General features: G+C 38.6%; 3 protein-coding genes and 1 long non-coding RNA gene across 5 annotated transcripts; 2 read left to right on the top strand and 2 right to left on the bottom strand.

Annotated features, from left to right (window-relative positions):
• Nucleotides 1-23,043: 23,043 nt before the first annotated feature.
• LOC126712884 (uncharacterized) lies at nucleotides 23,044-23,588 on the bottom strand. Its single transcript, XM_050412403.1, has one exon. The coding sequence runs from the start codon at nucleotides 23,586-23,588 to the stop codon at nucleotides 23,061-23,063; it is 528 nt and encodes a 175-aa protein (XP_050268360.1). The 3' UTR covers nucleotides 23,044-23,060.
• Nucleotides 23,589-31,289: 7,701 nt separating this feature from the next.
• Nucleotides 31,290-36,284, top strand: LOC126691290 (uncharacterized). Its single transcript, XM_050386344.1, has 5 exons — nucleotides 31,290-31,558; nucleotides 31,753-31,979; nucleotides 32,255-32,335; nucleotides 34,072-34,422; nucleotides 35,985-36,284. Exons 1-5 carry the CDS (start codon nucleotides 31,408-31,410, stop codon nucleotides 36,084-36,086), a joined length of 912 nt encoding a protein of 303 aa, XP_050242301.1. The 5' UTR covers nucleotides 31,290-31,407; the 3' UTR covers nucleotides 36,087-36,284.
• A 490-nt stretch (nucleotides 36,285-36,774) lies between these two features.
• LOC126691278 (aspartic proteinase 36-like) lies at nucleotides 36,775-46,441 on the bottom strand. 2 transcript variants are annotated; one of them, XM_050386339.1, is made up of 10 exons: nucleotides 45,736-46,441; nucleotides 44,612-44,741; nucleotides 44,216-44,463; nucleotides 43,724-43,948; nucleotides 40,881-41,043; nucleotides 40,706-40,782; nucleotides 39,465-39,555; nucleotides 38,157-38,232; nucleotides 37,490-37,561; nucleotides 36,775-37,002 (listed from the first exon to the last, which is right to left on the bottom strand). In XM_050386339.1, exons 1-10 carry the CDS (start codon nucleotides 45,963-45,965, stop codon nucleotides 36,854-36,856), a joined length of 1,461 nt encoding a protein of 486 aa, XP_050242296.1. In that variant the 5' UTR covers nucleotides 45,966-46,441; the 3' UTR covers nucleotides 36,775-36,853. The 2 variants fall into 2 exon arrangements, with proteins under 2 accessions (XP_050242296.1, XP_050242292.1); XM_050386335.1 differs by having other exon boundaries at nucleotides 39,453-39,555; nucleotides 45,736-46,439.
• A 5,342-nt stretch (nucleotides 46,442-51,783) lies between these two features.
• On the top strand, nucleotides 51,784-54,300 carry LOC126691273 (uncharacterized). Its single transcript, XR_007644794.1, has 4 exons — nucleotides 51,784-51,972; nucleotides 52,099-52,146; nucleotides 52,938-53,015; nucleotides 54,049-54,300. It is a non-coding gene; the product is annotated as an uncharacterized LOC126691273 (long non-coding RNA).
• The last annotated feature ends 17,789 nt before the right edge of the window (nucleotides 54,301-72,089 follow it).

Below are 72,089 nucleotides of genomic sequence, written 5' to 3'. Positions count from 1 at the left end.
TTACTTTGGGTTCTAAGGAGGAAAAGAACACTGAGCAAGCAAGCGCACAGAAATGTGGTCGGCAGAGAGTAAGCACTAAAGATCAGAGGCGAAGGAAAAATGGAATGGTGTTCAGAGAGGGACTATTTATAAAGCCAAAAAGAAATGGGGGAAGAAGAAACGTTTAATCAAGCAATAAATGGGCACAATTTACGAGCGACCCAGCGAATGCCAAACGTAACCGATTCGCGCGCCGCTTCGGTCCACGAACCGTCAGGCAATAATGACGACTGCGCCTGGCGCCGCGAAACGGCGCGTCTTTTGAGATGAATATTAATAAGAAGTAACAGTCATAAGTCCCAGGCTAGAAGATTCCCGAGGTCAAAAGGCCCAGACAGCTCCTTGATTCTTCTCGGCGACCGAGTATGAATCAAGGGGGGGCTATTGTACGGCACCGAGATCCTAGGCCCATACAGGCCCTGGGCCCAGTCCCATACAGGCCCTGGGCCCAGTCCCACACAGGCCCTAGGCCCAGTCCCATACCGGCCTTGGGCACAGGCCCAGCAGAAAGGTCCAGTTATCCTGCGCCCTTCTTGGAGCTTCCTTAATGTACAAACAAGCGTAGAGTATTGAATTCCAAGAGGTGATCAGTCAAACGTTCCCGGTCAAATATATGAACTGTTCCCGGGAAAATGTGATATTCACAGGGGACTGAGTTGCCGAACATAATCGGTCAAGATGGAGCCAAGTTCCAAGATCATAAATGCTGTACCGCCCTCTCACCTAAACATCCACTTTAATCAGATAATATTGGACCTTCAGTAGCACTAACGGTGGCTGTAATCATAATCTCCCCCACTAACCTTGGCTATAAATAGAAGAAAGTTGGGAGAAGAAAGGGTTCAGAAAAATTGAGAGAAAACAGTGAAGGAGGGAGTATCAACTGAGTGTTACTTTGAGTCTTTCTACCGAGAACGACCCATTGTAGGAAATCCTTAAGCCCACTACAAATAAATTGTGAGCCCAAGTGATCTAAGGCCCAGAAGTCCCCTACCTTAGTTCTTACAGAAACATAATAAGAATAAATTCCTATTAATAATTAACATAATTATTAAATTCTATGTTTAATCTAAAAATAAAACATAAAAGAAGGATATTTTGTTAGATTTTTCTGTACACTGGTTATTGATTTGTATTTTTTTAAATTAAAACAATATAATTATAGTTTTAGCTCTATTATTTATTTAATCATTTCATTAGAATCTTATCAAATAATATATATATATATATATATATTAAAATAAGGTAGAATATACAATTTTATATAGAAACATAATCTTTTTTTTTTTTTTTTATAAAAGATATAGAAACATAATCATAATGCCCCATTAATAATTACTGTAATTATTAAATTTTATATTTGGTTAAAAAAATGAAAAATAACATTATTTTTGTTAAACTTTCAAATTGATTGCTTACTTATTAATTAGTTCTTATTTAAACAATAGAATTATTGTTGTAGTTGTATATTAAATTAAACCCTTAGTTTCCCAAAAAAAAGTGATACTAGCCACTCCATTTAATTTGAAAGTTTGAATTTGAAGTGCTTACCAAACGGAAGAAGTATAATTTATTTATTTACTATTATAATTTTTTTTATAGAAGAAGAAGTCTAATTTTGAAATGCTTAAAACTGGTTAATATTGTATTGGGACCATATCCAGTGGGATTAATATCCATAAATCCACTTTACACTCGAGCACGTTGTTGAGGGCCATTTGTAGAGGCCCAGATAGAAAGAAAGCCCAATAGTGAGGGCTACAAAGAATTGACAAAATAGATAGCAAAAAACCCATTAGGCTCAAGCGGCAGGAATAATGGATCACAGGCCCAACAAATAAATAAATGGGTCTTGAAGAGGCAAGCAGGCTCAAAGGAGCCAGGAAAGAAAGAAATAGCATCCCATGGGCAGTGTATGAGGTAGAAAAGTGAGAAAGGGCCGCCGCAAGCTCAAGGCAATGCAAACTAAGAGAGTAAGGGGTTTATGGCAGGCCCATGAACCCCAAAGATAAGAATAAGGTTATTGGGCCGAGGAAGCCCAATGAAGTTAGTAAAAAGCCCATGGGAGTGTGGAATTAGCAAACGGGCCGAGGAAGCCCAAAGAAAGCAATCGGGCCGTGGATGCCCAAAGGAAAGCCCAAAGGGACATAGGAGCCCATGAGTAAAAGCAAAACAGTGCCCATAACAGGCCACTGAGGAAAGGGATAAACGGCTGGCCCAAAAAGAGGTACAGCAGGATTAAGTTATTACAGCAGGAATAACAGTTCAATGTTGCAGGAAATAAAGAAAATCAAGAGTGGACTAAAGAAATGTAAGACCCATCATCATACAAAGCCCAGCTCCTGAATGGAGTGGGAAATCGAGGAAAAGCCCACATGAAAGGACAGAAAACACAGACGGAGACCCTCCAGATCACGGCAGACGCATGAGCAGTAGGCAGACTCTTGGACATGTCTGAAAGGAAAGCACGCGCAAGGCCTAGGTACCACCAGCCTATACCCAGCCAATATGGGACTTGGTGGGACCATGGGCTAGAGGTAAGAGGTAAGGGGGGTATGGTTTGGTGGTGGTGAGAGGGGAAAAGATCTATTTGTGGCTCCTGCCCAAGCCTTTTTGGGAGGTACGTCCTGCTGGGATGACAGACCACCCAAAAGAGGCAAGTTTGAGGGGGAACCGTTGGGTGCATGCCTTGAGAGTAGAGAGAGAAAGCATTTATACCGTGGCAGGAAAGAAGTGCTACGGTAGACGGAGAAATGAAACCTGCCTCTGTTTGGCAAGAGTGAGTGGCACACACCTCTGGTGGTCGGTAAGTACGCCCAGACCAGACAAAGGCGGTTAAGGGGCAAAATGGTAAAACCTTGGTCACGGCAGGCATTATAAAAAGGCCCTTGCTGTGCCCTGAAGGGAGGATTGAAAAACAGAGCATTTTTACGAAGTAGAAAGAAAAATAGAGTAAGAAGAAAAGAAAAAAGATAAGAAAGAAAACAGAGAAGAAAAGAGAGGAAACTAAGGAAAAAAGAGAGATAGTTCAATGGGCATGCACCTGTAGATCGGTTTCCCTCTCTCCCCCTTCAAATCCTCCTCTCTTCCAAAACGTAAACAAGGACTCCTTCTTTTGGGCAATAACCATTCAGGTCTGACTCCCTCAAAGCCATTAATCCCCACGGTAGGATCCTTTCCTAGGAGATTATTTGCACTGAGAAGAGGCGTTCTCTCCTCTTTGGCCTTGCTTCGGCAGATTAAATTAAAAAACTTGATTTATGCCCATTCTGGATTAGCTTATATTTATTTTCTTTCTCCTTTACTTTTCTCCGTGCAATGACATTATCACAACTGTAATCATGCTTTATGCTTTATAAGTAGGGATTACACAGTTATTTATTTAAATAGTCAGAATACTCTGTTTTGATTATTGTTATTGTATCTGCCTGTCGTAACTCGTCTGTGATAGTTCTGCTTGTCGTAAGTTTACTCCTGGCAAACAAGGTATAAGTTTGTGCACAAACCGGCCCAAATTGAGTTATAATTGGACCGGCCCCAACTCCCTTATTCAGTTTACTCCTGGCAAACAAGGTATAAGTTTGTGCACAAACCGGCCCAAATTGAGTTACAATTGGACCGGCCCCAACTCCCTTACTCAGAAATATTCGGGCCCATCACCGCAGGAGGTAGCCTAGCCCAACACACAAAACACAAAGAAGGCCCCTACATGAAATTGGCGACTCCACTGGGGAGTTGGGAAGCAGACAAGGGCAAAAGAAAAGAAAACAGAGCCCCTCGCAAACAATGCCACCAAAGTCCAGGACAACACGGAATATGAGTGTCGTACTCTCACAAGCAGAATCCAGGCCAATAACGCCTCACCAAGAGCAACTTAACCAAACAAAAGGTGCCAACAGAACGGGGGCTGATCCTTAGCCTCAAACAAGAGTCCCCGTGGACAATGTCAGCACCTTCATCGAAGTATTGCAATCATTGCAGCACTCGCAGCAACAAATGATGGAAGAGATCCACCAACTGAAGGCAGACAAAACAAAAGAGAAAGACAGCCAGCATGACCCGGATCATGTGGCAGACAGGGAAGAGACACTGGCAGGAGGTGTCCTACGGAACGCAGGACAGCGTTTCATTACCATGGCTGAGGTAGCGGCTCTCTTGGAGAAAGAGAGAGCCAGAACACCAAAGGAGAGGTTTTACGCACGAAGACCTCCTTATCCTCTAAAAGTACTCAGCAAACCGTACCTCGAGAGGCATGAAGCAAGGGCCTTTGCCCAGTACGATGGCAGGAAGGGAAGTGCGGTAGAGCACGTGAGCAAATTTATTGACACCCTTGGCCCTTACGCAACAGATGAAGACTAATGTCTGCGGGAGTTTTCAAAGTCACTATGCAACCGGGCATACACCTGGTACATTGGCTTAAAATCAGGATCAATTCCAACCTGGGATGACATGGTAGATGTATTTTGCACTAAATACTTTCACGGGGAAGAAACGGTAACGCTTGCAACTCTGCAAGCAACCAAGCAAAGGAATGGAGAGGATTTGATGGAATACATCAAACGATTCAGGGACATAGCACTTGATTGCTATGACCACTGTGAAGAAAGGACGTTGGTAGAAATGTGCATGACCAATATGATTCGGGAGTTCAGAGTTGTCTTGGAGAATCTGGAGATTTCCCAGTTCGCACAGCTATTGCAGAAAGCTAGAAAGACGGCTTAGTCCATGAAACCCAGTTCAGACAAGAGAAACGGACCGCAGGCTATGGCGATGTCCACTGGAAACCAAAGAAGGAAAACAGAGGGGAGGGAGTATGATACGCCCCCACCCTTACCATGTACTCCCAAGGAGCTGGATGTGCTACTTGACAAATGGATAGCGGACGGGATCTTTAAACCCAACCAGGTTTCTAGAGAGCCTACGGAAGAAGAAATAAGGGATCCTCGCTTCTGCCGCTTGCACAACTATGTACAACATCCCACCGCAGAATACTGAGTGCTCCGCAAGCTAGTGCACCGCAGGATTAAAGAAGGCACATTAGAGCTGACCCAGCATGAAGTCCAAAGAAACCCTTTCCCAAACCACAAGGGAAAGGGTGTAGCAGCAGTGGTGATATGTGCAGACCCGGGAGAAGACGAGGAAGAAAACTTGGCCCTACCTGCCGCGGCGATTACCACTCTTCAGTAGAGTACCAAGTTCAAAAATCTATTTGACCAATTGGGACTTAAAGCAAAAGAAAGAAAAATAGCCACGGAGGCTTTGGTAAGCATCGCCTCCGAGGCAAGGGTGGAATGCCTGTTAGCAGAGATGCCAGAAGACAGGGCCCTCCTGCAGGAATCAACAGAAATCACGTTTAGCAGTGAGGATATGAAAGTGGGGCACCCAGATCATAGGAGGCCTCTCTATTTAGCAGCATTTACAAATCAAATCCCAATCAAGAGGGCCCTGGTGGATACGGGTGCTTCCGTAAACCTCATTCCGTTGAGTACCTTGCAAGCCGTAGGAATTTCAGAGAAAAAAATCCAAGGATGCCCGATGGAAGTAACGGGGTTCGGTGGAAGAGGTGAGTACACCGCAGGTCACATTCAGTTATGGTTGAAAGTAGGCCCTATAGCCTCTTTAGCTCGTTTCCACGTGGTCAGAACGGAAGTATCTTACCGAGTGCTTTTGGGAAGACCCTGGTTACATAAACACTGACTAGTCCCGTCCACCTACCACCAATGTGTGAAAGGAAGATTGAATGGCAGGATGATACGCATAGCGACAAACCCCTCGCCGTTCGAGCAGGCAGAAACCCACTTGGTGGAAACCATGTTTTATGACCAATGGGCTCCATCTAGAGAAAATTCAGTTTCAAAGCCACGAGGCACCTTCGTGCCTAGGTGGGAAGATGTTCAAGATGTCCCAGAACCTGATTTAAGAGAGCTACTAGCACGAAAGAAGAAAAGGAAAGAAGCGCCTGCCGCAGAGCCAGACGAGATACCTCAATGCATCAGGGTCCAAGGCCTTGATGGCAAGATTGTGTATAAATTATGAAGGTGCGTAGGGCCCATGGGTGAGATGCAAGTGGGTCCCACCCAAAAAGGGCAACACAAGAGTTTGGCGTGTTGCGCTGCTGAAGGAAGTTTGGAAAAAGAAGAAGAAAAGGATGAGGCAGTTGCGGCAGAAAAAGATATCCAGGTTATGGCAGAGGAAGAGTTGGAAGAAGTTGACTTAGGGTCTGATTCGCGAGAACCAAGGCCTATCTCAATTAGTGCAAGCCTGACAGAAAAGGAGAAGTTAGAACTCATACTGTTGTTGAAAGAATTCAAAGACGTTTTTGCTTGGGATTATAATGAGATGCCAGGGCTCGATCTCGGGCTTGTGGCACATACATTGAATGTGGACCCAGAGGCCAAGTCGGTGGTCCAGCCTGCCAGGATATTTCACACAGAAATAGAAGGGCAGATAGTCAAAGAAGTGTAGAGGCTACTAGCCGCAGGATTCATCAAGCCTATCCAGCATCCTCGCTGGCTATCCAACATAGTACCAGTAAAGAAGAAGAACGGCCAGATAAGATGCTGTGTAGATTTCAGAAATCTCAACAAAGCTTGTCCAAAGGACGAATTCCCATTGCCGAACATGGATTTACTAATAGATTCCGTGTCAGGAAGCGCCATGTTCTCATTCATGGACGGTTTCGGCGGGTATAATCAGATCAAAATGGCGCCAAAGGATGCAAAGAAAACTGCCTTCTAAACACCCATGGGCAATTTCTACTATACAATGATGCCCTTCGGGTTAAAAAATGCAGGTGCAACTTATCAACGAGCAATGACGGCCATATTTCACGACATGATGCACTAGGAGCTAGAAGACTATGTGGATGACATAGTGGTTAAGTCGAGGAGGAGAGGAGAACACTTTTGTGTGTTAAAAAGAGTATTTGAAAGATGCAAAGCTTTTAAGTTAAGAATGAATCCCCTCAAGTGCGCATTCGGAGTGTCCTCTGGGAAATTTTTGGGTTTCCTGGTTCACAGCAGAGGCATAGACATGGATCCAGCCAAAGCCACGGCCATAGCAACTATGAGACCTCCGGCCACAGTAAAAGAATTGAAGAGCTTCTTGGGAAAAGTCTCATATATCTGGAGATTCATCCCTGGGTTGGCATCAATCACCTCTACCTTCACCAAGTTGCTTAAGAAGGGGCAAAGTTTTGAATGGGGGGAAGCGCAGCAGACGACCTTTAAAAGGCTACAGCAGATAATGATGAACCTCCCCATAGTGCAGGCCCCTATTCATAAAAGACCACTACTACTCTATCTGGCCACCAACTCATACGCCATCAGCGCACTAATCGCTCAAGAAGATGGAGGTGGTATCGAGCAGCCAATATACTACATCAGCCGTGCCTTAAAAGATGTAGAAACTCGTTACCCAAGGGCAGAGAGAGCGTGCCTAGCCATTGTATACGCTTCACAGAAGTTGCGTCACTACTTCTTGGCCTACGAAGTGTAGTTGATGACTAAGTCTCATGCCATTAAAGCTTTGTTACAACAACCGATTCTCTCCGGCAGGATATCCCAGTGGTTTCTACAGTTATCACAATACGACTTGAGAATGGGGACACCTAGGGCAGTGAAAAGTCAGGCTATAGCAGATTTATGGCGCAGTTTCCAGGAGAGGAAGAATTCCCACTAGATGATGAAGTTCTAGGGGAAGTAGCTATGGCAGAAGAAGTCAGGGAATAGTGGGTAATGAAATTTGATGGGTCTTCTACTACCCATTCCGGAGGGGTGGGAGTAGTTCTATATCATGAAGAAGACAAGGTAGTGGCACTGTCATTTAAGTTGGAATTCCCCTGTTCAAATAACACGGCGGAGTACGAGGCCTATCTAACTGGGCTTGCCACGACACTCGAAATGGGAGTCAAACATTTGAAAGTACTAGGAGATTCGAACTTGGTCGTTTGCCAGGCCAATGGAAGTTTTTCCTTAAAGGAGCCCAGCCTAGCCCATATAGAGCGATGGCCCAGAGAATGGAAGAGAAATTCTCAACCTTTGAGATAGAACATGCTCCGAGAAATGAAAATCGATTTGCGGACGCATTAGTTGCACTGGGTTCGCAAATAATCTTCAAAGAAAATAGCACTAATATAGAAGTCAGCAAGAGGGAAGAATCCATCATTGAGGTGTTGAAGGAAAAGTTCCGGGAGGAACAGGGCGAAGGGGATTGGCGAATCCCCATAAAGGAAACCTTGGTAAAGGTAGACGATGCAGCAGAATTGAAGATATTAAAAGACTATGCCTTGGTAAAAGAAGAGTTGCACCGTAGGATGCCAGGTGGGGTCATATCCAGATGTGTGGGGTAGGAGGAAGCCAGAGAAAATTGAAAGAAATACAAAACAAGACTTGCGGGTCCTGCAGGGAAGTCAGTCTTTACCGCAGACTCCAGAGGGCAGGCTTCTATTGGCCAAGCATGGGTAAAGACGCAGATCAAGTCCAAATCCAGTGTGGGACCTGCCAGCTTGCGGCAGACAAGGAGGAGAGTTACGCTGTGTTCATCAGCGAGGATTGGAGAAGCCCTTTCATGCAGTACCTAACAGAAGGTGTCCTGCCACAAAGGCACAGTGAAAGGTACAAGCTTAAGAGGTTGGCAACATGTTACTTCTTGCATAACATGGTCCTTTTCGAAAAAGGATATGATGGAGACCCTTTGAGATGCTTGGGCCCTAAAGAGGTTAAAGAAATGATAAAAAAAGTACATTCAGGGGAATGTGGTGAACATCAGGGGAAGAAAAAACTTTACAGATGCCTGCTGAAGATGGGTTAATACTGGCCAACCATGAAGAAAGATGAAAGATGCGGCAGAATTTGTAAAAAAGTGTCACAATTGTTAAGTACAAGCCAACTTGATTCATACCCATCCATAAGGATTGCACAGCATGGTCACCCCATGGCCCTTCCACACTTGGGGGCTAGTCAACCCACCATCACGTGGATACATATGGATATTTGTAGCTACAGAATATTTTACTAAGTGGGCAGAAGCAGTGCCACTCCGCAAAGCCACAGGGGGAGCAGTGGCAAACTTCATCAAAGAAAATATAATTGTGAGGTTTTGGGTGCTCCACAGGATCATCAGTGACAACGGCACACCATTTGTCAACAGTGATGTAAGGAGAATGCTAGAGTTCTACCAAGTCAAGCACCATAGGTCATCAACTTATTACCCTCAAGGGAATGGGCAGGCAGAGGCAATGAACAAAATTCTCATAAAGATCATCAGCAAAATGAGCCAAGAGTATGCGGGAGGATGGGCAATGCACCTGCCAGATGCTCTCTTGGCTTACAAAAAATCACCAAAGTCAGCCACAGGCTTTTCACCTTTTTCCTTAGTCTATGGAACTGAAGTAGTGAGTCCAGCAGAAATAATGACACCGTCCTTAAGGGTCATGCAGATGCGAGAAAAAGAAAAAGAGGGAGAAGTCTTCGCGGTAGAAAGGTTTGAGGACCTGGAAGAACTTGATGAAAGGAGGGAAGAGGCCCAGGAACGGAGTCGAAGATACAGGCAAAAGATGACTGAAGCCTATGGCAGGATGACCAAGGAAAGAGTATTTGCGGAAGGACAACTAGTGTTAAAAGTGGCAGACTACGTCAGGCGAGATCTGGCAGGACCATCCAAGTTTGCACCAAAATGGGAGGGGCCCCTTGTGATAAGGAAAGCGTATCAAAGTGGGTATTATCGCCTAACTCAAATGGATGGCAGGGACTTGATGGATCCCATCAATGGAAAATGGCTGAAGTGTTATTTTGCTTAGAGAAGAAAGTTATGTGGTTGTCCCTTTCCTTAGTTTTTTGTTTATGTTTCCTTTACTTTTTCTTTTTATTCCTCCAAGTAACTATGTCAAATTGTAACGTGCTTTCATGAGTATGCAATGAAAAAGTACGAAGTATTAGCATCATGTCATAGCAATAGTAAAGAAAAAGTAGCAAAGTGTAGCATTATTACAAACCCAAACTGTGACAAACACAAGCCAAGTAACTACGGCAGGAAACATATAAGTGTTCTGTGTGACATAACAAAAACAGAGAAACAGAGAAACAAAAAAAAGGAAAGGAAACCGCGCCATCATCAATGAAGTCCGGAAATGAGACTCTGATCTCCAAAGCGACTAGGCCTACTGAAGCCGGAAAGAAGACGCTCATGGCGACCCTCCAAATCCGCCACCTCTTTCTTCAAAAGCTCGATACGGGCATCTATGGCATCAACGGCCGGCTGAACTCTCTTCATGAAAAAGGCTCGGGCAACCTCACGTAGATGTTCAAGAACAAACTCCACGGCGAAACCCACACTGATGAGCTCTTGAATCACGACCCTCCACTGCAGGATCCTCTCAGCAGAAACAGAGTCGATGAAATTATGCTCGATGTCGTTCAGCATGCATCTTAGCATTTTCAAGAAATGCTCCTTAGTAGAACGACCAAGGCGAAACTTCTGCATAAAGTTGCCGTGGCGGCTGTGGATCATCACTAAGTGAGAGACGCAGTCCTCAGGGACTCGGAAGCAATAAAAGTTTACATAAGGAGGACCGGAAGTCCAGAAGTCTACCAGACCAAGGTCGTTAACCTCCGGCTGGTCAAAGCGGGCAAGGAAGGACGTAGCATCATCCGGGACGGCGGCAGAACTACTACCCGCCTCAAACTGAGACGGGATAGTAGGAAGTGGACCTATCAAAAAAAGGAAACACAAGGGAAAATAAATAAAATAAAATAAAATAAATGGCACGGGAAGAGAATACTTGTAGAAAAAGAAGATGAGATAGGAAGAAGAGGAAATTTGCCAAAGTTACCAGGAATGGGGGCTCGGGTGTAGCAGAAACAAGTACTACAGGCACAGAAGAAGCATGGGTAGTAGGTACGGCTGAAACAAGTACTAAAGGCACGGCAGGAATAGGTGCTACGGGTGCGGCAGGAGCAGTCATTCCCACGCCTGCTACAATTTCTGGCCCCTCAGAAGTCTCTGCAGGCGGGGAGATAAGTATGCAAATGAAATGCAAAAAAAAAAAAAAAAAAAAAAAAAAAAAAAAAAAAAAAAAAGAGAAGGGGAAGGAAGATACATACCCATGAAGTCAGGCTCGGGCGAAGCACTCCCCTCTTCATCAAAATCGGAAATTCTCTTTTTCAACATGGATGCATCATCAGGATTCTCAAGAATGTCATCGGATCCCTCTGAGGATAAGTCCGTATCAGGACCACGGTGGAGCCGGGAATGGAGGAAGGAGTAACAACAAGCGAGGCACCACCCTTTGCAACCTGGGAGATAGCTGTAAAAGGGTCACTAGTCGAAATCACAAGCGGCAGAACGGAAGGAGTGATCTTGGGTTGAACAACGGTAGAAGGAATGACTCCCTCTAAAGGAGTGGGTCTCTCGGTAGGCAAAGGTGTAGTCTCACCAACCCCTTCGACATGAGTACCCTCTCTAGGTACCGGCTCGGCGGAAGGGGTGGGAGTTTTGGCAGGAGTCTTGTGTACAGCAGTAGAAGGAGCAAGCATTGCTAATACTGCCTCGGCCCCATAAAAAAAGCCTTCCATAGGTACACCCATGGAGGCGGAAATCTCCTCGGCAGTGGGGCGATATATGGATAGAGGCTCAGGCTCCTCCTAAAAAAAAAAAAAATTCTTGTTAAGTAAAAAACAAATGACCCACGGCAGAGGCGTGCGAAAAAGAAAGAGGAGAGAAGTGAAGAAAAGGGACTCACCTCAGATTCAGGCTCATCAAGCAAAATGAGGCGGCTAACTGATGAGTCTTCCTTATGCTTGGACTAAAAGAAAAAAACAAAGGGGGGCAGAGGAAATTAGCAAGTTAGTCGCAAGAAAGTTAAGGAGTTTTGGCAAAGAAGAAAAAAAAAGGAGAAGTAACTTACCCTCCGTTCAGCGGCAGATACGGGGTAAGGAGTAGTTTTCCTTTTGCTACCACGAGTTCTGCTAGCCAAAGGAGCACCTGCAGGAGGCAGTGGTGTGGCAGGCTTGGTTTTGCCGGCGGACTGGGGTTTGGTAGGCGCTTTCTTGCTCGATACAGAGATGTTGATTACTTAACTTTTTTCTCCTAACCAGGCGGATAGTCGCCAGTATGCCAGAACCATCCTTTCTTCTCTGCGTCCCATTCAAAAATGGCTGACCGGCTTTGTTTTCTGGCATATGCCAAAACAGACTTAGAAGGAAGCAACAGGCGAGGGTTAACTAAGACAACCATACCTAGCCCTTCAGGAGGAATAAGGGAGAAGCCACGATTCCCCGCTAACTCAGCCACAAATGTATTCATCACTGCATGCTAGTAACCGTGCATGGGAAAAGTACAGACACCCTCCCTTAGTGAACCGGGTACTGTAATGGCGTTGAAACGCTTCTTCCAAAACTCAAAGGCAGTGTGCCGCAGGAAAGGACAGACTGACGTAGGAGATTCCATAAGGAAAGAAATGTCATCGGGGATGTCTTGATCCAACCCAAACTGCCTTCTCACCCGGTTGGCAGGATAGTGAACAAACCTAATGCCTTCATCAGCTAGGTAAGGCAGCCATCTGGCATTGGTAGCAGCAAGATAGGTAATTCCAGTTTCATCAAAGCTAACCAATGGGGTAGTGGTCCCAATGGTGTCAACAAACGAACCCATGGCAGAATCCGCACAAGTATAATCTGCACCTAAATTTCTATAGGTTCTCCAAGAGAAACCCACGCCCTCATCAAAAGATTCAACCACAGAATAGCCAATTGGCTTCAAACCAGACCAACGAAAAGCAAGCGGAAAATCGGATTCAAACCTGCCACAAAAGTCGGTAATCACTCTCGGACATGTCTGGTACTTCTCTTTGGCAAACCGAGCTGGTCTACATTTTGTCAAGTACTGAGCACAACGCTCAAACAACATCTGCTGAAGTATGATACAGTGAACGGAAGAGGTAACGATGTGGCAGGACCCAGCCTGACTCTCATCACTACGGAGAATATCTAATTGAACATACAAGTGCCCCAGGAACATGGGGGCCAGTGGCAGGCTCACCCCAGCAGATATTTTGATAGCCAAACGGAAGTACAAAGGCTTTATGGCGTAGTGGGGGTGGGACCCAAAAACAAACTTGCAAAGCCAAAATGCAATAAAAGCCGCATGGCGGGTAGCAACAGAAAACTTAGAGGAAGAACTCACCTAGTAGGACAACTTGGCATTTCCGGCCATCCTTTTCCTTAGTTCAGCCTCAATGGCCTCTTCCTCCGGAGAAAGCTCTAGGGAGATAGGATCGGCATCGCCAAGAATGAGCAGGAGCAACTGGTTAGCCACATCTTCAAGGGTCACAGTGAGTTCGCCACACGAGAAAAAGAAGGTGGGGGTGGTGGTACACCATCGCCGGACTAAATGACGGAGGTTATAGAGGTCCCGAAAATTCGACAAGCAGCGAGATGAGACTATAGCCTTCAAGATGCCGGCTCGTTGCAGCAAACCCATAAAGCCCGTGTCGGAAAGTTCACTGTCAACCCATTCCTTCCAACCCGAGGCTGTGTCAGACCCAAATTCAAAATGAAGGGGTACGGGAAGCGAGGTACCTTGGCGAATGGACAGATTGGGGATTGAAGATGCCAAAGGAGCCCAAGAGATGTCGGGGTTTCGTCGGACAAGGGCAATCAATACACGGCCCGACGGCGGCGGTACATAGTCACCAAGGATTTTTAGGAAGTGAGGATTGACCTCATACCACAGGTCGATTAAAGGAGCGCACTCACTGTTAGGGTCACGCTGCGTCTCTTCCTCAGTGGACCACTCTGAATCGGAACGTTCCATCTCCTTGCCCACATCAGGAACGGCGGGAGAATCGGAAGCAATCGTCTTCCCTTTACGGTGGGAAGAGCCTTCGCTTTTCACCGACGACATGGTGAGGAGGCTTAGTCGGAGAAAACGGGTATGGGTGCTTGAAAAGAAAAAGGAGAGTAAGAGACGGAGATTGTGTATTCTAGGAAAGGAAAGAGTTTGTGTTTAAAGTGCAGAATGATTCTTCCTTAAATACCCAGATCATTAATAACAACACGAAAGAAGGTGACGGGTCAGCCATCAGAATGGAATGAAATTAATGAAGCGGCGGCTCTGTTTCGAAAATAACTGCCAAACTGGGAAATTCGAAGAGACAACCCTGTTCGCAGCAGGAAGGAGAATATATATATGTATAAGAAGGGGTCCACAGCTTAAAAAATACCCGCGAAAAAGAGAAGAAGAAAAAAGATGAGAGAAGGGCAGAAACGCCTTTTCATTCACATATGAATCGCAGGAACGTTTCATATGTTCAGGGGGCTAAATGTTAAGGGTCATTTGTAGAGGCCCAGAAAAAAAGAAAGCCCAATAGTGAGGGCTACAAAGAATTGACAAAATAGATAGCAAAAAACCCATTAGACCCAAGCGGCAGGAATAATGGATCATAGGCCCAACAAATAAATAAATGGGTCTTGAAGAAGCAAGCGGGCTCAAAGGAGTCAGGAAAGAAAGAAATAGCATCCCATGGGCAGTGTATGAGGTAGAAAAGTGAGAAAGGGCCGCCGCAGGCCCAAGGCAATGCAAACTAAGAGAGTAAGGGGTTTATGGCAGGCCCATGAACCCTAAAGATAAGAATAAGGTTATTGGGCTAAGGAAGCCCAATGAAGTTAGTAAAAAGCCCATGGGAGTGTGGAATTAGCAAACGAGCCGAGGAAGCCCAAAGAAAGCAATCGGGCCGTGGATGCCCAAAGGAAAGCCTAAAGGGACATAGGAGCCCATGAGTAAAAGCAAAATAGTACCCATAACAGGCCACTGAGGAAAGGGATAAACGGCTGGCCCAAAAAGAGGTACAATAGGATTAAGTTATTACGGCAGGAATAACAGTTCAATGTTGCAGGAAATAAAGAAAATCAAGAGTGGACCATAGAAATGTAAGGCCCATCATCATACAAAGCCCAACTCCTGAATGGGGCGGGAAACCGAGGAAAAGCCCACATGAAAGGTCAGAAAACACAGACAGAGACCCTCCAGATCATGGCAGACACATGAGCAACAGGCAGACTCTTGGACATATCTGAAAGGAAAGCACGCGCAAGGCCCAGGCACTACCAGCCTGTACCCAGCCAATATAGGACGTGGTGGGGCCATGGGCCAGAGGTAAGAGGTAAGGGGGGTATGGTTTGGTGGTGGGGAGAGGGGAAAAGATCTATTTGCGGCTCTTGCCCAAGCCCTTTTGGGAGGTACGTCCTGTTGGGATGACAGACCACCCAAAAGAGGCAAGTTTGAGGGGGAACCGTTGGGTGCATGCCTTGAGAGTAGAGAGAGAAAGCATTTATACCATGGCAGAAAAGAAGTGCTACGGTAGACGAAGAAATGAAACCTACCTCTTTCTGGCAAGAGTGAGTGGCACACACCTCTGGTGGTTGGCAAGTACGCCCAGACCAGACAAAGGCGGTTAAGGGGCAAAATGGTAAAACCCTGGTCACGGCAAGCACTATAAAAAGGCCCTTGCTGTGCCCTAAAGGGAGGATCGAAAAACAAAGCATTTTTACGGAGTAGAAAGAAAAACAGAGTAAGAAGAAAAGAAAAAAGATAAGAAAGAAAACAGAGAAGAAAAGAGAGGAAACTAAGGAAAAAAGAGAGATAGTTCAATGGGCATGCACCTGTAGATCGGTTTCCCTCTCTCCCTCTTCAAATCCTCCTCTCTTCCAAAACGTAAACAATGACTCCTTCTTTTGGGCAATAACCATTCAGGTCCGACTCCCTCAAAGCCATTAATCCCCATGGCAGGATCCTTTCCTGGGAGATTATTTGCATTGAGAAGAGGCGTTCTCTCCTCTTTGGCCTTGCTTCGGCAAACTAAATTAAAAAACTTGATTTATGCCCATTCTGGATTAGCTTATATTTATTTTCTTTCTCCTTTACTTTTCTCCGTGCAATGACATTATCACAACTGTAATCATGCTTTATGCTTTATAAGTAGGGATTACATAGCTATTTATTTAAATAGTCAGAATATTTTATTTTGATTATTGTTATTGTATCTGCCTACTGTAACTTGTCTGCGACAGTTCTGCTTGCTGTAAGTTTACTCTTGGCAGACAAGACATAAGTTTGTGCACAAACCGGCCCAAGTTGAGTTACAATTGGACCGGCCCCAACTCCCTTACTCAGAAATATTCGGGCCCATCACCGCAAGAGGCAGCCCAGCCTATCACCGCAGGACGTAGCCCAGCCCAACACACAAAACATAGAAAAGGCCCCTACACACGTTTGATACTTTGAATGGGGATTGCGACAAAAATTGTAATTTTTATTACTGAAAATAAGATATGTTATAATGGAATAACTAAACATATTCATAAGTTTGGTTGTGAGTTGTATCATTAGAATAAAACTTAAGATATATTTTAAGAAATACCTTACTCATACAATTATAATTCCTAAAAATAATATTTTTAAAATTTGAGAGAAAAAGAGAGATATTAGTTATTTTTCATAATTTTTTATTTTTATAATTGTTATGTGCATATTGAAAGTTTTTTATTTGAAAATATATTTATTTTAGAAATTATTACACCTATTAAGGAATATTTATTACAACTCTGTTAGAGAGGAATAATTATTCCTCATTTTAAAAAATATTTATTTATAAGGAATGACTATTCTCTGTAATAAAAATATAACCAAATTACCGAATAGTTAAACTATAAAAATAACTATTACATTACAGTGTATATTACAATCTATCAAACATACCCTGACCATAAAAAAAACAAAAAAAAAAAAAAAAAAACAAAAACATTCCCGAATTATTGTGATAATTACAAACCATATGGGGCAAAAAAAAAATATTCTTAGAACTATTATTAATAGTTTTTGTTATGTGCTCCAACCATCATTTTATCAAGTTAGTCTAGGAAAATTTTGAGACACTATTAGACATTCTCATACTTATTATTCTTACAAAATGCTTTACAAACAAAAGTTTAGTTCGAAATTCTCATAACAATCTACCTTGTATACTCTCTCACCACGCTACAATTTACATAAGGCCGATTATCACGCATTTTTATATGAAAAGCATGTCATCTAGGGGAGTGTATGTGCAAGTTAGATTTATCAAGACTATGTAATGAAAAGGGTGATATGTCTAATAGTACATTTGAGTAAAAAAGCTTAAAAACAATAAAAATGAAAACTTTAACACTCTAATGTCAAGAGAATGCAAAAGAAAAATAGTGAAGGTAAAAGAGACGAAGGAAATACGTGGAAAACCCTTTGGAAGAGGTGAAAAACCTTGGGTGAGTAAGGGAAGAATCTCCTTTACTCCTTAGAGTTCTCTATTATGTGAAAGTTAGTGTTTTTACACAGTAGCCATGTTCTTCCCAAAGAAAGCCTCTTTTTTCTCTCTAGACCTTTTGGCCTCTTTCTCTTTGTCTTTCTAGGTTCTTGCCCTAATTTTTTAACAACATGTTCCTCTTATAGTATGAGGAATGTTCCTAAGTACATAAGGACAGGTTTCAAACCGTGATTTCCCCATTTCAAATCTTAATATAGCTATTGTACTATGTAACGGCTGGAGGAAAGAGAAGACAAGCCAATGTTAGGGTAGTGGGATGGAAGGCGGCTTTGCTACGACATGGGGAGCAAGCCATAGACAAGGAAAGGGACATCAGGGATGCTAGGAGTGATACACGTGTCCTCAACGGTGGTCCAACACAAGCTCAGCCAATAATGGGTGTTTTTATAGCATCTGACCATAGGGGTCACTATCTCCCTTTTTGTGCTAGTGCTAGGTATCCATGCTAGGTGTGTTCTCACCCTTCCCCAAGATGGTCACGCCATTGGCACGAGCCAAAGATCATTTTTTTCAGCCAACGTTCCCTTTTTCTTCCTCACAGCTAACCCACATGTAGGGTTCAAATCCAGCCATGTCAGCACTCACACATGTCTTGGCTGGTGTAATGTACATTAGCCCCCTAATTGTTAATGGCGTTAAGGACCAAGGTCATTGACAGTCACATCGTATCAGACTTCAATGCTCTTTGTAATCATGCCTTGTGACATTTGAAGATTGGACAAGTGGCACTCGCAATTGCTTCTAGCCATTTTGGTGTTGCTTCATTTCCCGTGCTCGATATACAGACATTAATCTTCATAAATGTCGCGTCTTTTCACTTGACTCCGGTTGGTAATTTAAAAAGTAAAGAAATCTTCCTTTATTCTTCATTCCTTTTGCATCCATACTTTTTCCTTTTTTACACAGAAAAATTCTCCATTGTCAAAAATGTGGCTAGCCCATCATCTGCAGGTTTCAACTCTCCTAAGAGTGACTTAGACTCCCCAAGTACCAACAATGCACCTCCAGCCATTCCAAATCCCATTCCCCCTCCTCTTTCCTCTCCCTTTTCCCATCTTTCCCCTCCTTCCTCAAGTTTTCCTTCCCCAAGCCAGGAAAGTCCAACCATGAGATGGTAGTGAAGAAGAGGAAGAAAAAGAACTTCAGCTAAAGGCCGAAAAGGATGTTGCAAATGCATCTTATTATGCCTTTATGGAGGGCATATCAAGGTGTAAAAGAAGGCGCAGGGGTTCCCAAGCCAATTTCGATTCAAGCGTGACAGACTCTGATCGTTCCATTTGTTCTAACTCTAACTCAAAGGGGTTAGATTCCTTGGAGGACTCAGACTTCGGTGATGAGGAAGAGGATGAAGAGGAGGAGTAGGACCTCACCCGGAGCTATCCCCAAGAGAATCTAATTTAGGGAGAGACTTGGATGCCTATAAACCCCACTCTCCTTAAGTTGTTCTCCTTCACACCTGCAACAATTTTGTTATTGTGTAGACAGGTCATACCATAGGCCTTAGGTTATAGGTTAATTTGTTTTGTTTGTTTGTTTTTTTGTTTTTGTTTGTTTTTTTTTTTTGTGTTTTTTTTTTTTAATGTATAGAAAAGGGGTGATAGGCCATAAGGGCCAAATCAAAATGCAAATCTCCCTTTTCCTTTTTGAACATATTAGTATAAAATAACTTCGTTTTGAACAACTTTGAGTACAGTTTGCATGTTTATTTTTATGTTTCTCTTTTTTTTATACTTCAAAGATAACTAATTTGTGAAAAGGAGGTTCCTGCACAAGAGAACAACATATAAACATATCTGTTAAACAAAATACAAAGTAAAGGTATGAAAAGGAACCTGTTGGTGATGAGTGGCGCCTCTCGCAAGCAAAGACGGTTTTCCTTCTTGTTAGTTGACTTGTTAGGGATTCTGAAATTTTCCCTTGTTGACACGTATTAAAAATTTTGAAAAGGTGCATCACTTTGGAAAATACTTTTTTTCGTTCACATGTTTAAGTAGTTATGTAGACATAAACATACTTGCATGCATTCACAAGTACATACATGTAGGCACTAGAATGCTCATTCATATACGTACATGCGAATTGCGTACATGTATAATTCAGTTTACACATAACCATACATGCAAGGAAAAAACTTGATTTTTAGGCAACATAGGCGAACATACAAATGCTGGATGCTATGAAAACACATTGGCAAACAACAAAAACTAATGAGAAATGCTAGGTAGACATGAGAAACAATGCATGATAAAATGGAAGATTTTGGGACACATAAAACATGATGACGATTTAACTTTGAATTAAAAGGGGAACTTTAAAGATGAGAGGAGTTTTGAAAATGTAGGATTAGACGATCACGACTGAATTTGAATCCTGAGAGATACTTTGAGAAAGGGGGATAGGATTAGACGGTCGTTGTCGAATTTGAATCCTGAAAGATACTTTAAAACAGAGGGATAAGATTAGATGGTCGCTACTGAATTTGAATTTTGAAAAAGATCGTGGACCTTTGTTAGACAATCTAAGAAAGCTAAGCACGGTGCATGGAGTGCAGAAAACTCATCCCCAAGTTAGACGACCGCTTTTGAATTTGAACCTTCAGGAGATTAGACGAACATTGTCGAATTTGAATCTTGAAGAGATAGATAGGATTAGACGATTGCTGCCGAATTTGAATCTTGAAATAGATTGTGGACTTTTGTCAGACAATCTAAGAAAGGTGAGCACGATGCATGGAGTGCGAAAAATTCATCCCCGGGTTAGACGATTGCTGCCGAATTTGAATCTTGAAATAGATTGTGGACTTTTGTCAGACAATCTAAGAAAGGTGAGCACGATGCATGGAGTGCGAAAAATTCATCCCCGGGTTAGACGATTGCTGCCGAATTTGAACCCTCATGAGATTAGACGAGTGCGAAAAAGGTCTTGCATTCCATGGAATCCCACATCGCCTAGAGAAGCACATGAGAATGTGTTTATAAGGAATGACCTCCCTTCAATGTGTAGAGGCCTTTTCCCCTACTGCTGTGTGCTTTGAGGGAGAACAAAAACCGCAAGGGGTATGAGGCCCCAAAGCGGAAAATATCTACATAGTTGACACGGGGTCGTTACAGACCTAAGGAAAAGCGCTAGCCACATCTGCGCTATACCTCAAAAGGACTAGTCACAATTGAGGCTCCTTGTAGTTGTTAATAAAGCCAGATCTACCCAATAAATACCCAATGTGGGACTCATCACACACCCACACACATCATACCATCAATCAAATTGGGGTATCACAATCTCCCCCACTTAAATCCCTAACGTCCTCGTTAGGGCCCACTTTGTGGGGTAGTGCCTCTGAGCCCACATGGGATTATTGGGCCAGCTCTGATACCATAAATATTGTCACGCCCCGAACCCAAATAAGAGCTAGGCACGTGACAACAGCTACACACTTATAAAGTTTACGCTTTACAAGTGTGTAAGGCCCTCTTAAACAATTAAATAATTATCCTCAAGAAAATTTCATCAATAAATTTAAAAATTTCCTCAATAAAGAAATTCTCAAAAGATCTCCAAATAATAATCTTCCAGCATCAAATAAAAATAAACTAAATCCTTTAAGTCTGAAGGATTACACAAATGGTAATCTTAAAACATAAAAGTTCAAATCTTATTCCATTGATTTCCTAAACTTCACTCATGTGCACATCCCAGTGGAAGCCCAAACATATGCTACTCTTCTTGATCAAAATCTGAAAGGAGAAAGAAGGGAGGTGAGTTGACAACTCAATAAGTAACCAAAATCCGAATAAGTTCTATCCAACAATAGATCTGTGAAGTAATAAGATGTAATATGAATCTTCAAAAGTTATACTATGCTATGGGTTTTCAAAAATAGCTAAAGTAGTTTCATGATCTTAAAATAATACTTTGCAAATAGATCACATACTTTAATCTTACAATTATATCATAGATGGCTTAGACAATAGTCAATTTCCCATGTATCAAAAGCTATATCTTACAATAGGTTCCAAAAATACATAAGCAATTTTAATGATTCAAAATAGTTAAATATTCAAACGTAATTCATATTATTAACAATCTTATGACTATGGTCACGCTATATCCCTGTGACTGGGCATCAAAGTACCAATGAACAACCCCCATTGGTTTGGGTATCAGAATACCAATGAACAACCCCCATTGGTTTGGGTATCAGAGTACCAATGAATAACCCCCATTGGTTTGGGTATCAGAATACCAATGAACAACCCCCATTGGTTTGGGTATCAGAATACCAATGAATAACCCCCATCGGTTTAGGTATCAGAATACTAATGAATGACCCCCATTGGCTGGGTATTAGAGTACCAATGAATAACCCCCATTGGTTTGGGTATCAAAATCAATTTATAGTCAATTTGTCCATAATCATATATATATGAAATCATAGTTTCTAACAAAAATACATTTTATTCAAGTACATATATATACATATATAATCATATTTTCAGTATTCAAATATATTTGTGATATTTCTATATTCTGTACTTTAAATCAATATAGTTAAAGGAACAATTAAATAAATAAATCATATATTCAATGCTCATATTTATTTGTGGAATTTCTCTATTCTTTACTTGAAATCAGTAATACAATAGAAATAAATAGTAACAACTGTAAACAATTTTCAATAGTTAAATTACGCAGAGATAAAACTAATTAGGATAAGATTACTTACCTCAGCTAGCTCACCACAAAGAACTTCTCTCTAACACTTTCTCTAAAATCCTTAGATTTCACCTAACAATTTACAAGTACCATCTACTCAATAATCATAAAATTCAAGAAAGACTTATAACGGTATCAGAAAATTTCTCATAATTGTCTGCTTATCTCACACCAAAAATTCCACCTAATCATAATATTATATATATATATATATATATATATATATATATATATCTATTCTGCCACCACTTATGCCTTACAAGATAAAGCTAGTACCTAGGAGTAGTGTAGTACTATGTCACTCAAGGAATGACATGGACGTGTACTACTCTTACTTTACAGTTTCCTTCTTCTTCATTTTTTTCCCCCAATTCTATCAATTCGGGCACAGTTCCTTAAACAAACAACTGTGCAGAAAGTTGACCTTAGACCTCACACCTAAAATCCACAACTTCCAGCTACTTATCGCATTGGAGCATATATATATACATAAAAATTTTAGATGCTAAGCACAGAAAAATTTGTAGGTTGTAGCGTCCAATTTACCAAAATATAAATCTAAATTTTTCTTCGTTTGCATCAATAAAATCCTTGAATAAATAAATAGTTTCACTATTGATTTAAAATACTCACATAAATAAAATACTCTAATTCTAAATAAAGTTTAGATTTAACAAGTAGGGATTTTTAGGCTCTTACCTCTATTGTGCAGTCAAATCTTCTCTACTTCAGTATTTTGGGTAGTCTCCTCTCTCAAAACATCTATTAGTATACGCTGACTTAAAATTAGACTATATAAACTAGGGTTTCAACCTTATTTTCTAAAAACCCCTTAGTAATATTAATTATAAAAGTTGACCCCATAAACAAATTTACATAAATACCCCTCCTTTTATTTATTTATTTATTTTTTTTCCGGGTATTACATTCTCCCCCACTTAAAAGAAGTTTAGTCCTCTAAACTTGACATACTTGAGTCCTCAAAAAGATATGGGTATTTCTCCTTCATTTCATCTTCTAACTCCCATGTAGCCTTTCTCATAGACTGGTTCCTCCATTGAACCTTGACATAATGTATGGTACGACGCTTCAACTCTTGCTCCTTCTTGTCCACAATTTTAACTGGTTGCTCTTCATAAGTTAAATCATCTCTTAATTTTAGAGGCTCATAATCTACTACATGACTGGGGTCTGGAATATATTTCCTCAACATTGAGACATGGAAAACATTATGTACCCCTGATAAAGAAGGTGGTAAGGCAAGCCTATAAGCAACTTTACCCATCCTCTCCAAGACTTCAAAAGGTCCTACAAAACGAGGGCTCAACTCACCTCGAAAACCAAATCTCATAACTCCTATAGTAGGTGAAATCCTCAAGAACACATGATCACCCACTTGGAACTCTAATTTTCTTCTTCTAACATATGCATAACTCTTCTGCCTACTCTGAGCTGTTTGGAGCCGCTCTTTAATCATTTGAATTTTATCTATTGTTTGTTGTACAATCTTAGGACCCAACAATCTTCTTTCTCCAACATCATCCCAACATATAGGGGACCTACACTTCCTACCATACAAAGCCTCATATTGTGATGCCCCAATTTGATTGATTGTGTGATGTGTGTAGGTGTGTGATGAGTCCCACATTGGGTATTTATTGGGTTGAACTGGGTTTTATTAACAACTACAAGGAGTCTCAATTGTGACTAGTCCTTTTGAGGTATAGCGCAGATGTGGCTAGCGCTTTTCCTTGGGTTGTTACATATGGTATCAGAGCTGGTCAAGTAATCCCATGTGGTCTCAGAGACACTACCCCACAAAGTGGACCCTAACAAGGACGTTAGGGATTTAAGTGGGGGAGATTATGATGCCCCAATTTGATTGATTGTGTGATGTGTATGGGTGTGTGATGAGTCCCACATCAGGTATTTACTGGGTAGATCTGGGCTTCATTAACAACTACAAGGAGTCTCAATTGTGACTAGTCCTTTTGAGGTATAGCGCAAATGTGGTTAGCGCTTTTCCTTAGGTCGTTACATATGGTATCAGAGCCGGCCCGGTAATTCTGTGTGGGCTCAGAGACACTACTCCACAAAGTGGGCCCTAACGAGGACGCTAGGGATTCAAGTGGGGGAGATTGTGATGCCCCAATTTGATTGATTGTGTGATGTGTGTGGGTGTGTGATGAGTCCCACATCGGGTATTTACTGGGTTGAACTGGGCTTTATTAACAACTGCAAAGAGCCTCAATTGTGACTAGTCCTTTTGAGGTATAGCGCAGATGTGGCTAGCGCTTTTCCTTGGGTTGTTACATATGGTATCAAAGCCGGTTTGGTAATCCCATGTGGGCTCAGAGACACTACCCCATAAGTGGACCCTAACGAGGATGTTAGGGATTTAAGTGGGGGAGATTGTGATGCTCCAATTTGATTGATTGTGTGATGTGTGTGGGTGTGTGATGAGTCCCACATCAGGTATTTACTAGGTTGAACTGGGCTTTATTAATAACTACAAGGAGCCTCAATTGTGACTAGTCCTTTTGAGGTATAGCGCAGATGTGGCTAGTGCTTTTCCTTGGGTTGTTACACGACCCAAACCCGAAGTGAATAGGAACCAGTAAAGCTCCCCACGGTGAATGACAATATCCAAGATGGCACTCAATAACGGCACCTAAGACAGGTTTCACTCCAAGAACATCCAAACCCGATCCAATGAAGGGTATGTATAGCCACCAGCCACTACTAGAAAATGGATGTGCGCATTGTACCATGGTGTGGACACAAAGGGGAGTCACCACTTAGTTTTTAGAATGGTCTAGGAACCATATATATAGCATCCTTTTGAGGAAGGACCTTTTGGTCTTATAACTAGATATATGGGTTCGGAGTTAAGGTATGGTCTTAGGAGGTGTTAGGCACCCAAAACCGCCCAACCCTAAGGTTGGCTTCCTCTCATTGTGTCTTATATCTTAACCCTATTAAAGGTACATTCAACATTGCATCTATACTCACACACATAGCATACATCTAATAGTCAACATGGCATCAATCATCCCAAAAATGCCTAATCATACATCTATCATGGCATAACATAAACCCTAACATGTTACTATCATACATATCATATCCAAGGCAGCACATAGGCATAGAAAGATCCAAGCAAACATGTGATTACATCTATACTTCAAGAAGAACTCAACCAAACAAACATGTTTATCTCTATCATTAAGGTAAAATCATATTCAAAGATGCATGTTTATGTGAATGCATGACTTACCTCACTTACCTTGCTGCATCTCAGCACCTATGGCATAAATGCGTGAACATGTGAATGCATGTTCATGGCATCAAAACAAAGAAACACAAGATAAACCCTAATTTAATCATGTGAAAGAAAAACAAACAACAAACATAGAACAATGACTCATACCTATAAAAAGGGATGAAAACAGAGGCATAATATGTGAAACAAATGAAGAAAACAAAGCTAAAAATTCAAACTAGGGTTTTTGGGCAGTGGTATGCATGCGCATGATCAAGCCTGCATACACATAATCTGGCTTGCATACGCAGCCAAGATTATGCGCATGTGGGTTTCAACCCAGAAACCCTAGCCACAAACACAGCAACACAAAAAACAAACTAAGACTTCAAAACAATAAATCTAACAACATATCATGCTTTAAAACATAAAAACTACACAGCCTAAACTAAGAACAAATATCAAAGATAAACAAAAAAAAATCTATTCCTAAACATGCATTAGATCTAACAACAAACAAGAGTAACACTTAACACATCAAAACATATTCATCAATATATCAAATCATATAAACTTTCGAATCAAAACATGATAAGACAAAACAAAATAAAATCAAACAAAACAAAACATATTTCTAAGCATGAATAACAAATATATTAACTAAGAACAACAAAACACAAATTATAGAAGAACCAAATCAAGGAAAAGCCATGAAGAAAGACTCACCTTGCTATGGAATACAAACTTAATTGATATTTAACCGGCCCCTCAGTGCCCACACAACAAGCTTCAATGAGATATTAAGGTAAAAGAAGAATTCAATAGTTTATAGGTAATCACAACTCAAAAACAATATTAGTTTTGAAAAGGGTTTTGAGAAGTCAAATTGGGAAAATAGTTTCAGCCTTAGAACTAATGAAAATAGGTTTTTTAATTTGTAAAAAATGTGCAAATGTGCTGTGTGTGTGTGTTTTTGAAATGAGAATTAGGGTTTTAGAGAAGATGGTGGCTAAAAAATGGCTCTCTCTAGCTAGGTTTTTGATTGGAGGCATAAGATGAGTATTTATAAGTTAAAATTAGGGTTTTCAAACTTTTTAATGATCTTTGGACGTTCTCAAGGGTCCATGGGCTAGCCCACATCAAAACATTATGTTTTGGGCCCTTAAAATGAAGTTTTAAAACCCAGAAAATCAGACTGCCCAGTTGGCCCAACTTCAAACAGTCATAACTCACTCAATTTTAGCTAAAATTAGGCAAATTTGTGTTCAAATTGAAGTCTAGGATGTTTACTTTCTAATGAGACTGGGGATTTTTGAGTAAAGGTCATTTTTCAGCATCGTTTTCAAAGCGATTTGAGCACTTTTGAGTTGTGATTATTTCCAAACTATCAAAATAACTTCAATTACCTTTGTAGGCATGTCAAGCTCATCATTGGGACTAGGGACTAAAGTTTATTAACCTGGTACAAAATGAGGTGTCTACACATAGGTCGAGAAGAGGGAGACACTCACTATTGGAATCATGAACTGTCTCCTCACCCTCAGAATGGTCTGATTCAGCAGGAGAGACATCCTCATCCCCTTCCTTTTCAAAGGGAGACTTCACAACAATGGGGTCTTTCCCTTTGTGGCAGGAAGAATCCTCACTCTTGGTCGGAGACATGAAAGAAGAGTATGGTGTGAAGAAGAAAGGAGAAGAAGAAGCGGAGAAAGGAGAGAGAAGAATTTTGTGAAAATAGAAAGATGAGAAGAATGAAAAGAGAGAAGAGTTTAAGATAAGGTTAATGATGGGAAATTATGGGAATCGCTCTAAAAGAAGTAACGTATAAAATGAACTGGGGGCAGTATGTCAGAGTAGTAGTTAAACAATGGAATTTAAAAAAGACAACTTTTTTTGCATCAGAAAAGGGAAGAAGAAAGTTGGGGATCACTGTTCAAAACACTCGTAAAAGAAATAGGAGAAATTTTCACACGTTAATTGTAGAACAATTCACATGCATAGGGGGCTGAATGTTGATATCTATTTTTTTATAATATGGACCCAAAGGCCCAACGATAGAAAAGCCCAAACCAAACCAAGAAAAGGAGATTAAGAAGTAAAGAAAGTAAGGCAATGGGACTACATCCCAAAGGCTCAAAGAGTAAATAAGCATGGCCCAAGCAATGGCCCAAAGAGAGAGAATGCCTATAAAGAACAAGGAAAATGACACATTGACCCACCACAGGATAGGACAACGTGAGAGAGTCAGCCACGGTGGGATGGCCCTCTTCAAGGAATTAGAATGGTCCTTGAAAGGGCCCAAGGAGGAAGGAAAAAAGCAAAAGGCCCAATAACCTATTCGGTATGAACTAATGGAAAGCAAGAAGGGAAGGGCTTCAAAAGACCCACGTGAAACCAAATGAGGCAAGCCCAATAAGTCCATATCATTCTCTATAAAGGATGAATATAGGTGGAAAATCTCAGTCTTGACAAAGAAGAAAAGGGACAAAACTAGATAGTAGCGGTAGAAAGCATGTGAAAAATGAATAAGACAAGGCATGAAGGAGAAGACAACAATGTAATGGCCGGAGGACCACCAACTTGTAACCCAATCAATGCAAAGAGGGTTGGCCCACGGCCAAAGGGATTACAAAGGGTGTGGTTTAGTGGAGAGAGAAAAAGAGCCTATTTTTTGTGTCCTGCCAGGACTTCTTTGGGAGGTGCTTTGCTGGGAAAGCATTTCTACCCAAAATAGGTAGTAAATCAGCTGGGGGCACTTGATGTATACTAGAGGAAATTGGTAGAAAGAAACCCAAGGTTTACCATTTAAATGGAGAGAGAGAGAGAGGTACACAGTAGAATGAGTGGGTGAGAGTTTGTTGTGGGATAGGTAGTGGAAGAGAGAAAATGCTGCACATGCTCAGAGGGTAGTAGAGGTTGAACTCATACGGCCAAAAGGGTAGTGGGCACCTCTAAAAAGTGTCTGCAGCAGAAAAAAAAAATGGTTGCTGAGCAATGAGGGTAAAAAAGAGAATCACAAAAGCTTGATTTAATATATTAATAGGAACAGTACCCATAGGGGGAATAGGGATAGTGACCTAGGCAATCAGAATAGGAAATTGAAAAAGAAAGAAGAGAGAAAAAGGAAAGGGTGAAGTGAGATTTAGAAAAGAGAAAAGAGTGATCAGAGCAAAAACATGTATCAATAGGCAAACATTTTTGCTCCCTCACGTTATAAACCCACTCTTTGTAATCTCATTGGACAAGGTAGCTATTCTGACCCATCCTCCAAAGTGCATAACTTTATGGCCTAATAGGGTAATAAGGTTATATAAGTTCAAGTTTGGGCTCTTTTTAGCCTTCTTCATGCAGAGATTCCCTTTTATGTTATGATTCTGCTACTCTAACTATGTCTAACCACTAACAAGTTATTTGGACTGACCTTCATTTTTGCTACTCTATATATATATATATATATATATTGTTTGTTTGTCTTTTGGAGTGTCTTGTCTTGTGCACAGATTGGTTATGGGCAAATTTTGCAGAAATAACGAGTCATGCCCAACTCTCCAACCCACTGCAGAAAGCCTTAGCCCAAAAGTATAAAAGGCCCCCACAAGATTCAACATAAAATCCTACTAAACCAAGAATTCCAAACTTTTTTTTTTTAGGTACATTGTGCTTGCCTTTCATCACAAAATTTGTGCTACCTTTGTTCCAGAAGATGAAACCTATGATTTTAATTCTAAAAAAGAATATATATATATATATATATATATATATAAACAAAAAAGAAAGATAATTAGAACCCATTATCAACCAAATCATTGATTTCTTAATCAATTAAAATTCTTAAATATATGTAAAACTAAACAGAGTAAAAAGAAAAACTCACCTAAATTTGGAGAATTTAGATTTGAGTGTGAAATTAAATGGGATTAAAAATAAGGTAGAATAAAGGGAGAGAGATATGAGACCGATGAGTGTGGGAGTTTTTATTGACAAAAATTATCCAAAAAAATTGTGGTGATAATTGTTTTAAACATGTAATTCTCCATGAAATTGTATTGTTTTTAAATTTTGAATTTTGGAAAATGTGGATGGGTGGGGACTTGTAATTTTTTTTTCTTAAAAATTATCCTGTCCATTATTGTGATAATTGTATGACTTGGGTATATCCTATAAAAAAATAAAAATAAATAACTAACAGTATATAGATGAAGTATTTGAATTTAAATAGATAACAAAAAAAAATATATATATATATGAATAAAATAAAAGTTGAGAATGTGTAGTAGAGCTAACTTAGTGATATTTGACTGCTCATTTTTTGTGGTTAAGGGATAAACCTGGGTATGCAATAAAATAAAGAGAAAAAGGAAAAAGGAAAAAAAAAGGGAGGGGGGGGGGGGGTGGTTAACGTGGGTCAATGGGAGGGTGACTGTACATGGCACAAAGTTAGAGATGTATTTTTACGAGATTGTCTCCAAACTGGATGAAAAAATGGAAAAAAAAAAAATTCTAAATTTTAGGACATTTGAGATAAGCCAGGTAAGAGGTGTTTCTTTTTTTCTTTTTCTTTTTTTAACTACTAGAGGTTTTTTATTTGGATGAAAAAGAAAAAAAAGGGCTAAATTTTAGGGGGGAAAAAAAGGAAGATGAATGTGAAGGAAAAAAAAAACTCAAAATGATCGTAGCTATAGATATAGTAGGAACGTGTGTTTTAAATTTGGTATTTAACATTTATGACCTTATTTTTAAGAACAGTTACTGTTTATTAATGAGATTTTTTTTTGAATCATATAAAAGTCCAGTTCAAAAAAAAAAAAAAAATCTTGTTATATATAGTATGGATAAAATAAAGAACAGATGTTATTTGTAAGCCCCAACGAAAGCACAGGAGAGTTTCTTTGTTTACGTAGTTAACTAATTGTACATTGATTGCTTGTGGAAGTGACTTTCATGGAAATGCAGTTTTAGAAGAGCACGATTTTCTTAATCTATAAACATCACAATGAATCCATATTCACTGCCATTCTAGGAAGGCTTGTATGCATATGGGATGCTTGTCATGGTAGTAGATTGTTGAAGAATTAATTTCTAGATAATGTTTTCAACAACCTCATGAGAGGCCTCAGTCTTGTTTGACAATGTAGAAGCACCACGAAGTTTGTTAAGTTCATGCACTCAGGTGGTCTTCTCTATATACATATAGTTCCCTAGTATTCAAAGCCATCCTGGTTTAAAATGGGAGCATGGGGGGTTGCATTTTCAAGCTCTCCAATGAGTAAAGATAAGCCCAAGCCCAAGCCCAAGGTAAATAGGTTAAAAGAACTAGCTTTAGAGTATTCTCATACATTTGGGCCACAATAGTTTCGGGAGGGACCTAACTTAAAGTTAAGCCATGGCTCAATCCATTTGATTTTAGCAAACGTTTACGGTCTTTGTAGTCTCTGTTTGGCACAGTTTCTTTTTTCAGATTTTTTGAAAAATAGCTTTTTTTTTTTAAAAAAAAAAAATAATAATAATAATAATAATAAGAAATTGAACCTAAAAATAAATAAATAAATAAGAGATTTAAATAAACTTTACTTTGAAAAAGTGTAGTTTCAAAATGGGATGTCAAACAGATATTCTCACACATTAGTTTCTCACTAAATAAAAAAACTGAATACAATCTTCTACATTTTAAATCATCTCCATTCTGTCAATTTTAAAGTTAAAATTTTATTTTATAATAATATTGCGTCTTTAAATTTATATAATTTAATTTAAATTATAAAATAAGTCTGTTTTAAACAAAATAACACTGGTTACAATTGTGACAACTTGTCCCCTTACCCTATTTTATTCATTACAGAAATAATAATAATATTGGAGTTTGGCCTCGCATAAAATCCCACTGCACAAAATGAACTAGTGGTTGCACTTAGCAACACATAGCCCCCACCTTATCCACAGGTGGAGAAGCGAAAAAAAAAAAAATATCAGAGAAGAAAAAGAAGCTCTAATTCTAATCCAAGAACGTGGTCAACATGCATTAGAATGGAGAAAGATGAGTGCTTCAGTTTCTTCGGCTCTCACTACTGCTACCATTGCTGCCACTCCCGCCTTTGCTTCTGGTCTCCACCACCGCAATAAATGCATTTTCACTTGCAAGCCTTTTACTGCGTCCTCTCATTACCACCACCCTTTTTCACTTCGAGGTTTCTACTTTTCACCTCCTCTAATTAATTATCTCCTTTTTCTTCTTCTATTACTACAAACTTTATATGATGACCAGTTACTACTGTTGTTCAGTTCAGTTGCTGCGGAAGCTGTAAAATCTTTCAATTCCTTCTGGTCAACCTGTTTTGCTAGCAACTAGACTGAGATATAAACTGGACTATATTTCTTGCAGTTACAAATGATTCTAGAAGCACAGAATTGTCTCCTGAGCCTACCATTGAAAAATCAGATGCTGATAAGATTGTTGATGGTATGGACTTCGGTGAGCTCTGTAATGAGTTTGAGTGCGTTAGTAGCCCCATAGTGGAATCTACAGCAAGACAACTTGTTCGCGATATCCTAGAGCTTCGGGAAGGCAATCGGGCCCTTGGAACGTACGCAGTTTCTGTCAGATACAGGGTATTGATGAGCTTTTGGCTTCCTGTTTTATAAAATCACATGTTCATGTTTGTTAGTGTTACTGTACTATTGTCTCATTCTTTTTATTGTGATTGCTTCTCATAAGTGATTTCCTAATTACTTTTTAGATTTGTGGCAGTGGGGGACATGAAACCTTATGTGTCAAAATACTTTTATTGGTGTTTCTTTTTTTTATTAATTTGGTTGCAGTGGAGTGAGATTACTATTTTCACAATTGGGTATTTTAACGCATTATGTTATGATACTTGTTTCAGGATCCAGTTAGAAGTTTTGCTGGTCGTGAGAAATACAAGAGACCACTATGGGCAACCAGTGCACTAGACAACCCCACTGTGGTAAGACTTTTATTTTAATTATGTCTATATATTTTTGTTCATTTAAACAAGAAATATTCTCTCTTATTTAACTCCATTTTCCTTTTGTTGGGTTATAGATTAACCTTGATTAATTAATTCAATTACTTAAGTTAATTAATTATGTCAAATTACATGCAAATCGTCGAAGCACACATAAATCGCTAAATAAACTAAAGTGTAGCGAAAATTAAATTTGACATGGTGATTTGTTGACTAATAGAGAAAACCTCTTACAAGGCAAAAACCCTCCACCGGGTGATTTTCAAGTCACCACTCCCAAGAATTACTAATCAATAATCAAATAGTTATAAGTATAAGGAATCTTACTACTACCCTAGACTATCCCAGAATACCAACATACAGTTGAATTTTTATACCAATCCCTAATTGGACTTGATCTTGTAAAGACTCATTCCTTTGCATAGATCACAGTACATGACTAACTTCCTAGCAACTGATGTTTGTTGTTGAATACATAGTTCTTCACTTTAATACACGTTGAAGATCTAAAAGCACTTGGTTACAAAACCTTAAGGCGCGTAAAAACGTAGTATCTTCTCCAAAAGTGTATGAGTTCTCTAATTTGAGTCTCTGTATCTTTGATGACTTTAAAATAAATCTTCTCTAGGAGTTTAGTGAACGAAACCCTAGCAATCCAAGTCATCATGGGTTGAAAATCTGATCTGAGAATTCTAGATCTGCTTAGCTTGATAGATCAAGAGTGTCGAGCTAATGTCGAGGTCCTTCATTTAATCTCAATAGATACTAGTATCGAGATAGTGTTGAAACTAGTGTCGTGATTCACTTTTTCAACTTTTCTTCACTTCTTTCTTGGTGCAGTCTTCATGTCTTCAGTAATACCACATGTCTAAGTCCTAAGACATGCTTCATGATATTCTAGAAACCACTTAAAACTACCCAACTACAAGTAAAGTGTGTTTTGTCAAAGGATATGCCAACATATAAAAAAATATGACCCTAACACTTTTGTTATATGAAATTGAATTCCTATGAGCCAACATTCTCACATTTCATTAAGAATTAGTTGACTATTCATGTTTCATAGTTGATATCTTGTGGTATGCAGTGTGAACTTATACTCTCTCTCTCTCTTGATTGTGCACTCCCATATGTTGGAAGTGGTAAACCAAAAGCCTCTTGATATTTCATAACTATTTGTGTCTTTTGTTTTTTCATAACTATTTGTATCTATTGTCATTCTATAACATTTGTGTCTTTGAGTCTTCCACATTCTAGAATTTTCTTTTATAAAATAAAAAGTCATGACAATAATGATGGCTCTCGTAACTTCACCCTATAAAATGGAATAGATGTATGATGTGAAAGTGTGTGAGAGATAAAGTTGTAGCGAGCTCTCAAGACAGCAGTCTGATATCTTTGTTTGTAATTTTGAAGTACTCTAATAAAATTTTCATTACACTATTTCTTGTGAGTATTTTGTTAAAATTGCCAACACCATGCACATTTTATCTTAAGCTGGAACTTGTACTTTGATCATTCCATCTTGTACTTGAAAGATATATAAAGACCGCTTTGGTTTGGTTTATTTGAAACTAGTTCAATCAATCTGACTTGCATTTTACTTTCAATAGCTTGCCTAGATGAAATTATGCAGTGTTGGATCTTAACCTTTTAGCTGTGGCATATTTTGGTTAGTTTGACCTTTAATTTATCTTTCTATTTTGTTGTTACAGTCTGTGCAGGAAATGAGGATGCTATCAACCAGTGTCCTGAGCATCAAGTGGACAATTAAAGGGAAGCCTAAATCTTTTCTTGCTGGTATAGGAGGAGATTTGATAATTAGAGTTAATTCTCAATTCACTCTCAACCAAATTAGTGGCCAAGTGATTGAGCATGAGGAGTTCTGGGATTTATCATCTTCATCTGCTATTGCTCAAGCATTCTTCTGGACATCAAGACGTCTTTTTGCTACAAATGAGGTTGGAAAAGATTTGGCTGACGTTGTTAAGCACTTAACAAGCCGTTTCTCAACTGAGAAAGAAAACTTGGAGATATATCCAGACCCCTCAGGCGATCCAACAAAGGTGAGTTCTTTTAGTATCTTGCTCACCGATATGTATAATTAATTTATAGAAATTCATGCAAGTATATGAATGTTAGGAACTCTGCTTAATATGCATGCAGTAATTTTAGCATAAGAAAGTTCAGAAAAATTATGGGCTGCGCTCAGCTCAGGTTCTTTAGGGAAAAACTACTAAGCAACTGAAGAATATCATTCCAAACCGTAGGAATTTCTAGAATTGACATGCTTATATATCCCAACAAATTAATGAAAATTATCAACTAGATTAGATAGTTGAGCTGCAACAAATAATGCTTATCACCCTAGAAACTTTATTCGAAAAGATAATGAATTTCTAATTGTTCAATCTGCCCATATCTAAAGAAGTTAAGGGGTGTTCTATGCATATTTAGCTACTTAATTTAAAAAAAAAAAAATTTAAGTGAAACTCGAAATGGAACTCAACATTAGCAATATCGAGTTCTATGCATATTTAGCAACTTGACATTATTTATTCTCTCTCTCTCATTCTTTCTGTTCAAGAACCACAAATTTACTAAAACCACTATCACCACAAGCCCATCATCGTTGCACTACACACACTTGACACCACCACCAAGAGCAAAACCATGTTTAAAAAAAAAAAAAAAAAAACCCATTAACGAAGCCAATCACAATGCCACAGCCACCATAGCTCCACACCGATTTCCACCACATTGGACAGCAAATCTCCACACCATAACTGATGCAGATACGTTAAGGAAGAATAAAATATTTTAATATTTTATGTTGTTTTCTTTTTTCATAGTTGAATTAGGGTTTTAATTGTTTTTCTTTTCCAAGTTAAATTGTTTTTCCTTTTTCAAATAGGCGTAGGTTTATTATGTCTTTTCCTAAAAGGAGTAGGAGAAATTATATTCCTATAAATACTCTTTATAGAGAGGTTGATTATTGTTATGTGTGTTTTGAATAAAAGCTTGTTAGAGAGGTTTTCTCTATTATTTTGCCTACTAGCCTAGTGTTCTTGTGGAACTTAGATTTTGTGGAAAAATTGTAGTATTTGTGTGTTATAGATTCTGCTCCTACATGCTCACGCTGCATCAGTTGATATCAGAGCAAGGCTAGGTTCCTACCATGGCACAAAGAGGAGCAGAATCTATAACACACAAATACTATACAGATTCAGTTCAATTTTGATACAGACACCGGATACAATCATATCCTGAGGCAAATTTTTATAGGCATTTTTGCAAATTGATGCATAATGATAGTTAATTGTGCTTGTTCTGCGATGCTTTACGTATAACATGTACCATGATTGTGTTTGCTTTACTTCTTCACTTTTTAAAGTTACATTACATGTTTAAAATCCATAAAGTATGAGGAAAATTTTGCATTAATTTTCGAATTTTAATTTTTAGTATTAGCTAAAATAGTTCAATGGGGATTGCAGCAAATATGAAAATGGTTGTTTTCTTTCGTCATCAACTGACTTATTCCATTATTCAAAAAACAAAAAAAAAAAAATCAAAAAATCAAAAAAAAAAAAAAAAAAGACTGATTTTTTTATTTGTTTTGCTTCAGTTCTTTCAAAGGGATGACAGCTTCCAAAGAGATGCATACCAAATTGCACTACTTCTAGCAGTCTTCTATTTTGTTGTACAGTTTTTCAGGACCACCTTGTAATACCTACTTCGGCTACAATCTACTTTTGTAATTGTGGCTATAAGTATAATTATTTGAACAGTATATTGTTGTATAAATTAATCTAGTATCATAAAATCACATTTTAGCTGTTTTGGGAATGAACTTGATTCTCCCAGCTACATTGTACTTCATTTAGCTATTCTATAGCAGTCATAAAGATGTCTCAGAAAATTTGCACATCGGAGGAAGAAAGAGAGTATTTACATGGAAGTCATTAAAAATAGAGTTAGCCCGAGTATAGTTAAAACTTAAGACTTAAAATCAAGCAAGAGACTTTTATCCGTTAAACCAACTGATACCAAAAAATGGTTTTCTAACTTTATTCATTTCCATTTCCAGAGTCAAATCATGCATTCAAAACCACAGACATCCCATCCCATTCAAGTAAACACTATATTCCTTTTTTTTTTTTTTTTTTTCTTTTTTGGTTAAAACACTATATTCTTTTTATTATCTCAGTTGCAAAGAATGTAGTCCCCCCCCCCCCCCCAAAAAAAAAATCACAAAATGAGGAAACAAAAAAAAAAAAAAAAAAAAAAAAAAAAAAAAAAAAAAAAAAAAAATCTTCTAGAGAAGTTATGGGTTTGACCCCTCATGAGTAAGGCAAAGTTAATTGGACTATTGTTTATTCTACAGTTTGGGGGGAGGGTGTTCAATAAAACATGACTAATTTGAAGCACGCATTTTCATTCAATAAATTATAGTACAAGAAAATTAATGAACCCTATGCCTCTTGCAGCAACTATTTAATTGATAAAGCTGAGCAGCGTAGCAATCACTAACAACAAAAATGTTAATTTTCTTCCAATAATCAGAGTGGAAGCTGATGAAAGATTGTGGGCGCCAACGGAATACGCCACTCCAGAGCTATCCTTCACCTTAATGCTTGAAGAGCCTAAAAGTTAAAACAACCATACATGAGAAGGGCCATATATTTCTTGCTATAGAATCAAACCGCCAAGTGCACATGCCATCACACATTCAATGATGTGTATGAACCAACGGGTATTTCCATTTTTATGATGAAATTAGTGACAGATTATTATATTTTAAATTGCTATTACTCATTTAGGAGGGAAATTCAAGGTAATTAATGTGATAATTGGGGAATCCATTATTATGCTTAAATTCCAATTAAATTGGATTTTATTTTTATGGATTCTCATCGACTAGTCTGAGAGAGACACTTATTTATTTTGTCTAAAATACTTCCCTAATAAATATATTCTACTTAAACAATCAGTGACATTTCGAGGATTCAGCATAAAAAAAAAAAGGGTGAAACATTTGTGCAGGAAAATAATATAACACAAAAGAATTTGAGAGAAACTCAGACAAAATCAAAACACAAAAATTCGAATAAGTCACTACATAGTACTCACAATTGTATTCAGTCCATCCAATCATCTGTTGTTCAAGATCATACAAAACTAGCTTATTTGAAAGCACCAAATCTGCAATTGGAAAAAACTGGAGAAGTCAATGGCTAAAAAATTAACAACCCAGCATATGTCGTTTTCCTTTCCATTTTATGATTTTCTTTTTTAGTAAAACCAACAGACTTTCCATTTTTATGATTAATTAAATGAAAACAACATTGATCAGGTAATCTATCCATGACCCTCTATAGAATAAATTTAAGTGTTTATAAAGAGTGGATATTGAGGTTTGTGCAGAACCACAGCTGATTCCAAACTAAGAGAAGCATTTGTTGAGTTGATAAAATATAGTGGAATCAGAAAAGACTATCATCTGCTGTGGAGCTTATCTCATAATTATTATATATAATGAAGTTTCAAAGACATTTTGGTTCTTCAGTTATTTTATAGAAGCAGATTGCTATATGTATAACTCATGCAGAGATCTAAAGCATCATAGTGCACATTTTATATATTATCCTAGCATCAACACAAATTCAATAGGAATAGGACACGCCCAAAAAGACCTATAAATGCATAAAACGTAATCTGAGATAGACTTGACATGTTGCATATTCTAGTGTCAGCAACAAAAGTTGAATTCATATTTAAATGTAATTATAGACAGCACCTCCTAGAAGAGTTATGTCCTTCCCATCTTTTGTTTGATCCCCACCATTCTGCCAACCAAAGCACCACACGTTATCCTGCAAAAATTTCATAGATAAAAAAAAAAAAAAAAAAAAAAAAAAAAAAAAAAAAAAAAAAAAAAAAAAAAAGAAAAAAGGAAAAAGAAAAAAAAGGGAGTAAATAGCCTTGGAGAAGAATTAGACCAATAATATGTCAATAGTGTTTTCAGGGAAAAAAATAACAATAATAAATAAAAGAGAGAAAATTCCCACTTTAACCATATGCATAATTGGTAGCAGTGCTCCAGACTTAATTTTTTTTTTTTAATAAGTTCATCTATCTAATCCCAACTGGCAGGTATCAAAACGAAAAATAACTCCAGTTACAACATTGACTATCCATGAAACTAATATCAGATTATCACAATGAAGAAGATTACCAAGAGCTACTAAAATGTCTTAGAACAAAATAGCAACTCCTTTCTTCATAACAGGAAATTTATTGAGAAAAACACAGGACAAAGTACAAGGAGAGATGTACACAGGATCCTTCAAATGATTACACAACATAGCAAGTCACACTAATCTTTATTTGATCAATTTAAAGCTAAGTGCATGCTAAAATGGTGTACGGATAGAGATTTGTTATAAATAAATATAGCCAAAAAAATGGTTTGATTTTGAGAACCTTGAAAGTTGACTGCAAATAGCATATCAGGATTGAATTTTATATGTCTTAATTATTCAACCAAGTAACAAAAATATTGGAGTGAGTTACAAAATTTTCTTCCACTACATGATTACAAAATAACAATTCAAATTTTTTTATTTAGGACTGATCTAGGAATTTATGTAAAAGTACATTTTGGGCAATGATTACAACATCTGTTTAATCATCAGCAACTTTTGAGCTTAAAGATGTAAAATCACTAGATTTACCAATCTAATGAAAAATATCAACCATTTCAAAAGCATTTTTAGCCAAGCATTCAATGAACATAGTGAGTAATAGATAATGAAATTAGGATGAAATATCTACACGATAGAATCACAAAGTTCAGGCCACACAATTTGCACACAAGATTAATGATCGTATATATGAAATACCATTTGAAAGACAATAATATCAAGGATAAACATGATCATATATGATAAAGTGTTTGATGGGAAATGGAATGCAAGCACGATTTCAATATCTGGAGGAATATTGAAGAACAAAAACTGCAAAAAAAAACTGTCACCAGATTATGAAATGAGACCTGACATGTAAGGATTTTAAATAAAATTCTGGAACTCACATTATTACTTACTGAAATCTGGAACAGATACTCATGAGGATAAACCGTTAAAGAAAGCGAACCCTCAAAATAAAACTTGACAGTTGGAAATCCATCATCAACACTGCAGGAGAAATACATGATATTAGAAAATAAAATAGGACTTTTCAAATGCCTCGGTGAATCAAACTAGAAAGACGTTTGTGGAGTTGATAAAACAAATCCTCTGTTCAATAATAAAATTCTTTTAGCTTGAAATCTGCATGAACTACCAAGATCAATCATAACGTTACATGAAAGACGATTCATAAACTGCTGCTTTATCTTTTATAGTAGATAGATATTTCGTACAGATGCAACAACAAAAAACAGTTAAAGAAAAAAGAATGAATGATTAATACCATTATCAAATTTTAGAAATCAATTGTTATTAACCAATGGGGAGGTTCGGGAGAAGACAGGAAAATAATAGCTTGACATTTTAAACATGCCACTAAATACTAGTTAAAAAGTAATATAAAAAAATAAAAAGAGTCAGAGAATTATCCTTCTGTCTACAACTTTGGCAGAGCCCAGACCCCATATCAAGCCCTATAGATCCCCCTTACCACCGCACAGAATGCTATCACAGCTTTCTCCAATCTTTTATAGTTTATAATTATTAAATAGTCCTTACAAACTTGTCCTCCAATTCTGATTGCCACAAAAATCATCTCAAATTTTCAGTGAGTGCAATATTAACACATACTAACTTCTGTGAATTCTTTGTTAATTGTGCCAGTTTTTGCAAATCCTTTATTATAATAAAATTAAATAAATGTTGATGCAATACTATCTCTTTTTTCTACTATTTTCAATGAATTGGATAAAAGGATGGTGATCTAAATAATAATGACTTGTGAGTTTACAGATTTTTCCTTCACAAAATTGCTTCCATGCTCAAGTGTACCATCCTAGTAGTAGTGGTTTTAAAGATCAGAAAATGTTACTACAAATTGAGACATATATCATTTATATTTTTACTGCATATTATTATTTTGAGTACATGTTTTGTCTGGATTTATATAGTGAGGTCTATTATGTCAGATTAATCACATCTATACAGTGTAAAAGCAGTGCAGCCTGATCAATTATCATCGAATAAATTTATTATTGTATGACATTTAATAAGGAAATCAGTACTTTCAAACCCTATACTACCAGAAGGGGAAAAAAAGATCAATCTGTCATTCCGAAAATAGAAACTACAGGGGAGTATTCAGTTGATGCCTTACTTTCCACTGTTGTACTGGAAACAAGAAAACTGCTGTTCAACAGTACGCAATTTCAGGCCAGGCTGCTGAGCCAAGATCTAAATCCAAAACAAAAATGAAAATAAAAGGTAAAAATAAATATGAAAGTACCTAAAAGAAACCCTCAAATTATTGCGAGTTAGGGACTATCATTTACCTTAGACATTAGTTCTCCGTAAACAACCTGCGGAAGATAAGCCAATGTTGTACCACTGTCAATTATGGTTCCTTTCCGAAATCCATTGTCAAATACATCTGAAGGAAGTGATAGATTATCACCGCCCACCTCAATTTCCTTCAATACAACATTGTAATGTGCCCTAAGGTCATAGATAAAAGTACAATTATGACAAAATTCAAAAACAAACAACTGAACTGGATAAGGAAAGAAGACTAAAAGCCTAAAATAAGAATTTAAAGAAAGCACGAAATTCCAAAAAGAAACACAATAAACATCCAACACATTCTATAAATAATTCAAAAATCTTACTAAGTCCCTAATTCTTAGGTTCCTACGCACTTATACTAAGAAATTGATGTAAAACACTATATTTGACTGTAATATATAGTGAAAACTTCTAAGTAAATGTTCTCGTTTACTTCACACATCAAGCACAATTGTTGCCCTTCCATATAAAAATTGGTCCATGACTTGCACTTAGAATCATTGCTTCAAATCTTAATTTCGTTATATCTCTTCCTGAAAGATCAAGCTTAATCTCTAGATAGAAATCTTATAAATTGTTATAGATATCACCTTTCTACACATCCATAAATACAATATGTGCCTTACTTATAAGGTGTTAAACACCCCAAGGTTAATAAAAACAGGAGTGCTTCACACAAAAAAAACAAAACCCAATTAATGCAGAAATCCCTTTATATATATATATATATAGGGCAAAACTTAGATATAGTACCTTAGGTGCTGCTCCTTAAGTTTCTCTCTTAAATTTCAGTCATGTTACTTTTTTCTCATAGGATGGAAGAGTATTTTTAGTTAAATAGACACATGATTGAATTTTAAGAGGGTTAAGGAACAGCACCTAAGTACTGTACCTAAGTGTTGTTCCTAAGTTTTGCCCATATATATAGACTGGGAGCAAACTAGAGACCACCATAATCATACTTGTAAATTATGATGATCAATAAAATCTATAACTCATAGCAACATAACCCACTAAACACCAAAAAAATTTAAAACCATATTCCACAACTTTGTAGCTACAAGGCAATGAAGCAAAAGGTGATCCAAAGACTTCCCAAAAATATTTGCACATATAACACCATTCTATCACAATAATGTCTTCTCCGCAAATTATCAATAGTAAGAATCTTACCCAAGAGTGACAGTCCATGAAAAAAGTGCAACTCTAGGTGAAACCTTCAATCTCCAAATAATTTTCCATGGAAAAGGTACATCTATATTAGACACCAAAAAACTATAATAGTATAATACCCTCCCACTTCAAAACCCCTCCCTTTAGCCGCAGCTTCCAATAGATCTTATCTTTCCCCATTCACTCTAACTGGAATGGAATAAATTAAATCCATAAAAACTGACAATGATTCTAACACCCAATGCAGAAAACCCTTATTGCTTGGAGGCCACTTCTCCCTATCAACTATCGTGTGTGAGATAACCAAATACCCTGTCCACTGTCTGACACCTACTTGGGCACTTACAAAAGGATCCTCCCTTAAATATTGTGAGGTGAAAACCTACCCAAATACTCCCAATCCTCATCATAGAAGAGAGATGGAATATTTCTCACACCAATTAAGTCTCACACATTATTTTGGATTGCTCAAGCTAGCCATCTAATGATTGTTAAAAAGCGTCTTCAATCAGCTATTAAGATACTCCCATGGTAGACAATTTCCCAAGGACTAGGACATTCACCTCAGCCTGGAAATCATACCCCAGCCATCCAGATCCGAGAGATTGCCAGGAGAACGGCCATCAAGTTAAAATTACCTACAGTACATGATTCCTATGGCCTTGACAAAGGATGAGGTCCAAAGGCTAGTAAGCAGTGCCCAACCACTTCTATAAGTTCATGTCCCTCTTTATGTTCCACTGAAACTGCCACCAATCCCTACTTTCCTTGGTTTTTCCAAATGAACAACCAACTAGTTCAAAACTACAATTTCTCTTCTCAATGCATCGTGGAAACTTCCAAATAGCCCTTTCACCACAGCTTCTAAAGACAAACAATTTAAACAAAGATTGCTTTGTTGTAATGTTCTCTCAACCAAAATGCAATCTATATGACCTCTCATTATACCCGCACACAATTTTAGCATGAATAGCAACTGTGAAAATTAAGTCCCACAATGTCCATTATGGAACCAAATGCAATTGATAGTACTTCCTTAAGGAAAGGGATTCCTTCTAGTCTAAGGGTAACAAAGACAGCGAAATGTGTTCTAATTTAAAACCAATTACCTAGAGTAAGTCTGTGCAAGATTTGTCCATAATAATTCGGTTGTTTCAGGTTGTCCAATATTAGAATAATACTGAGTTGAAAACAATGCTTTCCATAATATATTCCTTCAGAACCCCTAAAATGGAGAAGTAAGGGGCAAGAATAAAAATAGGAAACCACCTACTAAATATCAGACAAATAAAAATAGTCTGTATATAAGAAGACACCTCATGGTGGACAATCTTGTAAGGACCTTGACTTCATTCGGATCCAAAGCCTAATACACCTCTAACCTTTTGCAGACTTTAATTCACATCATTGTTGGCACTAGCATTAAATCATAGCAAAAGAAAAATGATCTATATCCTGAATGTATGGCAAAAGAAAAGGTAAGAGGGAAATCAAAAATTCAAAATAGAAAAGGCAAACCTGAACTCCAAACTCAGTGACATTATCATACAAAGAAATGCTGATTAAGTCTAATAAAACAATAATCATAAAGTACCAACAGCCTATGAATCTCAGTGACCATAAATATCAGACAAATAAATAAATGAAATATTGCACATACTGATTTGGTACCAACGGAGTTGTGTTCACTTTTGGCTTCACCACTTCCCCAATGGCAAAGATTCCACCTCCATTTACATTATCCAAGCAATGTGCAAATATTTTTTTCACCTTTCCTGCTGAAGCTAGTTGTGAAAGCATAGATGAATTCGCTTGTCCAAAACCAAGTATGCCATCAAGTGCTTCTGAAGATGTGCCAAGCTCCCCTGATTGTTTAGCTCCACACCTATTGCACAAGAGGCAAGATTATAATATCTATAGACAGCACTGCACAGTTAGATAGTGCTAAATTAAGAAATCACATTAGACAAAAATAAAATTCCTCAGTAGAACTCTTGAATTGAAACTTGTATAAACATGTAAAATATATTTATGAGAGAACTAAAAACAAGTTAAAAGGCAAAAGACGTGAAAAATCAAAAGGTATTAATTATAAGGTATTTATCAGTGCATGACCTTTAAATTGCCAAAGCAAGTCAGAAATACAACCCACCCGAATATTATACTCCCATTTCCTGGTGCTGTCTGAAGGTTTCCAGTCACTCGATCAAATTGTACATTATCATTCACAAAGTAACCAGAAGTTGAGCTTCCATCTCCATAAACAACTTCATATTGGCAAAGCACGTCAGGCCTACAACCAGTAAGTTGACCATTGTATGTGGAAGTGCAAAAAGCTTGATCACATGCAACCGAACTTGAAGTTGAGGAACTCTTTGGATCATATAGTGTCAAGTCTAACTGTAATAGGAATAATTGTAATAATAATGTTTCTTCAATAGATGGTCAAAACATAATTTGGGAAACATGATATATCAGTGTACCATGATAATGGTTCCAATTGAGAAACAGAGAAATTCAATTTAAATGAAAAGTTAGAAGCACATACACCAAGACCACTTTTCTTTGGACAGCTCTTGCAGCCAACACAATTCACCCATAGAATGTCACTTCCTGTGTCAACTTGCACATAATAGTCTTTTGGAGGGGATCCAAGCCCAAGTTTGGCAAAGTACAGCCTACAATAATCAAGTAAACCATATAAGCATCCAAAAGAAAAAATGATGAATGTCTTTTTTTTTTCCTGCTAGGTGATATTATATGTCTGCATTGTGCTAGTAAAATAGTGTGACAGAACACACAGAAATTATATTTTAAAATTTTAAAAAAGAGTCTAGTATTTTAATATTAGAAACCAAAGATTTTCAGTCAGTTAGGCCTTCAGCAACTACACAGATCAACCATGCCAAATTGTCTATTTCTCTCTGCACCACCAATACAGCAGCAAACAAAAGATTTCTTTTATAATCATTCTTTCAAATTATTTAGGTAGGAGATAAAGGAAAAAAATAAACTGAGTTATAGATGGTACTAAAAAGGAAAAGAATGTATTGACTATTACATTCAAACAATAAAAGAACCAGTGCATATACAAAGGACCAGATGCTACCAACTTTCGTAAGTAAAAATAAAAAAAAATTAAAACTAGCTTTACTCTTAACTAACAATAAAAAATTTACAATTGATGCTTTAAGAAAATACCAATTCCAGTTGAAAACCAATAATTCTAGAGAACAAAAATTAACCAGAAAACAAATAACTAAGAAGAGAGAGATAGAGATTGGATCTCAAAACCATCTATCATTATAACATCTTAATTAAAAAGGAAAAAGTACATAATTACCCCACCAAGACGCCAATTACAACAGGAATTGGCATTAAAGAAAAGAAGAAACAAAGCCCGAATTTGTATATATGCAATTGAATTGTTCACACATTAACCGATCTGCGTACAAATTAAACCAACACTATCATCAAAAATGAAACAACCAAAAAAAAAAAAAAACCAACTAAGCTCCAAGAAACGCCAATCCCAGCTAAATTACCATCACAGAACAAAACAGAAAGAAACAAAGTAAACCCAGAATTCGTATAGAAAGAAAAAAATATAAAAATAAAAAATAAAAACGCAAACCCAGACTTGAAAAATGGAAAAGAAAGAGAAAAACTAACCCAGTTTCAGAAGGTTGACCATTACCACCCAATTCAAGATCGATATCAAAGAGAAACCTTCCATGGCGGCGTACATCATGGGCTTTCAATGCACTCAAGTTTCTTTCTCTGCCTTTGAACTTGTGTTGCACAGGGAACACTATGTTCCCACTCACATTCACAAGCAAAGAATCACCCAAAAACAACAAAAACAACAACAACAACAACAACAACAACCAACTGAGATCCATTAAATTTCACACCTTTACAATATTTAACCAAAACCCAATTCAGATTGAAATGAATGAAACACAAACTTGGCCTCCCCAGAAAAATTAATAACCCAAAATGAAAGAAAGTTTAGGTCGGTGAGGGAGGCAAAGAAGAAATAGAATTTGGTAACAGATATATATATATATATATATATATATATATATATATATATATATATAAGAAAAAGAAAGAAAATTGTAACAGAAAGAAAGAACAGAATTTGACAGGTCTATTTATTTGTGTGCGCGATAGAGTTAGAGACAATATATAGGAGGAAATATCGTTTGCTTTGTTTTAGGTGTTTGCAAGTGTTCTTTGGTTTTTCTGTTTCGGTGTTAAATTGGTTTTTTCTGGTTTTCGCCTTTTCGTTTTTCTCTCTGTACTCTGTACACAGATAATATATATATTTGGATGAGTCCCTTTCTTCCCATCTCTCTTTTAGTTTCTTTCACCTTTCACGTCTCTCTCTTTCCAAGTCTTTTTTTTTCTTTTCTTTTTTTGTTGGCTCCTTTTATCAATCTGTTTATTGTTTTCTGGAAAATTATTAGTAACTTCAACCAAAAGAGTAAATGAACTAGACGGGTTATAAAAGGCTCAGCTTTAGCTGGTCAAAAAATTTAGTTTATGTTACAATTGTTTAACAAACAACCCAATCTCAAGTCTAAGCTCAAACTCTTTCTCAAAAAATAAAAAATAGATTGTAAGTTTAAATATGACAAAAAACAAGTTAAGCTTAAACCTAATGTGTTTACAAACAAGTTTGTGAAAATGAGGTTCAATATAACTGTGGGGCCCGGTAATTTATGGGCCAGGCCCGCTTGCTCATGGGAAGTCCACAGGCCCAAGCCGAAAAAGATTATGGCCCAAGCTCGAAAATATAAGGCTGAAGATGGCCCAGAGATGCAGCCGAGGACAGTTTAGTCCCCGGTAGACCCAAAGCTCCCTTAAGAAGAGGGGTAAAAAGAGCTATAAGAAAAATCCATGAGGAGATCTAAAATATCTTGGGGAAGTTACCCTTATTACCCTTCCTAGATAAGACTCTGCACCTAACAGAGCAATATTCTTCAGCTTTATCAACCATCCCCACCAATCCCGGGATTAGACTGATAGGACAAATATCAGTCTTGGAAAGTTTGGCCCTACACGTGGACGAATGACAGCAAACGTGGGATAGTATAAAAGAAAACGTAAAGTAATAAAGTGGGAGATCCGTCTCACCCGGAAAAAAGGCCAGGAATGAGAATACCTTGACAAGGTATGCACACCCCCTCACCACAAAAAACCACTGCCGGGTAACCGGGGAAAGACATTAGTGCTCCTCGGACATGATCCGAGGAGTCTAATCCCTCAGGTTATAGAGTTGTAGGGCTTGGATATCCATACTGAAGCCCTTTCTTACCTGAGCTCTCCTAAAATCCGGTCTGGACCGTCACCCCGTGATCAAGGCAAGCCTTTCAAGCCCACTCTCTACAAATCATATTGTGTGGGATCTTTCATGTATAAGCCCAACATCATTATTGGGCCGTTAAGAAAATCGTGTCCCTACAATTGGCGCCGTCTGTGGGAAAGGCTTGCGCGTTGGCACAGGTGGTGCATGAGTCAACTCTCTAGCAAGCAGAGATTCGCGAGTTTTTCCTCATCTCCGGTGACCTGCAGTTGTCGCTCCGATATAAACTTGTGCCAAGGCTTACATCCTGTGGTGCCAACGGCACGGGCAGCTCTAGGGGCTTCCGACCTCAAGTCAGCTCTCCCCGTCATGGTCAAGGGGCTGACCTGCGAAAAAAGCAAATAAGTACTCAAAAAAGTTTTGGACAGAACCAAGGCCTTGCATGGTCCTCGGACTCAAGCCTATGGGGAAACCAAGTACACAAAAGAAAAAACATAAGTTTTGGACAGAACCAATGCCTTGCATGGTCCTCGGACTCAAGCCTATGGAGAAACCAAGTACGCAAAAGAAAAAACATAAGTTTTGGACAGAACCAAGGCCTTGCATGGTCCTCGGACTCAAGCCTATGGGGAAACCAAGTACGCAAAAGAAAAAACATAAGTTTTGGACAGAACCAAGGCCTTGCATGGTCCTCGGACTCAAGCCTATGGGGAAACCAAGTACGCAAAAGAAAAAACATAAGTTTTGGACAGAACCAAGGCCTTGCATGGTCCTCGGACCCAAGCCTATGGGGAAACCAAGTACGCAAAAGAAAAAACATAAGTTTTGGACAGAACCAAGGCCTTGCATGATCCTCGGACTCAAGCCTATGGGGAAACCAAGTACGCAAAAGAAAAAACATAAGTTTTGGACAGAACCAAGGCCTTGCATGGTCCTCGGACTCAAGCCTATGGGGAAACCAAGTACACAAAAGAAAAAACATAAGTTTTGGACAGAACCAAGGCCTTGCATGGTCCTCGGACTCAAGCCTATGGGGAAACCAAGTACGCAAAAGAAAAAAAAAAAACGTAAGTTTTGGACAGAACCAAGGCCTTGCATGGTCCTCGGACTCAAGCCTATGGGGAAACCAAGTACACAAAAGCACAATCGGAGTTCCCTACTTCCCAGTCAACTGCTCGGATGGCTTATTTAGAGATTATCAATCTCGGACGGTATTCACGCGCTTATCACAGAATATTCAACTGTTACCCCGGTTAGTTTCCTAAGTTTGATTTACTATGAATTATCGTCATAATACCTGGTAGTATTGGTAAATTAGAATTAGTTAGATTATGTTTTAAGGTATCCTGCTCTAAATATCCTTAAAGAAACACACACATGGAGCACAACCATTCACAAAGTAGTGTTGCCAAAAGATCAGACTCAAAACATGTAAATAAATTTCTATTTTTACTAAAGCAAAGAAGTAGTACAGCGAACAATGAAAAGTTGGAATTAGCTTATGTCAGAGCTCACTACATAATTGAGTAAGAAGATACAGAAAAATAAATATAAAGCCGAGGAGCAGTACAGATGAGAGGTTGGCTTCTGAAGCTAACCACGTAATCAAAAAGAAAGATACAAGAGAATAAAACAAAGCCGAGGAGGTGGCACAGAAGAGAGGTTGGCTACTGCTTCAAGACCTCGTTCTTCCTCAGTGCTTTTACATGCCCATAACTCAGGCAGCCAAAGAACCCCCGCAACCTCGAAGAAAAGGTGCAGAGAGAACCCAACTTGAGCCTAACACCGCTGAAGGAAAGGTGTAGGGAGCTGGAAGTTAAGGAGCTTTCTCCAAATATTTGCCTGCAACAAGGCAAAGGCGCTGATGGCGGAGAATCTTTCTTCTGACACACCAAAATTCTGGCATGAACAGAACCTGCTTCGGATTTTGACTAAAAGAGGGAGAGACACCCTTTCCCCTCGGTCGAAATGGAGTATTCTTTTGAACTTATGCTTCCTGTGCCCATACCTCACTATTTTAAGTCTCGGGAGGACACGGCGCTTCTGTGGCGGAGAGAGTTCCTTCTTCCCAACCCTCGCCTCAAACATGTTATGCTAAGGGAGGACAGCACTGAATATAGGAGCTGTGATTTGGGAGGAAGCTGAAGGAGTTGTGTGTAGGTAAAGCAACTGTCTTTCCCATTTATTTAAGAGAATAAGGTGGTGGCATTTAATTCACGCAGCATCCCAAGGGACGCTACAGACAAAATGGCTCTGGCTCAATTTCCGACGCCAACTGCAACCACAAGATTAAAGGAGCCTCGTAAAGGCGCACCTCGAACACTGGGACGCAAAGGAGTACCGCGTGGCCAAAGACAACAGAAATACCTCTTAACTTGTGGGCCTAGTGAATTCGCGGCCCAGGCCCGTTCTGCATGAGGGCCCTGGGATTATGGCCCACGCCGAGGGATAACCATTGCCGAGGACAACGTCCTGCTCGGCGCCTCGTGAAATACCTGGGAAAAGGTGAGAAGGAAGAAAGGGAGACAAAATGAGGCACCAGTGAACGAAGAGAGGAAGAAGCAGGGGCACTTAGTCCCTGCCCCAATCCTGACTCCTAACACACTGATGCCATGTTAGATATGCTCATGAGAGAGTGGGTGGTAGTAATAAGAGATGTCCTTAACTCAGTCACGCCGAACGTGGAATGTGACGAGTCCCTGCTTTGGATTTTGGCTGAAAGGAAGGTGAGATAAATCTTGAGTCTCCGCCATCCTTGCCCCGACCGAGCCATTTCGAGCTTTATTAGGACATGGTGTTTTTGAGAATGGAATGGCTTATTCATGGCTTACTACTATGGTGAACGTATTATCAGATAAGGTAAAACCAGAGGGAAGAGGTGAACTCTGGGAGGAATCTGAGGGATTCAGGTATGAGAGAATCAGCTTTTGTCTCCTCTCTTTATATAGGGGACGAAGAAAAGGGTACATAATACGTTCAGATCTCTAGGGAAATCTGCAAATGAGAATACGCCCGTTTCGTTCCGCCACGCCATCAATAACCGTTAAGTCTGGGGGGTCTTGTAAAGGGAAGATATTAAAGACGCGCTACGAATAACTAAACGGCATAAGGGCATCGTGCGCAAATTAAGGGGAGCATCTCGTGGACCGGTGCACTCCCTGGGCAGGTGAAGAGTCGCCAGCGTCAGTCAATGGCTGAAATAAATGAGTCACAATAAAGGCTCGGTATTACCAAAACCCACCTTTCCAACCAAGATGTTGGACAGCAGGGTTTTGAGGGGCTATTGTGGGGCCCGGTAATTTATGGGCCAGGCCCGCTTGCTCATAGGAAGTCCACAGGCCCAAGCCGAAAAAGATTATGGCCCAAGCTCAAAAATATAAGGCTGAAGATGGCCCAGAGATGCAGCCGAGGACAGTTTAGTCCCCGGCAGACCCAAAGCTCCCTTAAGAAGAGGGGTAAAAAGAGCTATAAGAAAAATCCATGAGGAGATCTAAAATATCTTGGGGAAGTTACCCTTATTACCCTTCCTAGATAAGACTCTGCACCTAACAGAGCAGTATTCTTCAGCTTTATCAACCATCCCCACCAATCCCGGGATTAGACTGACAGGACAAATATCAGTCTTGGAAAGTTTGGCCCTACACGTGGACGAAGGACAGCAAACGTGGGATAGTATAAAAGAAAACGTAAAGTAATAAAGTGGGAGATCCGTCTCACCCGGAAAAAAGGCCAGGAATGAGAATACCTTGACAAGGTATGCACACCCCCTCACCACAAAAAACCACCGTCGGGTAACCGGGGAAAGACATTAGTGCTCCTCGGACATGATCCGAGGAGTCTAATCCCTCAGGTTATAGAGTTGTAGGGCTTGGATATCCATACTGAAGCCCTTTCTTACCTGAGCTCTTCTAAAATCCGGTTTGGACCGTCACCCCGTGATCAAAGCCAAGCCTTTCAAGCCCACTCTCTACAAATCATATTGTGTGGGATCTTTCATGTATAAGCCCAACATCATTATTGGGCCGTTAAGAAAATCGTGTCCCTACAATAACTATATATTAATAGAAAAAAGTTAATTAATGCCCTAAAGGAATTAATTTAATAAATAGTTTTAGAAACGTCTTATAGGGAAAAAAAAAAAAAAACTACTTTTTTTATGCTATTTTTTATATTTTTCATGAAAGTAATATCAAAACTTTTTTAACAAGTCTAATTTAAACTCAAACTCATCATTATCATTTTTAAAATAAAATTATTTTTGTTGGATCATTCTACCGTATCCCCTCTTGAAAAAGAGGGGTACGGTATCCACCTTAATTTTAACCGCTGATTTAACATTGTTTAAATCCTGACCATTGGTATAATTTTAAGGGGATACTGGTTACTGGCTAAACAGGTTATATATATAAACCAAAAAAAAACAAAGCAAAAGAATGCAAAATCATTCACGCATCAACAACGCCTCTCCAGCTCTGTCTCAATGCTAAAGCCTCTCCAATCCAACCTCAAATCCACATCCAATCCAACTCAGCGGCGCTTCTTCTATCTCTCTACCCTTTTGTTCGAAGTTTCCACCGTTTATCGAATCTAAAATCTCAGTACATCTCATCCTTATTCTTTAATTTTCCATATGGGTTTTTTAACTGTTGCCATTTGCTTTCTGTATGGCTGAATTGTTATTAATTTTGTTTTGTTTTGTTTTTGTTTACCTTTTGGTTTCGCAGGGTTGCTAGAAACAAAACCAATCTATTATTCCTTTTGGTTCATAGTAGGTGAGAGAATAAGTTATTGTATATACTTGAATTAGTAAAACTTCTAATTGTATGTTTAATACTGATTTCAATTTGGTTTATTTTTCTTTATTTTGTCTGGCTGGGTTTGTTAGTATTGTCGTTTATAATATTTGGGTTATTTATCATAGGTTTTTCTGGTTGGGTTGAACAATTTGGGTTTTTTTTCTCTTGCTTGGCAAGAGTTGGATAATTTCTCTAGGTAAACCCCTTACAATCAGAATTAAATTGCTTACTAAAAAGAAGAAAAAAAAATATATATATGTGTGTGTGTGTATATATATATTGATAACCTTTGGGCCAAATTATCAGTTGAAGTAGTGAAGTGCCTCGCTTTGACCCTAGTCATTAGAGTGTGAAGGGGGTTTATGTTGTGGGAAGAAAAGTTCCAATGGTTGATCAAATATGATATTGAATATTTTTTCACCATGTTCCTTGTCCACCTATAATCATGAAGTCTTGAAGTTTTGAAATTCAACCTCTGACTTGGTATTCTGAATTCTTTATATAAATATCATTTCTTTTTAGGTATTGATGGTGAAATTTTTCCAATTTTTCTTAGAAAATGAATACAAAATTTAAATAAAATTGATGAACTAGCAAATGCTATAATATATTGCAAACATTAATATAGATTCTGTTTTATTACTTTCTTAGTCCCTCTTGTGGAACTTTCTCTTTGAAGTTTGATATGCATAAGGTAATTGCTTTATGTTAGTTTTGAATGGAGCTTGGTTGGTGATTTTTGCCTAACTAGACTTTTTAAATGTCAGAAAAAGCATGGTGCTAGAAAAGACCGTACTGGTGAAGAAGAAACATGGCAGCTATCATGTTTTTACCCCATGATTGAGGTAAAATAAACACTAATTTCCTTTCAAATGGTTCTATGTATATAGGACATGCCTGTCATCATTAGATATCCCGTATTTGGGAGTACCTTTGTGGTCTTGTTTCGGCTAATGGTGATGTTTACAATTTGCTCCCACTATTATCTCTGCTTAAGGTTGTCTGTTTTTGTTAGTGATTTAAGACCTGAGAGAAAAACCATATTAGTCAATGTTTGCATGTCTTAAATATATCTTGCTACCTTGAGAGTATCGTGGCAATGGAGGACTTATGTGTCACCAATATCTTTTTTACATTGGAAACTAAATTGATGGGATTGGTTACATTGCCATTCGCAATATCAATGGCAGTTAGTATATGCAATCAATGATTAATTATATTGTTTAGTCTATGGTATGTTAATTTTTTATCTTGTTGGTTGAATAAAAGGCATATAAGAATAGAAAAAGTGGAGTTAGATAGTGTCTAGCAATGTGTCCAGAAATATTGCCAATGATCTAGACAAGCCATGAACTTAGCCAAATGTGGACTACACTTTAGTCTATGGTATGTTAATATCTGAATTTTTGAGTTATTTTTTTGCAGTATCTGAAATTGGCTGACAAATTTTTTGTAAGCCATTGCATGTTCAAGTAATGGCTTCTTCATCAAATTGTAACACAAATTGAAGTCATACAAAAGCAAATCATGCAATGGTGTAGTTTTTTAATCAATTTAAGATTTTATAACATTATTTTAGTCTATCTCACAAATAGGTAGGTTTCCGTATATAGCACGAGTTAGTGACTAGTATACTCCATAATAAAATATCTGGGGTTCAATCTCCGTTTATATTAAAAATCGATTGATGTCCTGGTCTAATAATAAAATACTTTATTAAGAGCAGAAGTCATAGATTATGAAACTCTCTAAAAAAAATCCAATCCAATAAAACTATCCTAATTTTTTGAGTGATAAAACTAACATAATTTAACCATTGAAAAAAAATGTCTCGCAAAGAGAATTAGCTTCATTAATAAACTTTTTTTTTTTGTAAAGGAACAAGGAAGAATGTGTGTTGCGTTGCGTGGACTTCAGGATACGCAGGACTGACAGAGTTACAGTTATTGGTTAATCTCCTTGTATTGTTGCCGTCTCAGAAAACCAAATCATGTAGAAATATTCTTCTCTGACAGATCCCAAGAAAAAAAAAAAAAAATGTTCATAATTCCTTAAATCCTCTCCGCAAGAATTTTAAAGGTTGTATTTGTCGTTCAGTGTTTATAATTTTTAAATTACACAATTTCTTAAGTTAAAAAAACAAACAAAACAAAAGGCTACAATTGTCAAAATAAAAAATTTCTGATATGTTAAAGTAGTGACAGAGTTACTATTGGACAAGGGGGAGCAATGGCCCCCCTAATTTAAAAAAAAAAAAAAAAAATATATATATATATATATATATTTGTATATATATAAGTAATAATTTTAGTAATTTTGTTATATAAAATTACACTTTGTCCCCTTAATAATATTATTAATTCTTTTGAAAGTAATGTTATAGTTACTAACTTTTTTTACAATAATTTTACAAACTGTTAAAGTAACAAATTATTATTGGTTTGCATGTGGATTTATCAATTACATCACTTTTTACATAACAATAATCACTAACCACTTCAACGATTTATAAAAACAATTATAACTTTAACATTTTCCTCCTTTTAAAGGTTATAAAAATTTTATAGATCTAAAATTTAAAACAAAATATATAAACCCAAAAAAATTAGCCCAACGATAAAAATTATCAATAGCAAAAAAAAAGGCCCAATTAACCAATTTTACTCAAAAAAAAATTTAAACAAACTAATTTTTTCCTTGCCCAACTTTACACATCAAAGACACTAAAAATTGAAAAAAAAAAAAAAAAAAAAAAAAAAAAAAAAAAAAAAAAAAAAAAAAAAAACCTCTGCGGCTAATCAAAAAATCCAAAGGCTTGAACCACAATACGCCATCAGCAATAAAACTACCCCATAATTCCAAGTCTTGACTTCATCCCTGAGTTAAACTAATTTTGGATATATTTTATGTATATTATCTTTTTTAATTCTAACTATAGAGGACCGGCCACTGCCTGGCCGAGAGCTACTCATATATATATATATATTAGAAAATATTGACATAATTATTTGAAAATATTGCACATCCATATTGACTTTGAGTCAGACCCTTTTTTTAAGTTATTTTTGGCTCAGGAATTTGACTCAAACATCTAACAACTTGAAAGAAAGATTATAAATATAACCAACTCACACTGTATTTCTTTTCTTTTTTGTTTAGAAGAATATCATAGATGTCTAGATTATCTACTCTCATTTCTACGTACTATGGTTCATGAGTTTCTCTAGTGAAAATGACTTTACTAATATTTTATTATAGATTTCAATATAATAAAAAATAAATGAATGGTGAGAGAGTCGAGGCTTGTGATATTTATTCGTTAGATAGATGGTAATTAATAATAATGTTTAGGGTGACTAACAAGTATGATTTTAAGCCTAGGCTAGCTAGCATGTTCAGCAAACTCCAAAAGACCATACTCATGACTAGTTTAAAATATTTGATCCCTACCACACATTCTTAATACGATGGTCACTCCATAAATATAAGTGCTTGTGAGGTATGAGGGATAATATGAAACTGAGGTTCAAGTTTTCAGAAGAAAGCTTCACACACATATACATTTAGATTAAATTATAGTATAATTTATATCTTATATAAAATATATATATATATATATATATATATATTGTGGGTACCTAAGGCATGCTTGCAACGTCCTAGGCGTCCCACATCGAAGAAAAATCCCTCCACTTTCTGCCTTATAACCTTTGAAGCGAAGGAGTAGTGTACCACTAATTCTTATCCTTTTATTGTGGGTACCTAAGGCATGCTTAGGCATGCTTGCAACGTCCTAGGCATGCTTTGCAACGTCCTAGGCGTCCCACATCAAAGAGAAATCCCCCCACTTTCTGCCTTATAAGCTTTGAAGTAAAGGAGTAGTGTACCATTAGTTCTTTTTGCAATGTCCTAGGCAGAAAGTGGGGGGATTTCTCTTCAATGTGGGACACCTAGGACGTTGCAAGCATGCCTTAGGTATCCACAATAAAAGGATAAGAACTGGTGATACACTACTCCTTCACTTCAAAGCTTATAAGGCAGAAAGTGGAGGGATTTCTCTTCGATATGGGACGCCTAGGACGTTGCAAAAGCATGCCAAGGTCAGCCAAGGACATTGCCAAGCATGCCTAGGACGTTACTAAGCATGCCGAGGATGTTGCAAAGCATGCCGAGGTCGGTCAAGGACGTTGCCAAGCATGCCTAGGACGTTCCAAGCATGCCTAAGCATGCTTTAGGTACCCACAATAAAAGGATCAGTGGTACACTACTCTTTCACTTCAAAGCTTATAAGGCAGAAAGTGGAGGGATTTCTCTTCGATGTGGGACGCCAAGGACATTGTCAAGCATGCCTAGGACGTTGCCAAGCATGCCTAGGACGTTGCAAGCATGCCTTAGGTACCCATATATATATATATATATATATATATATTTTGATCCCATTCTAATTTAATTTAGATGATGTTTACTTTTTCCCCCCACCACCCCACCCCAAATAACGTCTAGTTTTATCTTTAAAATAACTCAGATTTTCTTAACCCTTAAGCAATTTATTCTTCCCTACTTTGATTTTCAAAGATCTTTTTTATATTGCTATCATTAAATAAAAAATATTTTTATACAATACTATTATATTATAAAATCTCCAAATCAATACCTAATCATTTACTAAAAGTCAAAAATCCTTTTTTTTTTTCGTCTTTTAGAAGATTTTTTTCTTTTAACTTGATAGGCTAATTATGAAATGTTAAATACTATATTCTATTTTTTCCCTTTAATACTGATTGGTGAAAGTAATATGCTTTTTTTTTTTGTGGGTAAATTGAAAGTAACATGTTTGTTATCTCTCTTTTTAGGACTTAATAATAAGGCCACTTCACAAATATAAGTGCTTGTGAGGTATGGGGGGTAAGGGCTAGGGTTCAAGTTTTCAGGAGGAAGTTTCACACACATATACACTTTGATTAAATTAGAGTATAATTTCTATCTTGTATAAATATATATATATATATATATATATATATATATTTGATCCCATTCTAATTTAATTTAGATGATGTTTGCTTTTCCCCCACCACCCCACCACAAATAAAGTCTAGTTTTATCTTTAAAATAACTCAGATTTTCTTAACCCTTAAGCAATTTATTCTTCCCTACTTTGATTTTCAAAGATCTTTTTTATATTGCTATCATTAAATAAAAAATATTTTTATATAATACTATTATATTATAAAATCTACCCCCATCCACTTCTTACAAATGAAGTTTGAACAAAAATACATCTAATGTCTTACATCTTTTCCAAAACAATACCTAATCATTTACTAAAAATCAAAAATCCAATTTTTTTTCGTCTTTTAGAAGAATTTTTTCTTTTAACTTGATAGGCTAATTGTGAAATGTTAAATACTATATTCTATTTTCCCCCCTTTAATATTGATTGGTGAAAGTTGTAGGGTCATTGGGCTCAGAAGTGTATTATTTATTCATATGTTGGGCCTGTGGCCCGAGCTGAGGAAAAAGATGCCAAGGATGAGATGTCTTTGTCAGAGGAGATTGCATTGATGAATAAAAGGTGGGGTTTGGTCCTAAGGCTCCTGAAAGTGTGTCGAGGATGAAAACTTCCTCGGCCAAGCTCTACCAAGGTTCTGGAAAATGGGACTGACAGCAAAGATGGCAACACCTGAAATTTGTTTGGGGTGGACAAGCACTGCAGAGATATGAGATAAGGATGAACCCCAAAATATCTGGGGAGAAAACTGCATTAATGTAGAAGTGATACCTGAACAATGCATTTTAGCACAGCTACTACTTGAAGACTTATGAGAAGGATTGATGGGACAAGTTTCAGCCTTAACCATCTAGCATACAAGTGGATGGTTGAGGTGAAAAGGGGGGAGGGTATAAAAGAAGATGAAAAAGAACAATGTAAGAGAGAGAGAGGGGGGGGGGGGAAGGAGAGAGAAGAAACACTGTAGTAATCCACAATCAAATTTGTAACACTTTCTAAGAACATTATATTAGAACTATTGTCCTCGGATCAAGCCGAGGACGTTCCTTATTCATTTCATAATAGTCCATTTTTACCTTTTTGTCATCAAGCCTATCTATAATGTTGTTTGATTAACTAAAACCCAGTGTTTTAACCCATTCCTCTACAAATTCATTGTTTTGGGCCTCTTGGGCCAAAGTTTGTCCACGTGCTGGGCTAGGAACTCAAGCTTGGGTCATTACAATTGGCGCCGCCTGTGGGAAATACTGGGGCAATAGTGAGTTAGATGCTCAACGATGGTAGGATCAGGTCTAAATCCAGCAGAATCTATGGGCTCTCAGCATCAAGATCATTTCCATGAACTCGAGCGAGAGAGAGATCGAGAGGGAAGTGTGCACACTACACACACCAACAAGAGTCAATCTCGAGGAAAAAACCATATCTCTCATAAGGAAAATGCCATAAACATGCAGAAGGAGATTGGTCACCAAAAGGGAAGCTTACGCCATGAACGCAGAAGGCGAGCTCCCTCCAACTCTGACTACTCTTCCGATGATGATGAGGATCAAGACTATAGGCAAAGGTTAAGAACTCCCCCCAGTGAATCTTTCTTGTATGACGAAGATTATTGCTGTAGTCGCAGAAACAACAATTCGTCTTCGAGAGGCCTGGTGAATAATGCTATGAATAAAGCACTCAACCAAGTTTCTAAATCACCCTTCACCTGCTGGATTGAGGAAGGAAGATTTCCTCGGCGGTTTCACTCAACCCATTTTCACCTTGTATAATGGCAGAACGGACCCTGTTGAACACGTCAGCCACTTTAATTAAAAGATGGCGGTACACTCTAAGAACGAAGCCTTGATGTGCAAGGTTTTTTTGTCCAGTTTGGGGCCTGTGGAGATGAGGTGGTTTGATGGTCTGAGGGTAGGATCCATCAATTCGTTTAAGGAACACACCCAGATGTTTGGGTCCCGTTTTATTACGTGCAGTAGGGCGCCTCGTCCTTTGGCTTCTTTGCTATCTCTGTCCCTGAGAGAGGGTGAAACTCTGAAAACATACTCGGACTGATATTGGGAGATGTTCAACGAGATAGAGGGCGATTTTAAGGACGTGGCTATTAATACTTTCATGCTCGACTTGCTTGCAAGACACGGTCTAAGGAAATCTTTGACGGGGAAACCTGTCACCAGTATTCATCAATTAATGGACCAAACTGACAAGTATAAGAGGGTTGAGGAAGACCAGCTGTAAGATAAGGGCAAGGACAAGGTTATCCCTCAAGAGAGAAGGGATTTCAAGTCGAAACGTTATAACAATAACAAACCCCGGCGAGATTTTGCCAGACAATCTGGACCTGTAGCCCCACAGGTAGTAAACACCGTGTTTCAAGAACCGGTGCATCAAGTTTTGGAGAAGATCAAGAGCGAGCCGTATTTTAAATGACCGAACAAGATGAGTGGAGATCCTTCAAGGCGTAATCAAAGCCTCCATTGCCAGTATCATCAGGATCGAGGACATACCACTGAAGATTGTTAAACATTGTGGAACCATTTGGAACAATTGGTTAAGGAGGGGAAGTTGCAACAATTTCTGTACCGACCCAATAGACAGGGAGACCAGGCGAGGCCACAGGGCTAGGGGAGTGCTTCTTCAAGGCCACCATTGGGCACGATTAATGTTATATTTGCTGCACCTGGAAGGACTAGCTCTCAACCTGCCATGGTGATGTCTGTGGCCAGGTCGCCAGCCGAGGACTTAAACTCCGAGCCGAAGAGAGCTAGATTATGGATTTGACCTTCATTGGGTTTCTCAGATGAAGATAAGATCGAAACTATCCAACCATATGGCAACGCTTTAGTGGTCACCCTTCGGATAGGGGGGGTATAATGTGAAGAGGGTAATGGTGGATCAAGACAGTTGTGTAGAAATCATGTATCCGGACCTATACAAAGGATTGAACTTGAATCTTGAAGACCCGACAACTTACGATTCACCTCTGGCAGGTTTTGATGGAAAACTTGTTGCCCTAAAGGGTCAAATTAGACTACCAGTGCAAGCCGGTTCAGAAGTGGTAGAAGTGGATTTCATAGTGGTGGATGCATACTCCCCCTACACGGCCATTGTTGCCAGACCTTGGCTTCACACCTTGGGTGTCGTTTCTTCAACCCTACATCAAAAGGTTAAGTATTTGTCCAGAGATTGAGTTGAGAAACTAGTAGGGAACCAAGCTATGGCTAGACAATGCCTCATGTCTACAATTTTACATCAGCTAGCAGTTGAGAAGGGTTATAGCAGTCAATGTCTCCGGAATTACTAATGAGAGGGCCTACCGAGGATGCCAAATGTGAGGATTTGGAGAAATTCCCCATTGGTGACAATCCAAACAAGTTTTTTTAGGTTGGGGCCCAGCTTCCATCTTGGGAGAAGGAAGAGTTGATAGTTTTTCTAAAGAACAATATTGATGTATTTGCTTGGGACGCTTACGAGTCTCCAGGAGTGGATCCGAGCTTCATCTGTCATCATCTAAATGTTAATCCATATGTTATCCCTAGGAAACAACCACCTCGCTGTTCATCCAAGGAGCATTCGGATGTTGTAAAGGATGAGGTGATGAAACTTAAGTGAGCTGGGGCTATTAAAGAGGTTTTTTACCCTGAATGGCTGACTAACATTGTAGTGGTTAAGAAGAAGACGGGAAAGTGGCGTGTATACGTAGATTTTACAAACTTGAACAAAGCCTGCCCAAATGACCCTTTCCTTATCTCTCGGATTGATCAATTAGTGGATGCCATTGTGGGCCACCATCGAATGAGCTTTTTGGATGCCTTTCAAGGGTATTATCAAATACCTCTAGTCCTAAATGACCAAAAGAGGACAGCTTTTGTTACTCCTATGGGAAACTATCATTACAAAGTGATGCCCTTTGGTTTGAAGAATGCAGGGGCTACCTACCAGAGGATGATGACCAGGATGTTTGAACCACAGTTGGGAAAAACCATTGAGATTTATATCGATGATATGGTAGTAAAAAGAGAGGCAGATTTCGAGCATGTTAGTGATCTCGGGAATATTTTTGATATCTTAAGGAAGCACAAACTACGACTTAACGCTTCCAAGTGTTCTGTTGGTGTCAGGTTTAGCAAGTTTTTGGGCTACATGGTCACACACCGCGGAACTAAGTCAATCATGACCAGATTAAGGCGATCAATAACCTGCAACCATCTCGGAATCCGAAAGAGGTCCAAAAGCTTACGGGAATGACCGCTGCCCCTAACTGGTTTATCTCTCGGTCAGCTGACAGGTGTAGACCTTTCTTTAAATTGTTAAATAAGTGGAAAGGGTTTGAATGGACCGATGAATGTGCTCGTGCTTGAAGTTAAAAGAATACTTTTCTCGGCCACCAATTATGTCAAGGCCTGAGATGGATAAGGTTATGTTCGCTTACCTTGCCGTGGCCACTCATACGATAAGTCTAGTTTTGATTTGTGTCGACTATGGCATGCAGAAACCAATCTATTACATAAGAAAGTCATTACATGAAGCTGAAGTCCGATACTTACCACTTGAAAAGGCTATTTTGGTGGTCGTGTATGGCACACGTAAGCTCCCCCACTATTTCCAATCATACACGGTTGTTATTTTGACTCAACTCCCGCTCAGATCCTTACTTTAGAGTGTTGATTACATAGGGAGAATTGCGAAGTGGGGCACGATCCTAGGGGCTTTTGATATCAAGTATATGCCTCACATTTCGGTCAAAGGTCAGGTCCTCGCTAATTTGGTAGCTGAGTTTGCTGAGACCCCATCAGAAGATAAATTAGAGGAGTAAAACATGGATGAAAAATCGGTTGGCATAATCTCCTTGCAAGAACCTTTGTCATGGAAGGTTTACGTTGATGGTGCAGCTAACTACAGAGGATCTGGAGTGGGGCTAGTCTTGGTATCCCCAAAAAGGATCACAATTGAGAAGTCCTTGAGATTGGGATTCTCGGCTACAAACAATGAAGCCGAGTACGAGCTATTTTAGTAGGGATGACCATAGTTCAAAAGATGGATGGAAAGGCAGTGGAGATGTTCTCTAATTCAAGACTGGTGGTAGGCCAAGTCCAAGGGGAGTTGGAGGAAAAGGACCCAAGAATTTAGGAGTATTTGAGCCAGGTTAGACACTTGCAATTTGGATTTGAGTCTTTTGCTTTATCACAAGTTCCTAGAAGTAAGAATGCACATGTAGATTCTCTTGCCACACTGGCAACCTCCTCGGCACAGGACTTATCTCGGGTAATCCTTGTGGAAGACTTACACAAACCTTCCGAAGAGGTAAGAAATGCGATTCAAGTTCATTAGGTCAGAGTGGGGCCTAGCTGGATGGACCCTATTGTGCTATTCCTTAAAAAAGATGTTCTGCCCGAGAATAAGTCTGAGGCTGATGTGGTACGAAGAAAAGCACCTCAGTTTTGGTTGTTTAAGGACCAAAAATTGTATAAAAGGTCCTTTTCTGGCCCGTATCTGTTGTGCGTGCATCCTGATGCAGTGGAGTTGCTCCTAGAAGAACTGCACAAAGGAATATGTGGAAGCCATACAGGAGGTAGATCCTTGTCTCACAAGGCCCTCACACAAGGCTACTGGTGGCCAAACATGCAAAGGGAAGCTCAAGACTACATAAAGAAGTGTGATCAATGCCAAAGATTTGCACCAAACATCCACCAACCCGGAGGAGTCCTTAATCCCCTGACCAGCCCTTGGCCTTTCGCTCAGTGGGGCTTAGATATTGTGGGACCTTTCCCTAAGGTAGCAGGGAATAAAAGATATTTGTTGGTCGGCATAGATTATTTCACTAAATGGGTCAAAGCTGAACACCTGTCAAACATTAGAGACGTGGACGCCAAAAAATTTGTTTGGAAGAATATTGTCACGCGATTTGGGATTCCTCACACTCTTATCTCGGATAACAGACTTCAATTTGATAATGAAACCTTTAGGAGGTATTGCTGCGATCTTGGAATAAAGAATATGTATTCCACTCCGGCCTATCCACAAGGAAATAGGGAAGCCGAGGCCGTCAATAAAGCTACAGTGAGTGGACTAAAAAAAAGACTAGACGACGCAAAAGGGAAATGGGTAGAAGAATTGCCATACGTCCTTTGGACTTACCAGACTACACCTTGTATATCTACTGGAGAGACGCCTTTCTCAATGACCTATGGTGCTGAAGTTGTCATCCCTTTGGAGACTGGTTTCCCTACACTTAAAACAAGTTCTTTCGCTCTAGGCGGCAACGATGGACTGTTGGTAAAAAGCCTAGATTTAATTGAAGAATGGAGGAAGAATGCTAGAGTCCAATTAGCTTATTATTAGCACAAGCTCAAACAAAAATACGATGCTAATGTGAAGCTAAGGCCACTGGCACCTGGGGATTTAGTTCTAAGAAAAGTTATGGGGACTGCCAAGAACCCAACATGGGGGAAATTGGGACCTAACTCAGAAGGGCCCTATCATATTACATCAGTGGCCGGGATTGGTGCTTATTATCTAGAAGATCTAGAAGAAAGGGTCGTACCACGTCCCTAGAATGTATTTAACCCAAGGAGATATTATTATTAATGGAGATTCTCTTCACTTCATTTTGGGTTTGTTATGTTAATTGTCATGTGTTCTGGACATCTATCAAAGTATCAAACTAAACCTTGGCCATGCCTGGCTCCTCGAACCACATGCCTTGGGAAAATTGATAATTTTATTCATTATTCTAAGTATTAAATAGAACCTTAGCTATGCCTGGTTCCTCGAACCATCTGCTTTGGGAAAATTAATACTTATTGGCATCTATCCAAGTATCAAACTGAACCTTGGCCATGCCTGGCTCCTCGGACCACATGCCTTGGGAAAATTGATAACTTTATTCATTATTCTAAGTATTAAACAGAACCTTAGCTATGCTTGGTTCCTCGGACCATCTGCTTTGGGAAAATTAATACTCATTGGCATCTATCTAAGTATCAAACTAAACCTTAGCCATGCCTGGCTCCTCGGATCATATGCCTTGGGAAAATTGATAACTTTATTCATTATTCTAAGTATTAAACAGAACCTCAGCTATGCCTGGTTCCTTGGACCATCTGCTTTGGGAAAATTAATACTCATTGGCATCTACCTAAGTATCAAACTGAACCTTGGCCATGCCTGGCTCCTCGAATCACATACCTTGGGAAAATTGATAACTTTATTCATTATTCTAAGTATTAAACAGAACCTTAGCTATGCTTGGTTCCTCGGACCATCTGCTTTGGGAAAATTAATACTCATTGGCATCTACTTAAGTATCAAACTGAACCTTGGCCATGCCTGGTTCCTCGGACCACATGCCTTGGGAAAATTGATAACTTTATTCATTATTCTAAGTATTAAACAGAACCTTAGCTATGCCTGGTTTCTCGGACCATCTGCTTTGGGAAAATTAATACTCATTGGCATCTACCTAAGTATCAAACTGAACCTTGGCCATGCCTGGCTCCTCGGACCACATGCTTTGGGAAAATTGATAACTTTATTCATTATTCTAAGTATTAAACAGAACCTTAGCTATGCCTGGTTTCTCAGACCATCTGCTTTGGGAAAATTAATACTCATTGGCATCTACCTAAGTATCAAACTGAACCTTGGCCATACCTGGCTCCTCGGACCACATGTTTTGGGAAAATTGATAACTTTTTTCATTATACTAAGTATTAAGCAGAACCTTAGCTATGCCTGGTTTCTCGGACCATCTGCTTTGGGAAAATTAATACTCATTGACATCTACCTAAGTATCAAACTGAACCTTGGCCATACCTGGCTCCTCGGACCACATGCCTTGGGAAAATTGATAACTTTTTTCATTATACTAAGTATTAAACAGAACCTTAGCTATGCCTGGTTCCTCGGACCATCTGCTTTAGGAAAATTAATACTCATTGACATCTACCTAAGTATCAAACTGAACCTTGGCCATACTTGGCTCCTCGGACCACATGCCTTGGGAAAATTGATAACTTTTTTCATTATACTAAGTATTAAACAGAACCTTAGCTATACCTGGTTCCTCGGACCATCTGCTTTGGGAAAATTAATACTCATTGGCATCTATTTAAGTATCAAACCGAACCTTGGCCATGTCTAGCTTCTCAGACCACATGCCTTGGGAAAATTGATAACTTTGTTCATTACTCTAAGCCTGGTTACTTACACCTTTGCCTTAAGAAAGTAAACACAACTTGACCATCACCTAAGTGACTAAGCATGACATACTCTGGGTACAATTACAATGGTCTAAATTAGATGTTCATGAGCATCACTTAAAGCATTTGCAGGTATACCCATGTTTGTATGAAAGTGGTCTACTACTCAGCTCTTATAAGGTTATTTTTAAGTAAGGCAAGTGGCAACTTGAAAGCCTATGCTCACATCACGATGTTAAGTAAGTTTTTAAAAAACAAATTATGCTAGGCCGAGGTATTTAACTTAGTAGATTCAAGTTGTTTTAATATTGATCATATTTTTGTGTAAGGCACGTATTGTTACTTAGACGGATTGGTCATTCAAGATATATTCCATCACAACAAGCAAAATCATAAAAAGAAAATCTGCAACTTCCATTAAAGTTTAGTCCTTAACAAAGGCAATTAAATAACAAGGAAAAGATACAATTATTTTTTCATCTTTATTACAAGTTTTTCTTTCACATCTTTCGGAGGCTGGGTATCTGCTGCTATGGGGGGGGGGGGGGTACTTGAGCCTTATCCTTAGGATCCACTTTTGAAGGTATGGAAAGGGTTGTCAATACCAGCTCCATGTTCTGGGAAGTTTCTTTTTCTTTGGGGAGATCCCTTGGAATAGTTGGAGCTAAGTCAGCACCTTAGTTGGCATCCCCAGCTTTTGTAGTATCCTCAGCTTGCTCCCCACCCTCAAAAGAAGTGTTGACTGCAAGAGGGGCTCTGGTTGGACTTCCTTGGGCTTCAGTTGCTTCCGAGGATGCTAGGTCAGCCTTAGAATCCCAAGAGATCACAAGGTGTATGGCCGGCGGGTAGTAGACACTTTCTACCCTCCTGAGCATGGAAGAGGCCTCAACTCCAGCCTGGTTGATGGCTTCTTCCCATGTCTGGGCGCAATAAGTTCTACAAATGGCTGGGACCTCGGCCCTGAGAGTGTCCTTACTCTCAGCCACGCCTACGTCATAACCATGCTGCTCTACTTCATCTTTGGCTTTCTCTACCTCCTCTCGAGCTTTCTCGACAATAGCTCTAGCCTTCTTAACCTCTTCCAGTTTCTTTTTTAATGCAACGATTTGAGTTTTGGAAGAGGTCAGGTTGTCCTTAGCAGTACGCAGTAGCAACCTCTGACTTTCAGCTTGTTGTTCAGCACTCTCCAGGGATGCCTTCGCGTACTTCCTCTCCTTCTCCTCCTCCTGCAACCTCTTCTTAAGCTCTTGGATACTTTTATTAGTAACTTGAAAAGCTTCCACGGCGGCGTTGCACCTCCCCTCTTCTTCCTTCATTTGCCTATGGTAGGAATTGGTACTCTCCTTTACCCGGAAGGAAGTCTGAACAGCTTACCAAAGAAGTTACCAAGGATTAATAAAAGAAGGTAAAAGAAAATAGACTAAGGATATAGGAAAAGAATGTACCATGGAAATGTATCTTTTAAGGCTAAGGAAGACCTCATGTCTCCTCATGCCTCGGAGCTCAGCCATATCCCCGAGGAGGAGCAAAGCCTGCTCCACCGCGTCTGCAACGTCTCCACCCTTTCCTCCTTGGAAATCGCGGTAGAGGCATCGGCGAAAAGAGGTTCCCCATCCAACATTGGGGTAGGGAGCCAAGCTGGGGGCCCCATTTGAGGATTGCTTCTCTTCTCGACTCCCTTTTGCCCCACCTTAGCTTGTTTGGGGGCCCTTTGAACCTTATCCTCACGAGGAGGAAGGGTTTGTTTCGTTCCCATCACCCCCTTTCCCTTTGTATCTCTTTTCCTCTTCAACTCTACTGCTTGAGAAGGTAAGGCAGGTGGAGGAGTGGGAATCCTAGCCTGGGATGGAGTGGAAAGCTTGGCCTGGGCAGCCTTCCCAAGTGCATCCCTCCCAGGTTGTGACTCTATTAAGTCAAGCAAACTGGACTTTGGTTTATGTTGTATCCCCATCTCGTCGATTAATGGAGAGAATGAAGGGCCAAGATTAGGATTTGAAACTTCCGGGGACAATATTTGGTTGAAAACTTCAAATTCATCCTCGGAATTGGCTACTTCTACCACTTCTTCTTCTTGTATACTGGGGGGGTAAGATGAAGTGGCCGCGCTGGTTATCTATTGTAGCGATGAGGCCCCTACTGTTGGTATACCTTCAGGAATGGGGGTTGTAACTTCTTTGATTTCTACTTTTGGACTAGGAAGAAGGAAACCGGGAGCAACTACGGTTATCCGATGTAGGCAGGGGTCTCTGGCCCTTATAACGCATTTTGGAGCTTGGAAGCTGGACGAGATCGGTGTGTATCCGAGGATCAGGTGTGTTGCTTGTAATTGGCCATCCGAATTTACAAATACCTCGACTTTAAGGATTTTGTCTAGGCTATCCTTGTTGACCCGGTTGAAATTCGGTTCAACAGCGCATCTGTCTGCAAATCCATCAGTGAAATAAAATTCTGTCAGAAATAAAAATACCACGAATCAAAGAAAGGACTTGTAAATGAATACCCTAGTCTAAGTACCCCACCTGGTTCTCCTTTTCTCGTCGGGCAAGGGAGACCATCACTCCACTCCCCTGACAAGATCAGGAAGTCTTTATTCAGCCCCTTGTTGGATTCGAGGAGACACTGAATGAGCCTAACCTCGGGATACCTTAATTTCAAGTAGTATCCCTGTCCCTTTAGGCGGTGAAGGTTATAGACCCAATTCACCTCATGGTGGGTTAGACCTAAACCTATCTTTTCGTTGAGGGCGTCCATAGAGCCTAGGATCCTAAACATATTAGGGGCACACTGAGTGGGAGCCAACCTATGAGCTCTAAGGTAGTCTTTAGTGACTCCACCCATGGGGATTTTCATCCCTCATTCCATAAATGCAATCATCGGAATCACTACTTCCCCGACCTGCCTATCCTTATGCCATTGACTCTCATCATAGTATCTAATTCCTACCCCTGGAGGGATATTATAACGAGCCCTAAAGCTTTCTATCCCTTTCTCGGAATCTACTAAATTTGTAAATCTACCAATTTCTAGAAAAGGCTGGGAAAACTAAAGAGATTGAAAAAGAAAGAACGTGAAGAAAAGAGAAGGATATAGAAACTTAAAGAGCAAAAGTTTAAGAAGACTTACGGGGAGAGTAAAGGTGTCCTTGGACGGGTCCTTAGTATTCGTAAGGGCTTAGGAAGGTTGAAAGGGTGTGCAGGTTCAACGTATGAGTGATAGAACGAAATGAATGCTAAAGTGAGGGAAAAAGTTGATTTAATGGGTATTTATACCAAGAAGAATGCAGAGAGCGGGAAAATTCCCGTTCAATTCCCAACGAAGCCCTCAACCTTACAGTTCGCATCACGCCGTAGAACGTGGGGGATAAAAAGCCGCCAGAATTTAATAAGGCCATGCCTCGAATGCTGCAGCGTTAGGAGCGTGTTTTGGGCAGACAAAAGGGCATCTTCATAAACAGAAGAAGAACGAAATAGGCACGGAGCTAATTTAGAGACATCGAAATCCTCCTTTCTTCCCGAGGAGACAGAAAGGAGAATCTCGAGGGGCTATTGTAGGGTCCTTGGGCCCTAAAGTGTATTATTTATTCATATGTTGGGCTTGTGGCTTGAGCCGAGGACAAAGATCCGCCCGAGGATTAGATGTCTTCGTCAGAGGAGATTGCATTGATGAATAAAAGGTGGGGTTTGGTCCTAAAGGCTTCGGAAAGTGTGCCGAGGATGAAAACTTCCTTGGCCTAGGTCCTGGAAAATGGATTGACAGCAGAGATGGCAACCCCTGAAATTCGTTTGGAGTGGACAAACACTGCAGAGATATGAGATAAGGATGAACCCCAAAATATCTGGGGAGAAAGCTGCTATCTCCGCATTAAATGCCTGCAGCTAATCTCCTGGCCGCATTAATGTAGAAGTGATATCTGAATAGTGCATTTCAGCCTTACAACTATTACTTGAAGACTTATGAGAAGGATTGATGGGACAAGTATTAGCCCTAACCATCTAGCATACAAGTGGACGGTTGAGGTGAAAAGGGGGGAGGGTATAAAAGAAGATGAAAAGGACAATGTAAGAGAGGGGGGGGGGGGGGGAAGGAGAGAGAAGAAATACTGTAGCAATCCACAATCAAATTTGTAACACTTTCTAAGAACATTATATTAGAACTATTGTCCTCGGATCAAGCCGAGGACATTCCTTCTTCATTTCATAATAGTCCATTTTTACCTTTTTGTCATCAAGCCTATCTATAATGTTGTTTGATTAACTAAAACCCAATGTTTTAACCCATTCCTCTACAAATTCATTGTTTTAGGCCTCTTGGGCCATGGTCCGTCCACGTGCTGGGCTAGGAACTCAAGCTCGGGTCATTACAAAAGTAATATGCTTTTTTTTTTTTGGGTAAATTGAAATTAACATGTTTGTTATCTCTCTTTTTAGGGCTTAATAATAAGGGCTCATTTATTACTATTGTTTAAACAACATTTTTCAGTATTTAAACAACATTACACGTATTTTCACATACTTTTTCACCCATACGTATTTCTAAAAAATACTATAAATAACGTTACTAAAATAACATTATCAAACGGATTCTAAATTACACTAGTTGACTTTCCTCTATGTTTCCCTTACCCTGTCACCTGTTTACATTAATTCTTTTGACTTTTTATTTTATTTTATTTTATATGAATTCTTTTGACTTTTCAGAAATACTATTCCTTACATGTTAATCCATCAAGTAAAACTAGGGAATAAAGTACGTACACCTAAATATGATGCATCTATCCAACTTGATGATTGATTAATGATTAAAAATTTGACAAAAATACAATTTTGGTTCCTACATTTTGGGATCACAATTAATTGGTCTCTACATTTTGGAAGTAATCAATTTGGTCTCTATTATTTTCAATGTACACGTGGCACAAATTAAATTAAAATATAAATAGCCATCCTACGTCTCATAAGTGGTCCTCCCACGCCAGCTCTTCCACGTCAACTTCTACCACTATTAGTTCCAAGTGACCCTCACATGACCGAATTATTAACACCCTCCTCACTAAAAATAAAAAAATCAAAATTTTCTATTGAAAAACACAAACACCGAGGAAACAAGTAATTTCGATTTATTGCTCTCAGATTTCTCTTGTTTAATTTTCTCACTAACCAAACAGAAACCAAAACCACAGGAAAAATGTAATACCTCGATTTTATTTTATGATCATACATTGTAATTATTATTATAGAGTTGAGGTACTAGTCTTATAGACAATTTTATGGTGCTACAAAATAGGTGTGAAAATTAAAGTTTTAGTGCATACAATTTTGTGTAGCAGTTTAAAATAATAATAAATAAAAAAGAAAAAGATGTATTGTGGAGAGTTACTTTGTAGGTTATTCATATAAACATTCGGTCTCCTTATCAGTTAAGGAAAAAAAAAGAGAATAAAAACCTATTTGGATAAGAAGTCAAAGAGTTATTGAAATCCTTTGGAGTTCCAACTTATCTAAACAAGTCAATAGTTAATAATACCTTAAATTGTGGCTAATTCGAAGCTATAAAATCTTGGAAGCTGTTGGGTGTCTTCATTATAATTGTTAACCAAAAGCCGAAGGAGAAAAGAAAGGAAAAGTTGTACAGGGATGATTGGAGGCATCATTTATAGGCTATAGCTAGTGTTCAAGATTGATCTCTCAATCAGGTATCACTCCATGTCTCCATCTTTTACTTTCCGTGTTCTTAGCTTGGATAACCTTGGAAATCAATAGTTAGTCATAACTCGAAAGTCAATTAAGGATTTATACTAGTGAAATATTTAGTTTTGATAGTATTGTAAGCTGTGTCCACTGTGTGAATAAACCTGCATGAGATATGTGTACCTTTTAGTTTGAATTTTACCAGTTTCAATTTGGATCTTATAGAGTATTTCATGGTGGCGTTTAGATCTTAAAGAAAATGTGAATTTGACACTTAAATAGACAATGGTTGTATTGATATTTACCTTTTAGGATTTGATGAAAATCTTGGTGTACCACTAGCATGCATATTCTAATTAGATGACGTCCTTACGGGTGGTAATACCTCTATTAGCCTCAAAGACGTAATAGTAAGGAGAAGTAATATATCATGGAGGATAATAGAGATGTTTAAAGACTAGTAAACTATTATGAAGTGTCCCTTACATCTTTATGGTATATGGCAAGGTTGGTTAATTATATAATTGTGTTACTCCTTCACTTTTAGGTGTGGAGGAAAAGCTCATTCGATTTTGGATCTAGAGTCTAGACTACAAGTATTAGCAAGAAAAGTACGTAATTATGCAGAATATGCACAATTTTTGTCCATTAGGTGCTTAGAAGTCAAAGGTTTTCAAAGGTTATGTTTTAAGCATAAGTTTTCTAAAGTTTATTAAAAGCATTTTTACACCATTGAAAGAGAAACTTCGACTTTTAAATAATGTTTTAAAGAGAAACTTCAAATTTTAAATAACGTTTTGAATGTCCGAATCTCATTTTGAAGATGATTTCTAAACTAAACTATTTTCAGAAAAAAAAAAAAAATTGAGTTTCAAGGTAAGTTTTCTAAAAAGATTTCTTGTTCTTTAAATTTGTTTTAAACCAAGTGATTTCAAAGTCATATTCCTATTTTTCCAAATGGTATTTAAAATGTTTCTTTTAGCAAATTGATTTTTTAGACTTACTCAAGAATTGTAAAATATTTAT

Source organism: Quercus robur, chromosome 1 (genome assembly GCF_932294415.1).
Source record: "Quercus robur chromosome 1, dhQueRobu3.1, whole genome shotgun sequence".
NCBI lineage: Eukaryota > Viridiplantae > Streptophyta > Magnoliopsida > Fagales > Fagaceae > Quercus > Quercus robur.
This window is presented reverse-complemented; position numbering and strand designations above follow the sequence as displayed.

Coding starts and splice junctions, on each gene's coding strand:
- LOC126712884 (XM_050412403.1), bottom strand. CDS start 23,588: ATGATTAAAGAGCGGCTCCAAACAGCTCAGAGTAGGCAGAAGAGTTAT.
- LOC126691278 (XM_050386335.1), bottom strand. CDS start 45,965: ATGGATCTCAGTTGGTTGTTGTTGTTGTTGTTGTTGTTGTTTTTGTTG. Junction 41,044..43,723: donor ACTCCGTTGGTACCAAATCA/GTATGTGCAATA, acceptor CTATGACCTTAG/GGCACATTACAATGTTGTAT. Junction 37,003..37,489: donor TGGATGGACTGAATACAATT/GTGAGTACTATG, acceptor TTTAACTTTTAG/GCTCTTCAAGCATTAAGGTG.
- LOC126691290 (XM_050386344.1), top strand. CDS start 31,408: ATGAGTGCTTCAGTTTCTTCGGCTCTCACTACTGCTACCATTGCTGCC. Junction 31,559..31,752: donor CCACCCTTTTTCACTTCGAG/GTTTCTACTTTT, acceptor TATTTCTTGCAG/TTACAAATGATTCTAGAAGC. Junction 32,336..34,071: donor CACTAGACAACCCCACTGTG/GTAAGACTTTTA, acceptor TTGTTGTTACAG/TCTGTGCAGGAAATGAGGAT.